The following is a 72,089-nucleotide window of genomic DNA, read 5'->3' on the forward strand; positions in this document are numbered from 1 at the left end:
GACCCCGAGATCTCATGGACGGGATAGGACAAATCAGGTGCTCGCAGATGGATCCCGGAAGCACACAGAGTCTGGATAAACCAATCAGAAACGAAATGGTCACCAATCTTTGGTAATACTTACGTGTCCAAATGTGGCGTCAATCACGAAGCTTAAGAGCTTATACTTCGAGGTGATTGTTCCGTGAGTCGAGTCCAACATTATTACCTCCGGAACGGCCTCAAAGAAGCGCTTCATTTGCCGACTCTGGAGTGTAATGGTTTGAGTTATCTTTGTTTCGTCCACGAACACCGTGGCATTGTTACCTCGATACGAGCAAAACTTCCTCAGCACCGCCTCCAGCCTTTCTTCAACGGTGGCTTGTCCGCGTCGCTTGGCTTTTAGTTGCTGCACCAAGTTGTGGACCTCTCGCAGTATCATGCGTTTGCCTGCACGAAAACAAAGCACCGTTCAGCCAGACACAGAGCATAATAGCCTTTAAAGTAACACTACACTATACCTGTCGTATCTTGGAGATATTTTAGAATCCTCGGCACCGGCCTTGGCCAGCTCGTTCACGAAGTCGAGGACGTTCGGATCCGTAACACGCCTTGTCGAAGGGTAGTTCTCGTAAACTTCCTTTTGAAGTCGGTGATTGTGGGTCCGATTGTGGGTCCGATTGTGCTTAGTAACACAGACTCTCCAGCTATTGGTTGTAGGGCATCGAGAAACTGTAGCAGATATATTAACGCCACACCCAGTACTACGACTGTGGTGTTGGAATTCCCACGTGAACTCTAGCTACAAATGTAGTTAGGACGTTCCCACAACAATACGTCTACTAGGATAGTAAACGATCGTTCGGGCGGACCTGAAGACCCCAGTTCTGCCCTTGCACCGGGACAAACTGGACCTTGTAAACTACTTATATAGGCCATCCAGTAAAAATAAGAGCACGCTACTAGCACGAGCATAGCTAATAGGTGTTACGAATCCTCGTCGTCCCAACAGCGGAAGGGTACCAGGCACGGGTAAGCCTTTTACGAGGGCACCGAGTGTTCAACACTCGGTTGGAAGAATAAAGGGATGCAATACAAGCACTCCCCGTCGTGCAAATAGGCAACAATAAGCTGACGTAAAACCTCCCGATAGTAATCGGCCAATACACAAGTCTCTTGGCCTTGCCGGATGAACCCTCGCTACAGAGCTTCGAGCTCACCGACAAGCATAACACACACAAACAAGCTTGACCAGACGCTTTCCTTGAAGCTGGACGTCGCTCTGTGTGCTTGAGTGGAAATTCTGTTCTGTATTTATGTTTACCCTTTCGTGTCTATTCCTAATAAGAAGTCCTAATCAAGTTTCCAAATATCAAGTGAACAATGATCCGTTATGAATCTTCTTGCACGCCAAGCGTCACCTGCACTGTCGCATGAGTATCTTGAACGGCTCGCGCTCTGTCCCAGACGGTAAACGTGTCTTTCAAGGGTCGCTGAGGCTTCCGCGAACTCATCCCAACCGCCACCGAGGGTTCGTACCGTAGATGGTCAGTTCTTGGCCGCTGAATGCGAATCCGGCCAGTCCATTTTTTTTAAAATTAATTATAAGGACAGCCTGGATTCAGTGACATATGGGCCGTATCCAATATCCGTTGAGAGTTCGGTAGTGACGCCGTCGAGTCCCTTGCAGCTTGGAGTTACTGTACATCACGTGACCGAGGGTTCGTCGCTTGAACATCTTCGGCGGTGTCGCGTCTTTGCCGACGGGCGATTATCCGCAACTATGCATAAATCACTACACCACAACTGCCCCTGTCGCAATGAAAGCCACGGAACTGGTGCCCGTTTTGACATTTCTTCATTCTCCAATTCACCATCCAGTCACAGGATGTCCAAGCGCCTCAATCGTGCCGTAAAAAAACGCGCTCCAGCGTCTTAACGACGTGAACGTGAACAGCCGGATGTAAGTCAACTCCTCTTCCTCTTGAATCATCGGCACCTTGCTCATCACCACGCATTACTCGTCTTGTTTTTCAGGAGGGCGACACCGAGGTTTCGAACGACCCTCAGCCTGCCACACTTCCTTCGACGGCAACGTCGCCAGCTGGACCTCCGGCGCTTCCTGCCCCGGACTCTTCACCTCCTGCTGAAGCTCCTGCGGCACTTCCTGTCGTCGCTGGATCCACGGTGATGGCTCCTGCTGGTCCTCTTGCGCCTACTGCTGGCCCTCCACCACTCAGCGAGGATTCACTGCACGCCATGCTGGCTGAAAGTACGGAGGCATCGGTCGATCACATGATGACCTCGATTATTCCGTACTTGACTGCGATGGCTCGTCGCCAAGTGCAGCTCAACGTTGCGCCTCCTCTTCACGGCGATGTCCACGCTCAACGTCGCCTCGAGACCGCCGTGGGTTTCGACGAAGTCTCGCTGCTGTACAGCCTCTTCCTGATGCGCTGTCGGCATTACCCGACCGAGTTGTCAGCTTAGAGCGTTAGTTGTGGGCTGCCCAGACCGAGGCTGCTGCTGCCATACGTTCAGTGGCACCCGAGATCATGGCTTGGAAGAATGCGGAGACGTTCCTCAAGGCTACCAACCCCGAAGTCGAAGCCCTTCGCAAGGACGTCAAGATTCTCCGCGAGTCGAACGCCAAGAACGATGCCATGCTCGAAAGTGTTCAGGCCACCATAAAGCGACATTCAGAAGACTTGAATCGTCTGCGTTGCGAGGTCCAAGCGCGAAACGCATTTATCGCCACCTTGAACAAGAAGCTGGCCCGTGAACGCGAAGTGTACAAGTCTTTGATTGGTGCGAACACCGAACAGACTCGGAAGCTTCATCTCGTTTTGGTCAAGCTTGCCAAGGGCAAGTATGTCGACAATGACACGCTTAAGGTCCTCGAGAACCAGCAAGATCGCAACACGCGCCTCCTCCAATGAATTGCACTCTCCGTGCACACATGAGTCTGGTCGAGATGGATCCGGAGATACTGCGTCTGGCAGTTGATGGTACGTTCCTCATGTTGTTCTTTCCACCGTGAGTTCAGCAACTAACGTTCATTCACAATCTTTCGTGACAGGTCTTACGGCGGGCGAACTGGATCTGGACGCTCTGGACTTGGACCAGGATACATTGGTTGCTTTGCAGCGCATACAATCTGCTGCCGCGTCCTCGCATAACCCCAAGGCTCTTCCAACAGCGTTAGCGCAGGCTGCGCACCAAGTGATTCATGGAAAGCTTCACAAGCGTCCTCGACCAGGTGGCAAATAGCCAGGCTACGAGTCGGATGATTCCGACGAAGATAAGGCTCCCATCCCGACGGACAAGTCCAGTACGTCTATGGCAGCTGCTGGTCTCGGTGATGCGCCACCTGCCGACACTTCAACTCGCGTAGGTCGCTATTCGGTCCGAAGGCATGGAAGCAAGCGGCCCAGAAGAAGCGCCAGAAGACTCGCCTTCTCGCTACCGTCAAGTCGCGCCGACGTCATATGAAGACTCGGTCTAAGTCTGTACCGTCTTCTCCTAGCTCATTGTCGCCACCTCCTACGCCATCGTCCTCCTCAACTCCCACCGCGGTTGACATCAGCGGCGACCAGAGTGACGTGAACATGGTGGATGTTGATTCAAGTGGTGTCCCGTCGGTTCAAGAAACTGCCACCAAGTCTTCGGGTAAAGACGTGGACCCTGCGGATCACGATGATGTTCCTTGTCTTCCTGACGCGCCTTCGCCCCCGCCTCAGGGTCATCCCGCTGTGGCCAAGCCGCCAGCTTCGACGATCCCTCATTCTTCAGCAGACATACGTGCCGCTGAAGAGGCCTTGCGTGAGGCGGAGCAATTTCGACTCATGTTCGGCTCAAGTGACGAAGGTGTAGAGTCGGACAACACTGTCCCACAAAGCAAGGCTGCTTCGTCGTTTGCTGCGACTTCCAAGACAGTTGAAGCCTCGGGAGTAGTTTCTACAGCAGGGCTTGCCCCTGTTGAAGCTGCTCCACCAGCCTCCGTGTCTTCATAGCCAGCTCCGACTGTTCCAACAGCTGCCGTGCAAAGTGCTTCTTCAGCCGATTTTTCGATGGAGATTGATGACGATGGAAATGTTGATGACGATCGTGGAGATAACGTGGATGACGATAAACTTTCGGTGGATGATTCTCCTGATGGTACAGGTGGCGGCAGCGATGTTCCGCCACCTACCGAACATTCAAGTACAGTCGATGACGAAGATGGCGAAGATTCCGATGGCAACTGGAGCGGTCTTGGCCCTGCTAGGCCTCCGATTCCTCCTCGGCCAAATCCTTCGCCGATGGTCACTTCTCCGATCATAGTCGGTGGTCCGCCTCCTCCGTCATCGCCAAGTTTATAAGCGCCACCATCGTTTCCCTCTGCTCCGGCGTCTCCTCGCCCGTTCTCTCGGACTCTCGATGGGCGCCAGATCACGGCCACTAACACTTCGGTGCCGCGTCGTGGTGGTGCACCGTCCTTTGAGCCATTGCCTCACCGTGTGTTGCCTGGTGCTCGCCCTACGGTACCGTCTTCGTCCACCTTGCCACCGTGGGTTCTTCCGTACTTGGACATGAAGTTTGTCGACGCAGGTGCCAAGAAGTGTTTCGAACGACTCTTGAGCATGACCCTTCCCCAACCAGCTGGTGAGGTAACCGTCCGTACGACGTTGGATGGTCTCCAAGCGTACTTCGACTACTCGAATCCTGATCACCCGTATCAGCAACTCCGGCAGCCCTATCCTCTCCAGGCGTGTCGCTTCGACACCGTCGACTTCGACCCAAGCGTCCCCATCTCCAAGCGTGCTCCAATTGAGACTCGTCTCAAGATGATCTGGGCAAACCTTCGGGGTGACGGCGGCAAGCAGGGTGACCTCGGGTTAGCGTTATGGGAGCGCCTCCACTGGCTTCCGTTGGCTGGCATTGCGCGAGGTCTTGTCGAAGAAGCCAAGAAGGTCGGTCACGACAACGAGCTCTTGAAGGAGCTGAAAGCTCTCTGAAGCTGAAGAAGCTCTTCAGTGAGTGCGACCGTCGTCCCGATCGTCCCCGTAACAAGTACCGAGAACAGTACATGGCGTGGGGCCGTGACTCGGTTTCTTCCGGTACTTCCGACACGCCGTTCATTCGTCCTGAGTTGCTTTTGGAGCCGTCGAAGCCATGGTACCCGATCGAGAACTTGTCGTTCGCACCTCGGACATCGGACTGGCTTTCTGAAGTTCCAGCTCTCGATGCTCGTCAGCCCTGGCGTACTGAATGGATGAATGCGCCGCATAGGCACCCGTACAACACCACGTACTTGCCGTGCCAGTGTAATCCGGAGCTCTTCAATCCTCGTGGTACGCGTTTCGTGGATGTGTACCGAAGTGTGCTTGTTGATCCGTCACTGGATGCTAATGAATTTATTCCGACCTGGCGCAACTTGTTTGACTCGCCACCCGTTACTCCACTTCCCGCTCTGGCTGCTGCTCCTGTTGAAGCTAGTGCCGAGGATTCGCAGGCTCCGGCTGCGGCTCCAGCTGCCGAGGTTCAGGTTCCCGATGCAGAGGAGAAGGAGAGTGGGGACTCATCTTCGTTGGCACTCTTGGCTACCGCCGCCAGGCAATTGGAATCGCGTTGAATCCTCGCTGCATGTTCCACGACGTTCTCCAACATCTCGGCTAACTGTTGAGGGGTCCAGCGAGGGTTCCTTTTCAGTGCTTGCTCCTCGGTCGGCATTCATGTGTTCTTATTCTTAATCCACTTCCACAGCGTAATCATGTTCATGCTGTTCTTCAAATGCATATACAATTTGGTGTTGCAGTAACGTTTTTCGTCTGTTACCACAGGCTGCATCGCCCTGTGGACAGCTCACACGTGATCCAGTCACGCTAGTCTTCGTCCGCCACTTGCGCCATCTGCAGCCGATTCTCGCTCTTCTTGGCTCGCAAATAGTCGTACAGCAGACCTCCACATGACAAGTTGGATGATGGTTCCCAAGTTGGATCTTCATAACCAACCCACTTGACTTTGAACTCGCGTACAGCCTCGTCGACAGTGGTGTTCTGTCGTCGAGATGGCCTCGACTTCATATTCACCGGCAACTTGATGTGGTTCCCAGCTGTCTTCGGGCAACAGCTCCTCGTCGAAATCGACTCTTGCTTCATTAGTCACGTCTAGTACCAACCGAGTGTTCGGTCGACTGTTGAATTCGTTGACAGCCTTGAGTCTCGACACATGCACCACTAGGTAGAAGCGATACCCACTTTGGTCTGGCAGTTCCAGCTCGTACGCAAACCCCTCCACCTTGCGCTTGATCCGAAAAGGACCATTCCACCGATAAGCTAATTTCTTCGTCAGGCCTGGTTTGACGCGTTCCATGTACAGCCACGCCCGGCTCCCAATCTCGAAATGAGATGTCGGTGGGGCTCTTGCAGGATCATCTGTCTCTTTTGAAGCTTCTGAAGGTCCACCGAGTGTTTGTTTCCACTTGGTCGAGGTACAGCGGCTTTTTATAGTCGACTCAGGGCATCATTATGCTTTTTAGCCCTTCGCTCCTTTTCTACAGCCTGATAATTTTCGGCCATAGAGAGGGCGATCTCGTGCTGTTGATTGATTTTGCGCCGCCACGCCAGTGCGTCGGACTGCTTGCCGAGTCCTCGTTTGAGTGATGACGACATCGCCCTCAACGTCGACTGCGCAATCCAACCGTGAACGAGGTAGAGCGATGTTTCCTTCCTCGTAGTGTCCTGAGAAGTATTAATAGCGAATGCCAGCTTCTCGGCGATTTCGTCCCAATCTTGCTGAAGAGGGTCTTCCGCGTACACCCGTACAGAACCCATCACCGACTTCACCGAACGTTCCTGCTGTCCATTAGTCTGTGGTCGATAGCTCAAAGTCGCTAGTGATCTTGACTGCATCATCTCTGCGAATGCTTGGAAAACCTCGCTCATGAAGCGTGGGTCGCGGTCATGCCGTATCAGTGATGGGGCTCCGAACCGTCGGTACACACACTCTTCGAATACTTGAGCAACACTCAGCGCCGTTGTATCCGACATGGCCTTGGCAATAACGAATCATGTGAACGAGCACTGAAATAGGGGCAACGCCGTGTTGCCCCTGCGAGATTTCGGTAGTGGGATCACAAAATCCATCGAGACGATCTGGAAAGGTCGTTCGGCTAGTACGTTGCCAGGCGAGTATCCACGAAGCCGCGGACGGCTTTTACTCGAGCTGCAATCCGGACATGACTTCACATGCTTCTCCACGTCAGCGTACAAGCCGATCCAATAATAATCGGACTTAACGCGATGGAACGTTCTCACCACACCTTGATGTCCACCTTCCAGCGAGTCGTGACAGTTCTGTAGGACCTCTTGAATCATCGTTGTCGGTACTACAAGCCGCAGCCTGGTCTCTTCTTGCCAACCGTGTTCGTACCGACGATTCAGTCCAAGATAGTGAAGCATGCCGTCTTCTGATAACACGAACCGGTCAGCATACTTCCAGGCATCTCGAGCTTCTTTGTAGCTCAGCTCTTCTGCTTGGCCCTGAAGCACCTTCTTGATGTTAGACCACTTCTGCTCCTCATCTTGTGCCACCATTATCCGTCTGCGTAGCTCACGCTGTATTGCTACCGGGTCAACATCTTCCGCATCGGGAAATGCCGCTGGTACAGTCTTGTGAGGATGGTCTGGCAAATCTTCGCCGATTGAATCTTCGTTGGACGTCTCTCGTCGTTCTTCATGCTGTTCTTGAGATTTTGAGACCCCCTCCGACTGTTCATCTGCAAACCTGACGCGTTTCTTGGCTTTCGTCTGTTGCCTAGTCATCACTGCCATATTACCATAATCGCACTCTGGTGAGCTGTAATCAGCCACGAAAATTTCGAACGTTTTCCACTTTGAAGACTCGCCGCCTGACAGTACATGTACTTGACGCTCTGCTTCACGTGACGAAACATCTACCGAGTCTTCATCCGGCTCGTAGATCATTTCTTGGATACTATTCAGTGACGCCAATTCCGACTTGCGAGTTTTAGCCAAGATGACACGACTGACCTTTGATTCCAGCGCTTCAGTGGCTAATGAATCCGCGGCAGCGTTGTATTCTCGTACGACGTGAAGATATTTCACTGATCGAAGCTTGGCCGCGAGCTCCTTGTGAATATTCAGCAGCGCCAGCAGAGTTTCCTTCCTGCATGCGATCACCCCTAGTGATTGTTGAATCGCGAGCCTTGAGTTACCAGCGATGACCAAATCCTCGGCATCGTGCGCAATAGCAGCCTTGACACCGTTAATCATCCCTATGTACTCTGCCTCATTCACCGTGGTGGCCGAGAGGTAAGCGTTTGCAGCAATCACTATCTTCCACTCAGGAAGACTCCACAGCACCCATGAACAACTCCCGTAGCCACCGTACTTCTCTGTCTTCGCTGATCCGTCAAAAGACATGACGAATCCGCTGTAATTACGGGGAAGCCTGGCGTACAGCAACGCGAGGTCCATTCGAATAGTCGGAGAACCCTTGTTTGGAGGTGCCACCGGCGCGAGTGAGTCTTCCAAGTCGACGAAGCTCGTGATGCCTGACTGCAGGAGCTGTGCGAAGGCGACATCCTTCTCCTTCACGCGCTGCACCTTCAAGTGCCACTGCGAAAGCAGCACAGCAAACAGGCAAACAGGACCGCGCGTCCGAAGAGAGACTTCGACTTGTGCACCCACTCTAACGTCGAGAATCGTGTATAGACATGTAGCGTCTTTCCTGCCAGCTGGACGTAACAGATCTTCAACAGCAAAAGTAGCGCCAAAACTTTCTTCTCAGCAGGATGGTAGTTCATCTCGGATTCCTTAAGCACACAGCCGAGGAATCGTACGGGGTGCAACTTGCCTTCGTGTTCTTGCATAAGCGTCGTGCTCAACGCCCATTCATTCGCGAAGAGCATGATGTGAGCTGCCTTCGACCGATCGAAGTGCTTGAAGATGGGTGAATGTGAAACACTCGCCTTCAATTTCTCGAAGGAACGACGTGCCACAGAAAGGACACCTTCAGCGACAAAGTCTTCATCCTTAAGTTGGTACAGCGCGGCACCGTAGACAGCAAAGTCTTGGATAAAGCGGCTGTAGTAATTAACCGCTCCAAGGAGCGACTGCATGTACCGCTTGCTCGTTGGAAACGAAAGCTCGGTGGTGGCTGCAAGCTTCTTCGGATCAGCCCTGATACCTTCTGGCGAAATTTTATGCGACAGAAAGGCCACCTTGGGCTGGCAGAAGACGATCTTGGTGAAACTAATGCTAACCCGACACTGTGCAAATCTTGCCAGCAATCGGTCCAGCGTCGCCAGGCAGCTGTCGAAATCCTCGCCACCGAAGCAAAAATCATCCACAAATGATCGTCGACCAAACACAGGTACCAGCGATGATTCGTCTGGTTCCCCGTTCGTAAACATGTCAGCGACGGCGCTGTTGACGAGTTGTAGTATAGGGTCGGCCTCCACGGTGCTTCGCGGTCTGCCGCGAACTTCGTTTAAAACGAGCCCTCGGTGCTTGGCTTACGGCGTTCCTTGGCTTCTTCTTCAGCTAAACGCATCCTCTCTGAGTATTCAAACCAACCCTATTTAGGCTGCACGAATCCCTAGAGTGCGTTGTCAATCATACGTTGGTAGATCATGAGCGCGTTCTTTAACCCGAAGGGCATGCGTAACCACTCGAAATGTCCGAGTGCGCAGACAAACGCCGACACTTTACGTGCTCGCAAGGTCATCATGACCGCCCAGAAGCCGCTTGCAGCATCCAGCGAGCAGAACCATAGGTAACACTCGAGATCAGTCAACAGATCGTCGACTAGCGGCATTGCATACTCCATGATTGCGGTGATGGCATTCACCATCTTGTAATCGATGCAGAGCCGGATGTTCAGCCCGTTTTTTTTCATCACAATCACGATCGGCGATGCCCATGGACTGTCTGAAGACATCAGAAGCCGCTTGCAGAGGAATTTCCAGAAAACAGTACAAAGTACTGTTTTCTTGCGAATCCAAACAGTGAACTCATGGTACTGGAAACAGTATGTATTAAGTTCGCGTACGAACTTAAATATCCTTCTACGTTCTTACAACAGTTCTGGAGCTTCGTCAGGTAGCAGGGGGCGTTCGACGGCGTCGTCCGCGGGTAGCTTGGTATAGCCACACGAAGTTGATTGTTTCTCGCTCAAAATCCATTTTTAGTTGCCAAGGTAAGTTTCTAGCTGATTCCCACGTTAGCTCTCTATGGTTTACCCACTGCACTAAGTAGAATTCAAGAGTGTGGACCCATCGTTTTGCATAAAGGCGCTCAACCTCAAATGTTTCCCCACCTCGCCCTCTTTGTGCTTGCCTTCCTCGAAATAAACCGTTGCCACTCTGCGGTCGAAACGCCGGGTTTTCTTTAGGGGGAGGCCGATTAGCTAGATTTTGGCTGACTCGCAATCTGTAAAAGGAGCCGTCGAGATTGCGTTGGAAGTTGCGTATGTGTTTTCCTCTCTTGTTCAAAGGCGCCATAGCAGAAATTGTAGAATGGAATGCATCTAGTTCTATCATAGTTGAGGACGTGTAATGCATAAGAAGCGATGCCATTAAATTATTAGCTGCGAGCTTAAGTGTACTGGTTTTTTGTTCGATAACTGGAAATATGAGCTATATCCCAGAGTTATTTGTACAGACTGGAAGAAAACAGTGCAAAGTACTGTTTTCTGGAAATTCCTCGCCGCTTGCAGAATCCAGCGAGCAGAACCATAGGTAACACTCGAGATCAGTCAACAGATCGTCGACTAGCGGCATTGCATACTCCATGATTGCGGTGATGGCATTCACCATCTTGTAATCGATGCAGAGCCGGATGTTCAGCCCGTTTTTTTTCATCACAATCACGATCGGCGATGCCCATGGACTGTCTGAAGACATCAGAAGCCGCTTGCAGAGGAATTTCCAGAAAACAGTACAAAGTACTGTTTTCTTGCGAATCCAAACAGTGAACTCATGGTACTGGAAACAGTATGTATTAAGTTCGCGTACGAACTTAAATATCCTTCTACGTTCTTACAACAGTTCTGGAGCTTCGTCAGGTAGCAGGGGGCGTTCGACGGCGTCGTCCGCGGGTAGCTTGGTATAGCCACACGAAGTTGATTGTTTCTCGCTCAAAATCCATTTTTAGTTGCCAAGGTAAGTTTCTAGCTGATTCCCACGTTAGCTCTCTATGGTTTACCCACTGCACTAAGTAGAATTCAAGAGTGTGGACCCATCGTTTTGCATAAAGGCGCTCAACCTCAAATGTTTCCCCACCTCGCCCTCTTTGTGCTTGCCTTCCTCGAAATAAACCGTTGCCACTCTGCGGTCGAAACGCCGGGTTTTCTTCAGGGGGAGGCCGATTAGCTAGATTTTGGCTGACTCGCAATCTGTAAAAGGAGCCGTCGAGATTGCGTTGGAAGTTGCGTATGTGTTTTCCTCTCTTGTTCAAAGGCGCCATAGCAGAAATTGTAGAATGGAATGCATCTAGTTCTATCATAGTTGAGGACGTGTAATGCATAAGAAGCGATGCCATTAAATTATTAGCTGCGAGCTTAAGTGTACTGGTTTTTTGTTCGATAACTGGAAATATGAGCTATATCCCAGAGTTATTTGTACAGACTGGAAGAAAACAGTGCAAAGTACTGTTTTCTGGAAATTCCTCGCCGCTTGCAGAATCCAGCGAGCAGAACCATAGGTAACACTCGAGATCAGTCAACAGATCGTCGACTAGCGGCATTGCATAGAGGAAATACCATCGGTCAGTAGAAAACTACTGATCTGTCCCCAACGCGGCGAAAAAAAGACGGCAATCAGTAGAAAATGATAAAGTTCGATCCGTACCTAATTCTAATCATAGCTACATTTCTGCTGCCTTCAGCAAAACCGCTTTTGCCCTAAGCGTACCATGCCTCGAAAGCCGCCTCCGAATTATGGGAGTTCTCCCTTCGTGGTAGATCTTTCTGACATCGCTACAGCTATAATCATGGGTGTTTTGAGGGAGGACGCAAAAGTTGATACCTCAGACCGCTCCGGCCAAACGTATGGAGGAGTATACGTGACGCGAACCAATATTGCAGACACTGAGTTTCCAACACAAATAAGGAAACTAACGACACAAACAATTGCAATCGTTGACTGCTGATTAATAATTAAGGTATTTCTTTCCAATAGATTATCTTACTGATCCTCACTCTCAATAAATATCAGCAGCAAACGGGCTGGGGAGTCAATCTCTGTGAGTAGATAGAACTCTACTAACGTACCCTAAGAGTAACCAGTTGGATACGTCGTGTACCCAGCTACTTCAACGTCAACATGTTATTTCGGTGTACTATTTTTTAGCTGCTCAAAACGCCTTTATTTATATGGTTGTTTTTGTGGAGTGCACTTCGGTGGCATTCGCCATTTTGGTCGATGCCTCCGCTCAACCCCCGACAGCGTCAAGCCCGAACGATCCAGCGCCGTCTGGACGGCTCCTTCTGGCAGCTTCATCTAAGCAGAGAAGTTAGCATACCGAACGAAGTCGACCGAGAGCTGGACGCAGAGCGTGCATCGTCCATAGGTGGTGGGTTACGTGACGTTGTCAGTAGAGGAGGAGGTCTTTTTGCAAATGAGCGCCGAGCTCGTAGAGGAGACAATGCTCAGCTCTTCGAGGTAGAAAGAATATTCGCCAAACGGTGGGTCAATAACTTCGTATACTACCTTATTCAATGGGTGGGGTACACAGAGTTGACGCGGGAGCCAAGTGCCAACGTGCCAGCGCGCCTAAAGATGGTGTTCGAACACGAGTCAGTCAATTTCGTCTGGGTCTATCAATCTACGCGGGGAAGACGAACCCAGCGTCGCGAGCAGCCAGCTCGCCGGAGTCAGAGACTGATAGACCAAACGAGGCAGGACTAAGAGAAAATGCAAATGCGAACTTAACACCAAACGAGGCAGGACTATGAGAAAATGCAAATGCGAACTTAACAGCACTCCAGTAGCTGTGAAATCAGTAGTTGTGCAGGCAGCGCCGCGTTGGGGACAGATCAGTAGTTTTCTACTGACCGATGGTATTTCCTCCATTGCATACTCCATGATTGCGGTGATGGCATTCACCATCTTGTAATCGATGCAGAGCCGGATGTTCAGCCCGTTTTTTTTCATCACAATCACGATTGGCGATGCCCATGGACTGTCTGAAGACATCAGAAGCCGCTTGCAGAGGAATTTCCAGAAAACAGTACAAAGTACTGTTTTCTTGCGAATCCAAACAGTGAACTCATGGTACTGGAAACAGTATGTATTAAGTTCGCGTACGAACTTAAATATCCTTCTACGTTCTTACAACAGTTCTGGAGCTTCGTCAGGTAGCAGGGGGCGTTCGACGGCGTCGTCCGCGGGTAGCTTGGTATAGCCACACGAAGTTGATTGTTTCTCGCTCAAAATCCATTTTTAGTTGCCAAGGTAAGTTTCTAGCTGATTCCCACGTTAGCTCTCTATGGTTTACCCACTGCACTAAGTAGAATTCAAGAGTGTGGACCCATCGTTTTGCATAAAGGCGCTCAACCTCAAATGTTTCCCCACCTCGCCCTCTTTGTGCTTGCCTTCCTCGAAATAAACCGTTGCCACTCTGCGGTCGAAACGCCGGGTTTTCTTCAGGGGGAGGCCGATTAGCTAGATTTTGGCTGACTCGCAATCTGTAAAAGGAGCCGTCGAGATTGCGTTGGAAGTTGCGTATGTGTTTTCCTCTCTTGTTCAAAGGCGCCATAGCAGAAATTGTAGAATGGAATGCATCTAGTTCTATCATAGTTGAGGACGTGTAATGCATAAGAAGCGATGCCATTAAATTATTAGCTGCGAGCTTAAGTGTACTGGTTTTTTGTTCGATAACTGGAAATATGAGCTATATCCCAGAGTTATTTGTACAGACTGGAAGAAAACAGTGCAAAGTACTGTTTTCTGGAAATTCCTCGCCGCTTGCAGAATCCAGCGAGCAGAACCATAGGTAACACTCGAGATCAGTCAACAGATCGTCGACTAGCGGCATTGCATACTCCATGATTGCGGTGATGGCATTCACCATCTTGTAATCGATGCAGAGCCGGATGTCCAGCCCGTTCTTTTTCATCACAATCACGATCGGCGATGCCCATGGACTGTCTGAAAAGACGATCAGTCCTGCTCGCAACAGAGCGCGCAGCAGCTCGTACAGTTTGCCGAGAAATCGTAACGGCACGCGTCGGGAACGCTGCTTGATTGGAGCGTGCCCTTGCGTGTCTATATCGCATACCGCGCCGTAGGCTTGCGGCGGCAGTGCGTTACCACTAGCAATCAAGATGTGCTCGTGGTTCTTCAGCGTTGCGATTAGACTTTCTCTTCGATCGGTCGACAGCTGGGGATCAGCAACATTGGGCGCATTATAGTCTATCGTCGTGTTGATTTCTTCGGTAAAGTCCGACAGGAATGCCAACTCCCTCGCGTAGTCTTCTAGGCCAATGTTGTTAGCCGGGTGCTCGTAGAAATCACTTCTTGTGTCCTCCGTTGCATCATTTCCTTTGGTTGCTAGCACGCGAGCAACCGAGATGTACGTCTCGTCCAAAGTCACTACGGACTTTTCTCTTGACTCAACATGGACATCCGCCTTAATGTGAACACTCGGTACTGGGTTTATCTTCTTCCCATCCTGGTTTTCCATCTCAGGGTCACCTGCCGAGTCTTTCTTCGCAATATCGAATGCGCAGGCAACCGACATATTGGGCTGTTGACTTTTGTTCAGCGCCTCGGATGACCGTTGTCTTGACAGCTCGGCATTCGCACCAATTTCGCAACGAACACTCGGTGCCGTATTCACCACCTTCAGCGCGACGTCTGCATCCTCTGGACCAACCACCGATGTCTCGTTCGTATATTTCACTGCACACAAGGCCGGGACAATTTCGTCTAAGCTGGTGACTCCATCTAATCCAGTGCTGTTACTTGTTGCTTCTGTTGTCACCCCAGACTTGAAACGAACACTCGTTGGCGTATGTACGACGTTTACTGAGCTCAGTAGTTCGTGTGTACGCGCTACTGAGGCTTCGTTAGCATTATTGCTACCGCCGTGAGCTGTCGTGTAAGTGTCCAAAGGTTCTTCGGAAGACTGACCCTCGGTCGAGTCCCCGGCTGTCACCCCAGACGCCAGACAGGCCTCCACTCGCTCACGCTCCTCAATGATCATTGCCCAGCGCTCTGTACAAGTCAGGTGATTACTTGAGTCCATTAGCGAGTCCTCGAAGGGCCTTGCCAGCATGCTGGATAATCTGGTCGGTCGACTGCCGAAGGCTGAGTGGCGAGCCATTGTTCGTAGATCTCGCACTCCCGCTGAAACAGCTCGCGGTCTCTGCAGCCTTCATAGGCCAGCACTTGCCAGTCTTGGTACTTCTTGGAATCCAGACGCACATAGCCGTAACCTCGCGGCAAATCCCCATCTGGGATCCACATCGCGATCGGGTCGTGTGCTGGTAGGTACACAGTTTGGTCGGATACTTTGGTCAATCGAATCCTCTGAGGCCGTCCACGCCAAAACCTCGCCACTGACGGGATTAGCTTGTTCGTTCGACGAACCCACAGTACATGTTCTTCCAGTCCAGCTTGACGCTTCGCTAGTCGATATTCTCGCCACTCGTGCGCTTGAATGTCTAAATGCTCAGGTGGCCCGGCGTTAACATGGAAGCCGTATTCTTCGCTGTCGATCATGTTCTTTATCTTGATCAGTGGGTTTTGAACTTCGTGCGGCAATTGCGCCGCGCCGTGAAACAGATCCAACCGGCTGGGATCATAAAGTCGGTCCCGAGTACCACGTTGACGCCTGCACTATGCGCCATGACCCACATCTCGAATTCGTACACCATCTCCCATCCGAGTGTAATCTTGACGCACGCTCGTCGCGTCGTAGACACCTTGCCTTCGTTGATTTCTTGAATGCCAATGCGGCGTCCGTGATCGGGTACATCTCGGAGCCGCAACTTCTTGGCAAAGGCGTCAGTGATCATACTAACGTTCGCTCCTGTGTCGAGGAGGATCCTCGTTCGCTGGTCGCTCACAGCGCCTTGCACCAGAGCTCTCATTCTGATCCGTCGGTCGAATTTTTTGGCCGACCACCACCCCTGTCTCTCGCCATGGTTCAACTTCATCATCTTGGAGTGACCCTTGGGCTCGTCTCGCGCTGCACTCGAAATTACGCCGAACGAACCCTCGCTGGTGCCTTCATCAGCATCAGCACACTCCACTCTCTCTCCAACACCTCCACCATGGATTCGACTCCTCTCCTTTTCATTTTCCGTCGTGTTCACACTTGTTACGTAATTATCAGGCCATTCACTCCGCCCCATGAAAGCAAAGATACACGCTGCTTCCATTGAAGGCTCGGTTAACTGTGGCAGCCCGATAGGGACCAACCCAAGCCGATCCAATAATAATCGGACTTAACGCGATGGAACGTTCTCACCACACCTTGATGTCCACCTTCCAGCGAGTCGTGACAGTTCTGTAGGACATCTTGAATCATCGTTGTCGGTACTACAAGCCGCAGCCTGGTCTCTTCTTGCCAACCGTGTTCGTACCGACGATTCAGTCCAAGATAGTGAAGCATGCCGTCTTCTGATAACACGAACCGGTCAGCATACTTCCAGGCATCTCGAGCTTCTTTGTAGCTCAGCTCTTCTGCTTGGCCCTGAAGCACCTTCTTGATGTTAGACCACTTCTGCTCCTCATTTTGTGCCACCATTATCCGTCTGCGTCGCTCACGCTGTATTGCTACCGGGTCAACATCTTTCGCATCGGGAAATGCCGCTGGTACAGTCTTGTGAGGATGGTCTGGCAAATCTTCGCCGATTGAATCTTCGTTGGACGTCTCTCGTCGTTCTTCATGCTGTTCTTGAGATTTTGAGACCCCCTCCGAGTGTTCATCTGCAAACCTGACTCGTTTCTTGGCTTTCGTCTGTCGCCTAGTCATCACTTCCATATACCATAATCGCACTCTGGTGAGCTGTAACCAGCCACGAAATTTTCGAACGTTTTCCACTTTAAAGACTCGCTGCCTGACAGTACATGTACTTGACGCTCCGCTCCACGTGACGAAACATCTACCGAGTCTTCATCCGGCTCGTAGATCATTTCCTGGATGCGATTCAGCGACGCCAATTCCGACTTGCGAGTTTCAGCCAAGATGACCCGACTGTCCTTTGATTCCAGCGCTTCTGTGGCTAACGAATCCACGGCAGCGCTGTATTCTCGTACAACATGAAGATATTTCACTGATCGAAGCTTGGCCGCGAGTTCCTTGTGAGTATTCAGCAGCGCTAGCAAAGTTTCCTTCCTGCATGCGATCACTCCTAGTGATTGTTGAATCGCGAGCCTTGAGTCACCAACGATGACTAAATCCTCGGCACCGTGCGCAATAGCAGCCTTGACACCGTTTATCATACCTTTATACTCTGCCTCATTCACCGTGGTGGCCGAGAGGTAAGCGTTTGCAGCAATCACTATCTTCCACTCAGGAAGGCTCCACAGCACCCATGAACAACTCCCGTAGCCACCGTACTTCTCTGTCTTCGCTGATCCGTCAAAAGACATGACGAACTCACTGTAATAACGGGGAAGCTTGGCGCACAGCAACGCGGGGTCTATTCGAACAGTCGGAGAGCCCTTGTTTGGAGGTGCCACCGGCGCGAGTGAATCTTCCAAGTCGACGAAGCTCGTAATGCTTGACTGCAGTAGTTGTGCGAAGGCGACATCCTTCTCCTTCACGCGCGAAAGCAGCACAGCGAACTGGACTGCGCGTCCGAAGAGAGACTTCGACTTGTGCACCCACTCTAACGTCGAGAATCGTGTATAGACATGTAGCGTCTTTCCTGCCAGCTGGACGTAACAGATCTTCAACAGCAAAAGTAACGCCAAAACTTTCTTCTCAGCAGGGTGGTAGTTCATCTCAGATTCCTTTAGTACGCGACCGAGGAATCGTACGGGGTGCAACTTGCCTTCGTGTTCTTGCATAAGCGTCGTGCTCAACGCCCATTCATTCGCGAAGAGCATGATGTGAGCTGCCTTCGACCGATCGAAGTGCTTGAAGATGGGTGAATGTGAAACACTCGCCTTCAATTTCTCGAAGGAACGACGTGCCACAGAAAGGACACCTTCAGCGACAAAGTCTTCATCCTTAAGTTGGTACAGCGCGGCACCGTAGACAGCAAAGTCTTGGATAAAGCGGCTGTATTAATTAACCGCTACAAGAAACGACTGCATGCCCTTCTTACTCGTCGGAAACGAAAGCTCGGTAATGGCCGCAAGCTTCTTCGGATCAGCCCTGATACCTTCTGGCGAAATTTTATGCGACAGATAGTCCTCCTTGGGCTGGCAGAAAATGATTTTGGTGAAGCTAATACTGATCCGACACTGTGCAAATCTTGCCAGCAATCGGTCCAGCGTCGCCAGGCAGCTATCGAAATCCTCGCCACCAAAGCAAATATCATCCACAAACGATCATCGACCAAACACAGGTACCAGCGGTGATTCGTCTGGTTCCCCGTTCGTAAACATGCCAGCGACGGGGCTGTTGACGAGTTGTAGTACAGGGTCGGCCTCCACCGGTGCTTCACGGTCTGCCGCGAGCTTTGTTTGAAACGAGCCCTCGGAGCTTGGTCCACGACGTTTCTTGGCCTGTTCTTCAGCTAAACGCATCCTCTCCGAGTATTCAAACCAACCTCCTTAAGGCTGAACGAACCCCCAGAGTGCGTTGTCAATCATACGCTGGTAGATAGATCATCGGCGCGTTCTTTAACCCGAAGGGCATGCGTAACCACTCGAAATGTCCGAGTGCGCAGACAAACGCCGACACTTTACGTGCTCGCAAGGTCATCATGACCGCCCAGAAGCCGCTTGCAGCATCCAGCGAGCAGATCGTCGACTAGCGGCATTGCATACTTCATGATTGCGGTGATGGCATTCACCATCTTGTAATCGATGCAGAGCCGAATGTCCAGCCCCTTTCTTTTTCATCACAATTACGATCGGCGATGCCCATGGACTGTCTGAAAAGCCGAATCAGTCCTGCCAGCACCAAAGCGGAGCGCAGCTCGTACAATTTGCCGAGAATTCGTAGCGGCACGCGCCGGGCACAGCTGCTTGATTGGGGCGTGCGCCTGCGTGTCTATATCGCATACCGCGCCGTAGGCTGGCGGCGGCAGTGCGTTACCACTAGCAATCAAGATGTGCTCGTGGTTCTTCAGCGTTGCGACCAGACTTTCTCTTCGATCGGTCGACAGCTGGGATCAGCAACATTTGGCGCGTTGAAGTCTATCGTCGTGTTTATTTCTTCGGTAAAGTCTGGCAGGAATGCCAGCTCCTTCGCGTAGTCTTCCAGGCCAATGTTGCTCGCTGGGTTTTCGTAGAAATCACTTCTTGTGTCCTCCGTTGCTTCATTTCCTTCGGTTGTCAATACTCGAGCAACCGAGATGTACGTCTCGTCCAAAGTAGCTCCGGACGCTTCTCTCGACTCAACATGGACATCCGCCTTAATGTGAACACTCGGTACTGGGTTTATCTTCTTCCCATCCTGGTTTTCCATCTCAGGGTCACCTGCCGAGTCTTTCTTCGCAATATCGAATGCGCAGGCAACCGACATATTGGGCTGTTGACTTTTGTTCAGCGCCTCGGATGACCGTTGTCTTGACAGCTCGGCATTCGCACCAATTTCGCAACGAACACTCGGTGCCGTATTCAACACCTTCAGCGCGACGTCTGCATCCTCTGGACCAACCACCGATGACTCGTTCGCAAATTTGGCTGCGCACAAGGCCGGGACAACTTCGTCGAAACTGATGACTCCACCTAATCCAGTGCTGCTACTTGTCGCTTCCGTTGTCACTTTAGACTTGAAACGAACACTCGTTGACGTATGTACAACGTTTACTTAGCTCAGTAGTTCGTGTGTACGCGCTACCGAGGCTTCGTTAGCATTATTGCTACCGCCATAAGCTGTCGTATAGGTGTCCACAGGCTCTTCGGAAAATTGACCACTTGCCGAGTCCCCGGCTGTCACCCCAGACGCCAGACAGGCCTCCACTCGTTCACGCTCCTCCATGATCATTGCCTAACGCTCTGCACATGTCAGACGATCACTGGAGTCCTTTAGCGAGTCTTCAAGAGGCCTTGCTAGCACCCCACTGGGTTCTGGATAGTCTGGTCGCTCGACTGCCGAAGGCTGAGTTGCAAGCCATTGCTCGTAGATTTCGCACTCAAGCTGAAACAGCTCGCGGTCTCTGCAACCTTCATAGCTCAGCACTTGCCAGTCTTGGTACTTCTTGGAATCTAGACGCACATAGCCGTAACCTTGCGGCAAATCCCCATCTGGGATCCACATCGCGATCGGGTCGTGTGCTGGTAGGTACACAGTTTGGTCGGATACTTTGGTCAATCGAATCCTCTGAGGCCGTCCACGCCAAAACCTCGCCACTGACGGGATTAGCTTGTTCGTTCGACGAACCCACAGTACATGTTCTTCCAGTCCAGCTTGACGCTTCGCTAGTCGATATTCTCGCCACTCGTGCGCTTGAATGTCCAAACGCTCAGGTGGCCCGGCGTTAACATGGAAGCCGTATTCTTCGCTGTCGATCATGTTCTTTATCTTGATCAGTGGGTTTTGAACTTCGTGCGGCAATTGCGCCGCGCCGTGAAACAGATCCAACCGGCTGGGATCATAAAGTCGGTCCCGAGTACCACGTTGACGCCTGCACTATGCGCCATGACCCACATCTCGAATTCGTACACCATCTCCCATCCGAGTGTAATCTTGACGCACGCTCGTCGCGTCGTAGACACCTTGCCTTCGTTGAATTCTTGAATGTCAATGCGGCGTCCGTGATCGGGTACATCTCGGAGCCGCAACTTCTTGGCAAAGGCGTCAGTGATCACACTAACGTTCGCTCCTGTATCGACGAGGATCCTCGTTCGCTGGTCGTTTACAGCGCCTTGCACCAGAGCTCTCATCCTGATTCGTCGGTCAAATTTCTTGGCCGACCACCACCCCTGTCTCTCGCCATGGTTCAACTTCATCATCTTGGAGTGACCCTTGGGCTCGTCTCGCGCTGCACTCGAAACCACGCCGAACGAACCCTCGCTGGTGCCCTCATCTGCATCAGCACACTCCACTCTCTCTCCAACACCTCCACCGAGGATTCGACTCCTCTCCTTTTCATTTTCCGTCGCGTTCACACTTGTTACGTAATTATCAGGCCATTCACTCCGCCCCATGAAAGCAAAGATACACGCTGCTTCCATTGAAGGCTCGGTTAACTGTGGCAGCCCGATAGGGACCAACCCAGTTGTAGTTGCGGGCTGCCTAGTTTAAATGACGTTCTTGAACGACGTCCTTGAGCTCTGGTGGGAGATCCTCCTTCGTACCTTTAGTACGCACGAATTTGGCAAGGTCTTGGAAGTTGCGGAAAAGTTCGCATTGTCCAGCATCGTGGAGTTGTTTGCAGAACTTGCATCGCTTGTTACAGTAGTGGGCGGAGTGGCTCATGCCGGCGCACACCGCGCATGGTCCGTACTGTGGGCGTTGAAGTCACGTCGACCACGTTGGTCCTGATTGAACCTACGGTCACCACCTCGGCGATCTTGATTGAAGCCATTCGTGCAATCAGGCGTGTTTCCACGCGGTTGACGGTTGTCTGAACGTGCGTAGGTGCCTTCAGCAGCTGCACGGCGCTCATTTTCGTTAGCCGCAGCGAGGTATCGGTCATTTTCGTCGATTGCTGCGGGCGTACGCATCGTCGCGTTGCGCATCACGACTCTTGAAGTATCGATATTCACTGTCACGCTTAGCCATTCGCTCCTTGCCCTTGAGAACATCTTCGATGACCTCTTCGAGCTCGTGACTGTCGGTGACTCGAGTGTGGTAGAGACTCTCCCCCAACTTGTCATCATCGCACGTTGCAAGGAACTGCTGTACGTGTTCTTTCGCGTCGCGACCACTCTTCTCGAAGTGTAGACGGGCGGTCCGAGCGTAGCCATTTCAGCCTGTTTATGTAGTCGCACAGATGTTCGTTACGTTCCCGCTTTGCAGAGTAGTAACGGGACAGTGCCGTCTGCGTGAACTGCGAGCAGTAGTAGCGGATGAACGCATCGCTCAACAGCTTCCACGTGCGCTTCGTCTTCTTCGGAAGTTGACGGAACCAATGAATGGCTCCGCTCCGGAGCCTTAGCTCAAATGGAATGCACCATTTGCCAGCATCTGCATACGTTCCAGTCATTTCGTAGACGAACCCACGGAGCCACTGCATACAGTTCTCACTCTTATTGCGAGAGTCTGAGAACGGCTTGATGCGATCCAATGGTCGGTGCGATGCCATTTCAATCCTCGGTGTCGGGTCTACGTCGTTCAGCGTCGCTAGCTCGTTCATTTGACGCATCAACTCGACTTGAGGATCTTCCTCGTCGAATGCACGCACCAAAATGTCGTCGTCACTTGACGAACCATCGCTGTCAACCTGACGAACCATCGCTGTCAACCTGACGACGTCCGGCACCACCCTTGGGAGCTCGCGCACCGCCCCGGCGACCGAACGAACCCTCGTTACCAGCATAAACCCGCTGCATACGGCTCTCCGAACGTGGCGTAACCATGTGCGAGTCTTGAAAGTACGGTGAAGCTTCGGTAGTGCCAAAGGCACCACGCTCAGCTCCACGCTTGGTCGGAGGAGTGCGGTCGTGCCGTTGGGGTGCCTGCGGCAGCGGAATCGTGGACGGATCTTCATCTTGAACGGTCGGTCGACTCACAGGCTGCTTTCCAGCGTTGATGCCAACAGCGCCAAACGCCTTCCGAAGGTTCTTCTTCCATTTCTGGAGAGCAGCTCCGGTTTCATGGGGACTCCAATCTTGGAGCGACATCGTCCATGGGTACGTCTCATTCTCGAAGCCCAGCGACAACAGCAGCGAGACGGAATCCTCGGCAACTTGGCTAGTCGACACCGAGTTGACTGGGTATTGAACTTCCTGCGCACGTGCAGGCCAGTCGGCCTGTCTCTTGAGGATGGTCTTGAGCAGCTGCATCCATCCATCATTCTGCATCAGCTCCTGTACGCGGTCGAAAACGCGCTTGGCGGCTGGTGTATCACCGTTGATAGGTGGGCGAGGTGCCTTCAGCAGTGCTGAATGCTTTGCACTCGCCACCAAAGATTTAGAACCCTCGGTCCCATCGTCATAATTTTCATAGGCCGGTTCCGGTCCCGCAACGTCATCTAGCTCGTCGGCGAGGTTCCTCGAAAGGGACTTGGTCGCCCCGCTCAGCCCCGATGATAGCGTGGCCGTCTCCGGTGTCGCTGCGCCTGGCTCTATAGCCGGTGTCTTCGTAATCTTCATAATCGTGGGCGTCAGGACCGATGTCTGCCTCGTCGTCAAAGGCTCACCCGAAAGCTCAGTGGCGGCTGCAAAGCGTGCAGGCCGGGCTTGAACTCCTCGTTGCGAGCTCCTGCCAGACTACGACAGGCGTAACTGGTACCGTCCGGTTGTACATTTCGCCATGTTTCTTGTTTTCTTTTTCTTGTTCATCTTCTCTTGCTAGCTCGTAAACTGGAAGGCCATACAAACCGTTCACAATGGTCACAATTTGTTCCTGGGTCGCGGCACCAGTTGTGGTGTTGGAATTCCCACGTGAACTCTAGCTACAAATGTAGTTAGGACGTTCCCACAACAATACGTCTACTAGGATAGTAAACGATCGTTCGGGCGGACCTGAAACCCCCAGTTCTGCCCTTGCACCGGGACAAACTGGACCTTGTAAACTACTTATATAGGCCAACCAGTAAAAATAAGAACACGCTACTAGCACGAGCAAAGCTAATAGGTGTTACAAATCCTCGTGGTCCCAACAGCGGAAGGGTACCAGGCACGGGTAAGCCTTTTACGAGGGCACCGAGTGTTCAACACTCGGTTGGAAGGGGTGCATTACAAGCACTCCCAGTCGTGCAAATAGGCAACAATAAGCCGTCACGTAAAACCTCCCGATAGTAATCGGCCAATACACAAAGTCTCTTGGCCTTGCCGGATGAACCCTCGCTACAGAACTTCGAGTTCCCCGACAGGCATAACACACTCAAACAAGCTTGACCAGACGCTTACCTTGAAGCCGGGCGTCGCTCTGTGTGCTTGAGTGGAAATTCTGCTCTGTATTTATGTTTACCCTTTCGGGTCTATTCCTAATAAGAAGTCCTAATCAAGTATACAAATATCAAGTGAACAATGATCCGTTATGGATCTTCTTGCATGCCAAGCGTCGTCTGCACTGTCGCATGAGCATCTTTAACGGTCCGCGCCCTGTCCCAGACGGTGAACGTGTCTTCCAAAGGTCGCTGAATATTCCGCGAACTCATCCCAACCGCCACTGAGGGTTCGTACCGTAGATGGTCCGCTGAATGCGAATCCGGCCAGTCCATTATTAATAATAAGGACAGACTGGATTCAGTGACATATGGACCGTATCCAATATCCGTTGAGAGCTCGGTACTGACGCCGTCGAGTCCCTTGCACCTTGGCGTCACCGTACATCACATGACCGAGGGTTCGTCGCTTGAACATCTTCGGCGGTGTCGCGTCTTTGTCGACGGGCGATTATCCGCAACTATGGAGAAATCACTACACCACATAAGACTGGATCCACTGCCAGGACTTCGTCCAAGACGGGGTCCGTCGCTATTGCTGTGTCATCGTCGAAGGCTAGGCCTGTGACGTCCGCAGCAGTGTCTGCAGTCGGGGCCCACTGTTGATTCCACTCCTGTGGCATCTGCTACTACTGGACCTACCTCGTCTGGGCTTCACCCTGTGGTATCTGGGTCAGGGCCAAGAGCTCTTTCCCAGTCGGATGTGGTCTTGGCAGCTTGGAGGACAACAAGGATGATGGATCCGACTGGTCTGATGGCTCTGGGTCTCCTATTCGACCGTACTCTCTCGATGGGTCATGATTCATTAAGTTCAGATGAAGACGATGACGACGTTGAAAATCCCGAGGATTCAGATGAGGCCCAAGTCGCGGACGACGCATTGGAGGAATACGTGCGGCGAGCGTTGTCGCAATCCAGATGCGAGGCTCGGCGGAAGTCCCACTCCACGCGGACTAAGCACATCGCCGGCGCGGTTGGATCTGGCGACGGCACCGCTGGATCTGCGATCCAGATTGGTAGTGACGAGGATCCTGAGAGCGACGATTGAATTGGGTCACCCCGGTGGAGGATATGTTGGATCTGCTCCAGTTCCAGCTCCTTCGAGCGTCTCTTTGCCAGGTATTCTTCCTGTGGTCCCGTTCGACCTGGATGGTACCTTCATCTCCGGGCGGATGCAGCCCAATACTTTTACAGCGGACACTATAGAGCCTTGGTCCGTCAATAAATTGAATCGGGTTGCCATTGCGACTATGAAGGTCACTATCCTGTTCTCCGAGTTACCGTTTCGGACCGAGTGGATATTCCCTCGCGAGGTGGATGATATGCCAGCATCCGGTTACGTGAATTCGTACTAGATCCAATGTGGAAGAGCTGCAGGACGCCGCACCGTGGGATGTCTTGGCTACTCCTGTGGATCCCATTAGCTTCTATAGCGATGTCGGCGGGTGTCTTGGGTTGTTCGTCGACGCCTTCCAGCAATTTTCCACCAAGCATCGGGTCGCAGTGTGGGAAGGCTCCCATCGGTTTCCTATTTTTCGGACCCAGCTACGGGACTCGCCATGGTTATTTAACTTTAACAAGCAGCGCGGTAACAGACGCGGTCACGCTGGCCGAGCTTGGAAGAAATCCTCGTGGTTCTGGTTTTGGCAATGCAGGATGGCTGGTGTGACGTGGATATCTTGTTGGATCCGTTCTTCCTACATTTTCCCAGACGCAGGGATAAAGTAACATTGTTTTCTATGGCGAAGTTAGAATGGTCGGAACGTGTAAGGTTAATCAGATGGCGAAGTGGAAAGAGTCAGAAATTGTGCTTTTTGTTAAGCGTGTGAAGCTTATGGAGAGAGGAACATGGGAGCTTATAGCTGCTGTCGACGTTGAACCTGACTGGAGTAGGGGTCAAACTGCCCATACCCGTGCCCAAAAGAAACTACAAGTGGCGAAAAGAACAACATTCACTCTTCAATGAGAATTACAGACCACGCGGGGTTCATTATTTTCCTGTATAAAAAGCCTGTGGTCTTTTACACGAATGACCTCAGCGGAACTCCTTCTCGGCGTGTCCTGAGCGGATCGTCACCTGAGGCGATCGAGTTGTGTCACGGCCTCGCTCCAATTCGTCGGTGGACGGGGGAACAGAACATGCATCGCAAAATACGAAACGTACCGGCGGCTATCATAAATGCAGTTGACTGAGTGGATCAGTTGAGAAGTACCAATCCAATACGTCGAAAGGAGGCTCGGTTGGAGATGAGCATATCTACCTGGACGATGGACTTATCGCTAATCAACGCGTTTTGCCTGATGAAAAAAATGCCCCCGCTGAGTGTAAGCATCTTTCACTGCGCGAATATAAGCGACGTGTCGCTGAGCAAATGACGGCAACACACTTTCGTTTGGTCCGAAAATAGCGTCAGGCAACACCTCAGTGAGAAACTGTACAAGCAATTGTTGGTGCTGATATAAGTCAACACATACTGACACCAAACTCCACAAAGCACTCAAATGGAAAACTAACCTGCTCGCTGCGGGGGCTTTCTAAAAATTCAAAGAACGGGCGCACTGCGTGCTTGCATGGCTTCCATGCTGAGTGCTTCGCCGCCTTCCACTATCGAGATGCGTTCACATCGGAGTCGTTCACAGTTAGGTCCGCGCTGGATAAAGTTATTGCCGCTTCGGACGGGGCGGCAACAGGTCGTGCTCGGCTGAAAAAGAACAGATCCATAGCAAAAGTACATGAGCTGACGCTGCCGGAGACTTAGATAACGGAGCATAAGAAACCTCACCTTTGTGTAGCTGTTAGAGTGAGATGTGTCCTGATGCAGACTGAAAATGGAAGCGTGGGCTCTTTAGCCAGTGGTCCATGCTTCGAGTATAGATAGAGCTGGTATAGCGCCACATCCAGGTTCCGCGGGCCTCGATGTCTCTACCTAGCCGCCAGCATCCTAAGCCAGCTCTCTGTGATGTAACTCTTCCCGTCGCATGGGGTGCTGCCGCAGCAACGGCATCTCTGAGCATCATCTACCGACTGCATACTGCTCGACCTTGCAAACTTTAGAAGTGAGCTACCGTAGAGCAGATCGTATTTTTGCGAGAATCACCCATGCTTACTCCTGCTATTTTGGTTGGCTGATTTTTTTCCGAGCTGCCAGCTGATTTGCTGACTAATGGGCTCCAGCGGACCCGTAATTTTTTCTGGTAGCCCTTTGGTTACCAGAAAAAAACCAGAAAAAAAGTATGAAGAAGTCTACGCGAAATCCTTAGTGAAACAGTGGTGTTCTGATTGAGCCAAAACGTGCTGAGTGTATATCCTCTAAGTTATAGCCGTCCATCACTGTTCCTAAGCCGCGGTCTACATACATGTCAATTTTTCGCTTGTTCTCACTTCGCGTCAACAAATCCGTCAAGCCTTTTAGTCAGGGGTTAATGGTAACTCCAAAATTCGTAAAGTTAATATAGTGATAATACCACATGGTAGACTAGTTAATATAATAATATTACCTATTTTTCTTCTTAGACAAAATGATATTATTAAATATCAACTTAATATAAGTTAATACGATATTATATTGTTCGAAGATTGCGTAATCGGTATTAATCCACCAATCATATGTCGTTAAAGTTCGACAAGCTGAAGTATTACTGATTAATGGTGAGGGAAATGGAGTCCGAGACAATTGTGAGAGTGACAGCAAGGTTGGTGTGGTGTGTTGGTACTACTGAGCGCATTAGCTTAGCGTCACCGGCTGGAGGTGTATGAGACACACCATCTGGACGAGGCTATCGGCACATAACAAGAACAAGTATCTTGTTTTGCTCTATCGACTTTAAACAACTGCAACCGTTTGCAGTTTTCCATCTCGATCGGCTTTGTCGGTGCCACAGTGAAATACTAGAGCAAAATACTCGTCAGTTCTAAGGCCTGCCATCACTACTATTGGTTTAGAGCCTGACCATTTGGTGAACCCTCAGCAAGAATGTACTTAAGCAAGAAATATCGTCAAATACCATCCACTATCTAAATATTTTAAATATCTGAGTTAATATTATAATATTAGGTTAACTTTTGAAAAACAAAGTTACAATTGATATTTAATATCGAAAATAATACTATTACAATCAAAAATATTATTTTATATTTGATTACACATCAATGACTGCCTTAACATACGCGTCAACAACCTCGTAGCTGAACTTCGCCCCCCCCCCCCGCCCGCCTTTTTACTTTTGTTGACACGGAGCAAAACGAGGTTATCGAGATAGTCGACCAACTTTGATTCGTATACAAGGGAACCGTCCAGAAATTCTTTGTTAGCGCACCACTTGCTAAAGTCGTCTTGCTTGCTCTGGTACTGTTTTATTGTGTTTATAGGCCGAGATGCGGCGTGGCGGGCGATCGCTTGTATCACAGCCAGGGATTGGCAGTAATGGCATTTTCTTCGAAACTACTGCCAGTACTTTCCAGTAGATCAATTAAAATTACTGGCAGTAACAGTATTCAGTTGAAGTCTTCTTAGTCACTGTAGTAATAGTACTATAGTACTGGAGAACTACTGGCTTACGACCATCAAAGCAGATTATGTGTGGCTCACACTAGCGAAGACTTAACTGCCGACATTCGCCATCTCCATCCGACGGACCTCACTCCGATTGTGCTTCAGGAGCACCTGCATCTCAGCACGACGGTTGTCCGTTCTGATGCGAAGCGAGTTCATTACGAAGGCACCGGTTGGAAACACGCGCTCTTGATATGCGCTCGACGGGCTCCGTCCGAGCCAGACCCATGCAAGTGCAGCGAAGGGTGGAAACAATTGTGAGTCCGTCTCGCGAAACCACGTATACACGTCTATGTGCTGATATGGGTCGTGTAGACGCCAGCACACTCTGTCCTGGCGTCGTACGAGGAGCAGTCGAGTGAAGTCCTCTGCCGTGAGCTTGCTGGGTTGAGCCTGGTTGACGGCGACGTGAGCATACTACTCGTCGTGTTTTAACCATGCATTTAGGACTTCGTCGGCTTTCTTGTGAAGCATGGGCACCCGGGAGTCGTTCGTGGACGAAGCTACGAAGGTGGCACCGCACATGACCAGGTCGTCCTCAACGGACGGCACTAAGCTTGAGCTAAGCTCGCGCGCAGGATGCCTTTGCCGCAGACTCTCTCTCTCCCGCTCTTTCTTTCTTTCTTTCTTTCTTTCTTTATTTCTTTCTTTCTTTCTTTCTTTCTTTCTTTCTTTCTTTCTTTCTTTCTTTCTTTATCTCTCTCTCTCTCTTTCTCTCTTTCTCTCTTTTCGAACATCGATTATTAAAAATCTACAAACCTCGCTTGCCTTCGCTCCAGCCAATATACCAATATACTGTATTTGTCGTTCTGAAGAGGCCTCTTTGCTTCTTGAGTTTCGAAGAGCGAAACAGTAGAAGACGGCATTCTATGAAACCACTTCGCTTTAAAGTAACACCGCGTCGAGGCGCACTTCCTTCCATTCAAAAACGAGTCATGAACCACAACATTTTTTACTTTATCTGTAGTAAAGGCTCCCAACAAGCATTAACCTTATTATTTCTAATTCCACGAACAAGCACGTTTAAGAAGGTTCCGTACCTGCTACCTCTAGTTTATTAGACAACAAGAAATCGAGCTCGGCACGCCTTACCCAGAGTAGTAGCTGACACGTTGCGGACGTGATGCAGCTGATGCGGGCTACGCAGTTAGCGAACAGCAACGGCATCTTCTTCTTCGTCATCCTCTCCTCATTCCTCGCAGTATACCCCTCGCTGTATTGCGCTAGTCTGTTGTCGGCCTAGGGGGGGGGGGTAAATGAGCCACAGCCACTGATTCTCGATACAATCAACTTTTATAAAGTGCGTGATTTTCAAACAATTGGCGTGCAATTGTGCGTGAATTCACATGCCTTGTCTTTGTCATGGATAGGACGTAAAACTAATTTTATAATAGCTCCGGATCTTTTTTTTGTAGTAATAGTCACTCTCAAAGCACTATACATTCCAGCCGATTGCGTCGACCTTCTACCACAATCCTTTTCTCCCTCATTCCCGATGCGGCTCACAGAAACCCAGCATGACCGACAATTTATCGGTAGATGCGTCGAATGCAAAGGGACTTCAGCAAGATGTGGTCAGGGATTGGCAGTATTTTGCTTCGCCAGTAATAGATAGTACTATTACTATTAGTATAGTAACCAGTACTTTGTCAAATCTAGTTCTACTGTTACTATAGTATTTAGTAATTCAGGTTACAGCTTTGCCAGTACTGTCGAGTTACTGGTGAGTTAATATTGAGATCCAGACGGGTACCTGACAATCCTCGATTTTGACCACCACTATGGATCTCAATTTGGATGCAAGACGGCTTGCTCCTTGCTTGGCACAATACCTCTCTCGCTTCTGTCCTCTTTGTCGCACGATTGCGCCATTGGTTGCTTGGTGCAGGGAAATGAGGTCAGCTCAAGGCCTTGGGGATGCTGCTCTAAGGCTACTCTGGGCTACGGCTGCTCTTTTAAGGTCGTAGTGCCTCCATGCAGGGAAGTCTAGCTACTTGATCACTTCGCAATGTTCTTTGCAGACCCAATGCTATCGACGACATTGACGATTACCACCTCAACTACGATGAAGTGCGCTTTCATCAGTTGAGCCAGCCCCAAGTTGACTCAAACGGATCCGTGCTCTGTCTGAGTGGAAGGCCAAGGGCCCGCCATTTGGAGTGACATCTCCCGTGTACGATCAGCTACAGGCTTTCTACGCTGCGCACTGGTCGCCAAACGCGCTGCACAAGCTTGCCAACCAGTCGACAAGCACCGAGAGCGGGACAGTGAAGCTGTCCTGCAGCCAGTCATCGCAGGTGACCATTCCTCCTGGAAGCCAAGTCTGCGTGGGCTCCAGAAGAAGGACGTTACTGATGGCGACGAGAACCTCGCGTAATCGCTTCCAGGGGAGACAAGAACCGTGTCCATCGATGCTGTCATGGAAATCGACAAAACGCTCCTACGCACTGCACATCAATAACTATTCTGCGCGATGCACGCCTCCAATACGAGCGCCAGCCACAACATGGATGTGGATATACCACCAGACCTGGCCTTAGTGCCGTCCGTTGAGGACGACCTGGTCATGTGCGGTGCCACCTTCGTAGCTTCGTCCACGAACGACTCCCGGGTGCCCATGCTTCACAAGAAAGCCGACGAAGTCCTAAATGCATGGTTAAAACACGACGAGTAGTATGCTCACGTCGCCGTCAACCAGGCTCAACCCAGCAAGCTCACGGCAGAGGACTTCACTCGACTGCTCCTCGTACGACGCCAGGACAGAGTGTGCTGGCGTCTACACGACCCATATCAGCACATAGACGTGTATACGTTGTTTCGCGAGACGGACTCACAATTGTTTCCACCCTTCGCTGCACTTGCATGGGTCTGGCTCGGACGGAGCCCGTCGAGCGCATATCAAGAGCGCGTGTTTCCAACCGGTGCCTTCGTAATGAACTCGCTTCGCATCAGAACGGACAACCGTCGTGCTGAGATGCAGGTGCTCCTGAAGCACAATCGGAGTGAGGTCCGTCGGATGGAGATGGCGAATGTCGGCAGTTAAGTCTTCGCTAGTGTGAGCCACACATAATCTGCTTTGATGGTCGTAAGCCAGTAGTTCTCCAGTACTATAGTACTATTACTACAGTGACTAAGAAGACTTCAACTGAATACTGTTACTGCCAGTAATTTTAATTGATCTACTGGAAAGTACTGGCAGTAGTTTCGAAGAAAATGCCATTACTGCCAATCCCTGGCTGTGATACAAGCGATCGCCCGCCACGCCGCATCTCGGCCTATAAACACAATAAAACAGTACCAGAGCAAGCAAGACGACTTTAGCAAGTGGTGCGCTAACAAAGAATTTCTGGACGGTTCCCTTGTATACGAATCAAAGTTGGTCGACTATCTCGATAACCTCGTTTTGCTCCGTGTCAACAAAAGTAAAAAGGCGGGCGGGGGGGGGGGGGCGAAGTTCAGCTACGAGGTTGTTGACGCGTATGTTAAGGCAGTCATTGATGTGTAATCAAATATAAAATAATATTTTTGATTGTAATAGTATTATTTTCGATATTAAATATCAATTGTAACTTTGTTTTTCAAAAGTTAACCTAATATTATAATATTAACTCAGATATTTAAAATATTTAGATAGTGGATGGTATTTGACGATATTTCTTGCTTAAGTACATTCTTGCTGAGGGTTCACCAAATGGTCAGGCTCTAAACCAATAGTAGTGATGGCAGGCCTTAGAACTGACGAGTATTTTGCTCTAGTATTTCACTGTGGCACCGACAAAGCCGATCGAGATGGAAAACTGCAAACGGTTGCAGCTGTTTAAAGTCGATAGAGCAAAACAAGATACTTGTTCTTGTTATGTGCCGATAGCCTCGTCCAGATGGTGTGTCTCATACACCTCCAGCCGGTGACGCTAAGCTAATGCGCTCAGTAGTACCAACACACCACACCAACCTTGCTGTCACTCTCACAATTGTCTCGGACTCCATTTCCCTCACCATTAATCAGTAATACTTCAGCTTGTCGAACTTTAACGACATATGATTGGTGGATTAATACCGATTACGCAATCTTCGAACAATATAATATCGTATTAACTTATATTAAGTTGATATTTAATAATATCATTTTGTCTAAGAAGAAAAATAGGTAATATTATTATATTAACTAGTCTACCATGTGGTATTATCACTATATTAACTTTACGAATTTTGGAGTTACCATTAACCCCTGACTAAAAGGCTTGACGGATTTGTTGACGCGAAGTGAGAACAAGCGAAAAATTGACATGTATGTAGACCGCGGCTTAGGAACAGTGATGGACGGCTATAACTTAGAGGATATACACTCAGCACGTTTTGGCTCAATCAGAACACCACTGTTTCACTAAGGATTTCGCGTAGACTTCTTCATAATTTTTTCTGGTAACCAAAGGGCTACCAGAAAAAATTACGGGTCCGCTGGAGCCCATTAGTCAGCAAATCAGCTGGCAGCTCGGAAAAAAATCAGCCAACCAAAATAGCAGGAGTAAGCATGGGTGATTCTCGCAAAAATACGATCTGCTCTACGGTAGCTCACTTCTAAAGTTTGCAAGGTCGAGCAGTATGCAGTCGGTAGATGATGCTCAGAGATGCCGTTGCTGCGGCAGCACCCCATGCGACGGGAAGAGTTACATCACAGAGAGCTGGCTTAGGATGCTGGCGGCTAGGTAGAGACATCGAGGCCCGCGGAACCTGGATGTGGCGCTATACCAGCTCTATCTATACTCGAAGCATGGACCACTGGCTAAAGAGCCCACGCTTCCATTTTCAGTCTGCATCAGGACACATCTCACTCTAACAGCTACACAAAGGTGAGGTTTCTTATGCTCCGTTATCTAAGTCTCCGGCAGCGTCAGCTCATGTACTTTTGCTATGGATCTGTTCTTTTTCAGCCGAGCACGACCTGTTGCCGAAGCGGCAATAACTTTATCCAGCGCGGACCTAACTGTGAACGACTCCGATGTGAACGCATCTCGATAGTGGAAGGCGGCGAAGCACTCAGCATGGAAGCCATGCAAGCACGCAGTGCGCCCGTTCTTTGAATTTTTAGAAAGCCCCCGCAGCGAGCAGGTTAGTTTTCCATTTGAGTGCTTTGTGGAGTTTGGTGTCAGTATGTGTTGACTTATATCAGCACCAACAATTGCTTGTACAGTTTCTCACTGAGATGTTGCCTGACGCTATTTTCGGACCAAACGAAAGTGTGTTGCCGTCATTTGCTCAGCGACACGTCGCTTATATTCGCGCAGTGAAAGATGCTTACACTCAGCGGGGGCATTTTTTTCATCAGGCAAAACGCGTTGATTAGCGATAAGTCCATCGTCCAGGTAGATATGCTCATCTCCAACCGAGCCTCCTTTCGACGTATTGAATTGGTACTTCTCAACTGATCCACTCAGTCAACTGCATTTATGATAGCCGCCGGTACGTTTCGTATTTTGCGATGCATGTTCTGTTCCCCCGTCCACCGACGAATTGGAGCGAGGCCGTGACACAACTCGATCGCCTCAGGTGACGATCCGCTCAGGACACGCCGAGAAGGAGTTCCGCTAAGGTCATTCGTGTAAAAGACCACAGGCTTTTTATACAGGAAAATAATGAACCCCGCGTGGTCTGTAATTCTCATTGAAGAGTGAATGTTGTTCTTTTCGCCACTTGTAGTTTCTTTTGGGCACGGGTATGGGCAGTTTGACCCCTACTCCAGTCAGGTTCAACGTCGACAGCAGCTATAAGCTCCCATGTTCCTCTCTCCATAAGCTTCACACGCTTAACAAAAAGCACAATTTCTGACTCTTTCCACTTCGCCATCTGATTAACCTTACACGTTCCGACCATTCTAACTTCGCCATAGAAAACAATGTTACTTTATCCCTGCGTCTGGGAAAATGTAGGAAGAACGGATCCAACAAGATATCCACGTCACACCAGCCATCCTGCATTGCCAAAACCAGAACCACGAGGATTTCTTCCAAGCTCGACCAGCGTGACCGCGTCTGTTACCGCGCTGCTTGTTAAAGTTGGATAACCATGGCGAGTCCCGTAGCTGGGTCCGAAAAATAGGAAACCGATGGGAGCCTTCCCACACTGCGACCCGATGCTTGGTGGAAAATTGCTGGAAGGCGTCGACGAACAACCCAAGACACCCGCCGACATCGCTATAGAAGCTAATGGGATCCACAGGAGTAGCCAAGACATCTCACGGTGCGGCATCCTGCAGTTCTTCCACATTGGATCTAGTACGAATTCACGTAACCGGATGCTGGCATATCATCCACCTCGCGAGGGAATATCCACTCGGTCCGAAACGGTAACTCGGAGAACAGGATAGTGACCTTCATAGTCGCAATGGCAACCCGATTCAATTTATTGACGGACCAAGGCTCTATAGTGTCCGCTGTAAAAGTATTGGGCTGCATCCGCCCGGAGATGAAGGTACCATCCAGGTCGAACGGGACCACAGGAAGAATACCTGGCAAAGAGACGCTCGAAGGAGCTGGAACTGGAGCAGATCCAACATATCCTCCACCGGGGTGACCCAATTCAATCGTCGCTCTCAGGATCCTCGTCACTACCAATCTGGATCGCAGATCCAGCGGTGCCGTCGCCAGATCCAACCGCGCCGGCGATGTGCTTAGTCCGCGTGGAGTGGGACTTCCGCCGAGCCTCGCATCTGGATTGCGACAACGCTCGCCGCACGTATTCCTCCAATGCGTCGTCCGCGACTTGGGCCTCATCTGAATCCTCGGGATTTTCAACGTCGTCATCGTCTTCATCTGAACTTAATGAATCATGACCCATCGAGAGAGTACGATCGAATAGGAGACCCAGAGCCATCAGACCAGTCGGATCCATCATCCTTGTTGTCCTCCAAGCTGCCAAGACCACATCCGACTGGGAAAGAGCTCTTGGCCCTGACCCAGATACCACAGGGTGAAGCCCAGACGAGGTAGGTCCAGTAGTAGCAGATGCCACAGGAGTGGAATCAACAGTGGGCCCCGACTGCAGACACTGCTGCGGACGTCACAGGCCTAGCCTTCGACGATGACACAGCAATAGCGACGGACCCCGTCTTGGACGAAGTCCTGGCAGTGGATCCAGTCTTATGTGGTGTAGTGATTTCTCCATAGTTGCGGATAATCGCCCGTCGACAAAGACGCGACACCGCCGAAGATGTTCAAGCGACGAACCCTCGGTCATGTGATGTACGGTGACGCCAAGGTGCAAGGGACTCGACGGCGTCAGTACCGAGCTCTCAACGGATATTGGATACGGTCCATATGTCACTGAATCCAGTCTGTCCTTATTATTAATAATGGACTGACCGGATTCGCATTCAGCGGCCAAGAACTGACCATCTACGGTACGAACCCTCGGTGGCGGTTGGGATGAGTTCGCGGATAACTCAGCGACCCTTGGAAGACACGTTCACCGTCTAGGACAGGGCGCGGGCCGTTAAAGATACTCATGCAACGGTGCAGACGACGCTTGGCGTGCAAGAAGATCCATTACGGATCACTGTTCACTTGATATTTGTAAATATGATTAGGACTTCATATTAGGAATAGACCCAAAAGGGTAAACATAATACAGAACAGAATTTCCACTCAAGCACACAGAGCGACGCCCGGCTTCAAGGTAAGCGTCTGGTCAAGCTTGTTTGAGTGTGTTATGCCTGTCGGGGAACTCGAAGCTCTGTAGCGAGGGTTCATCGGGCAAGGCCAAGAGACTTTGTGTATTGGCCGATTACTATCGGGAGGTTTTACGTGACGGCTTATTGTTGCCTATTTGCACGACTGGGAGTGCTTGTAATGCACCCCTTCCAACCGAGTGTTGAACATTCGGTGCCCTCGTAAAAGGCTTACCCGTGCCTGGTACCCTTCCGCTGTTGGGACCACGAGGATTTGTAACACCTATTAGCTTTGCTCGTGCTAGTAGCGTGTTCTTTTTTTTTACTGGTTGGCCTATATAAGTAGTTTACAAGGTCCAGTTTGTCCCGGTGCAAGGGCAGAACTGGGGTCTTCAGGTCCGCCCGAACGATCGTTTACTATCCTAGTAGACGTATTGTTGTGGGAACGTCCTAGCTACATTTGTAGCTAGAGTTCACGTGGGAATTCCAACATCACAACTGGTGCCGCGACCCAGGAACAAATTGTGACCATTGTGAACGGTTTGTATGGCCTTCCAGTTTACGAGCTAGCAAGAGAAGATGAACAAGAAAAAGAAAACAAGAAACATGGCGAAAGGACAACCGACGGTACCAGTTACGCCTGCCTAGTCTGGCGGAGCTCGCAACGAGAGTTCAAGCCCGGCTGCACGCTTTGCAGCCGCCACCGAGCTTTCGGTGAGCTTTGACGACGAGGCAGACATCGGTCCTGACGCCCACGATTATGAAGATTACGAAGACACCGGCTCTAGAGCCAGGCGCAGCGACACCGGAGACGGCCACGCTATCATCGGGGCTGAGCGGGGCGACCAAGTCCCTTTCGAGGAACCTCGCCGACGAGCTAGATGACGTTGCGGGACCGGAACCGGCCTATGAAAATTATGACGATGGGACCGAGGGTTCTAAATCTTTGGTGTGAGTGCAAAGCATTCAGCACTGCTGAAGGCACCTCGCCCACCTATCAACGGTGATACACCAGCCGCCAAGCGCGTTTTCGACCGCGTACAGGAGCTGATGCAGAATGATGGATGGATGCAGCTGCTCAAGACCATCCTTAAGAGACAGGCCGACTGGCCTGCACGTGCGCAGGAATTTCAATACCCAGTCAAATTGGTGTCGACTAGCCAAGTTGCCGAGGATTCCGTCTCGCTGCTGTTGTCGCTGGGCTTCGAGAATGAGACGTACCCATGGACGATGTCGCTCCAAGATTGGAGTCCCCATGAAACCGGAGCTGCTCTCCAGAAATGGAAGAAGAACCTTCGGAAGGCGTTTGGCGCTGTTGGCATCAACGCTGGAAAGCAGCCTGTGAGTCGACCGACCGTTCAAGATGAAGATCCGTCCACGATTCCGCTGCCGCAGGCACCCCAACGGCACGACCGCACTCCTCCGACCAAGCGTGGAGCTGAGCGTGGTGCCTTTGGCACTACCGAAGCTTCACCGTACTTTCAAGACTCGCACATGGTTACGCCACGTTCGGAGAGCCGTATGCAGCGGGTTTATGCTGGTAACGAGGGTTCGTTCGGTCGCCGGGGCGGTGCGCGAGCTCCCAAGGGTGGTGCCGGACGTCGTCAGGTTGACAGCGATGGTTCGTCAGGTTGACAGCGATGGTTCGTCAAGTGACGACGACATTTTGGTGCGTGCATTCGACGAGGAAGATCCTCAAGTCGAGTTGATGCGTCAAATGAACAAGCTAGCGACGCTGAACGACGTAGACCCGACACCGAGGATTGAAATGGCATCGCACCGACCGCTGGATCGCATCACGCCGTTCTCAGGCTCTCGCAACAAGAGCGAGAACTGCATACAGTGGCTCCGTGGGTTCGTCTACGTAATGACTGGAACGTATGCAGATGCTGGCAAATGGTGCATTCCATTTGAGCTAAGGCTCCGGAGCGGAGCCATTCATTGGTTCCGTCAACTTCCGAAGAAGACGAAGCGCAAGTGGAAGCTGTTGAGCGATGCGTTCATCCGCTACTACTGCTCGCAGTTCACGCAGACGGCACTGTCCCGTTACTACTCTGCAAAGCGGGAACGTAACGAACATCTGTGCGACTACATAAACAGGCTGAATGGCTACGCTCGGACCGCCCGTCTACACTTCGAGAAGAGTGGTCGCGACGCGAAAGAACACGTACAGCAGTTCCTTGCAACGTGCGATGATGACAAGTTGGCGGAGAGTCTCTACCACACTCGAGTCACCGACAGTCACGAGCTCGAAGAGGTCATCGAAGATGTTCTCAAGGGCAAGGAGCGAATGGCTAAGCGTGACAGTGAATATCGATACTTCAAGAGTCGTGATGCGCAACGCGACGATGCGTACGCCCGCAACAATCGACGAAAATGACCGATACCTCGCTGCGGCTAACGAAAATGAGCGCCGTGCAGCTGCTGAAGGCACCTACGCACGTTCAGACAACCGTCAACCGCGTGGAAACACGCCTGATTGCACGAATGGCTTTAATCAAGATCGCCGAGGTGGTGACCGTAGGTTCAATCATGACAAACGTGGTCGACGTGACTTCAACGCCCACAGTACGGACCATGCGCGGTGTGCGCCGGCATGAGCCACTCCGCCCACTACTGTAACAAGCGATGCAAGTTCTGCAAACAACTCCACGATGCTGGACAATGCGAACTTTTCCGCAACTTCCAAGACCTTGCAAAATACGTGCGTACTAAAGGTACGAAGGAGGATCTCCCACCAGAGCTCAAGGACGTCGTTCAAGAACGTCATTTAAACTAGGCAGCCCGCAACTACAACTGGGTTGGTCCCTATCGGGCTGCCACAGTTAACCGAGCCTTCAATGGAAGCAGCGTGCATCTTTGCTTTCATGGGGCGGAGTGAATGGCCTGATAATTACGTAACAAGTGTGAACGCGACGGAAAATGAAAAGGAGAGGAGTCGAATCCTCGGTGGAGGTGTTGGAGAGAGAGTGGAGTGTGCTGATGCAGATGAGGGCACCAGCGAGGGCTCGTTCGGCGTGGTTTCGAGTGCAGCGCGAGACGAGCCCAAGGGTCACTCCAAGATGATGAAGTTGAACCATGGCGAGAGACAGGGGTGGTGGTCGGCCAAGAAATTTGACCGACGAATCAGGATGAGAGCTCTGGTGCAAGGCGCTGTAAACGACCAGCGAACGAGGATCCTCGTCGATACAGGAGCGAGCGTTAGTGTGATCACTGACGCCTTTGCCAAGAAGTTGCGGCTCCGAGATGTACCCGATCACGGACGCCGCATTGACATTCAAGAATTCAACGAAGGCAAGGTGTCTACGACGCGACGAGCGTGCGTCAAGATTACACTCGAATGGGAGATGGTGTACGAATTCGAGATGTGGGTCATGGCGCATAGTGCAGGCGTCAACGTGGTACTCGGGACCGACTTTATGATCCCAGCCGGTTGGATCTGTTTCACGGCGCGGCGCAATTGCCGCACGAAGTTCAAAACCCACTGATCAAGATAAAGAACATGATCGACAGCGAAGAATACGGCTTCCATGTTAACGCCGGGCCACCTGAGCGTTTGGACATTCAAGCGCACGAGTGGCGAGAATATCGACTAGCGAAGCGTCAAGTTGGACTGGAAGAACATGTACTGTCGGTTCGTCGAACGAACAAGCTAATCCCGTCAGTGGCGAGGTTTTGGCGTGGACGGCCTCAGAGGATTCGATTGACCAAAGTATCCGACCAAACTGTGTACCTACCAGCACACGACCCAATCGCGATGTGGATCCCAGATGGGGATTTGCCGCAAGGTTACGGCTATGTGCGTCTAGATTCCAAGAAGTACCAGGACTGGCAAGTGCTGAGCTATGAAGGTTGCAGAGACCGCGAGCTGTTTCAGCGTGAGTGCGAAATCTACGAGCAATGGCTTGCAACTCAGCCTTCGGCAGTCGAGCGACCAGACTATCCAGAACCCAGTGGGGTGCTAGCAAGGCCTCTTGAAGACTCGCTAAAGGACTCCAGTGATCGTCTGACATGTGCAGAGCGTTGGTAAATGATCATGGAGGAGCGTGAACGAGTGGAGGCCTGTCTGGCGTCTGGGGTGACAGCCGGGGACTCGGCAAGTGGTCAATTTTCCGAAGAGCCTGTGGACACCTATACGACAGCTTATGGAGGTAGCAATAATGCTAACGAAGCCTCGGTAGCGCGTACACACGAACTACTGAGCTCAGTAAACGTTGTACATACGCCAACGAGTGTTCGTTTCAAGTCTGGAGTGACAACGGAAGCGACAAGTAACAGCACTGGACTACATGGAGTCACCAGTTTCGACGTAGTTGTCCCGGCCTTGTGCGCAGCCAAATTTGCGAACGAGTCATCGGTGGTTGGTCCAGAAGATGCAGACGTCGCGCTGAAGGTGGTGAATACGGCACCGAGTGTTCGTTGCGAAATTGGTGCGAATGCCGAGCTGTCAAGACAACGGTCATCCGAGGCGCTGAACAAAAGTCAACAGCCCAATATGTCGGTTGCCTGCGCATTTGATATTGCGAAGAAAGACTCGGCAGGTGACCCTGAGATGGAAAACCAGGATGGGAAGAAGATAAACCCAGTACCGAGTGTTCACATTAAGGCGGATGTCCATGTTGAGTCGAGAGAAGCGTCCGGAGCTACTTTGGACGAGACGTACATCTCGGTTGCTCGAGTATTGACAACCGAAGGAAATGAAGCAACGGAGGACACAAGAAGTGATTTCTACGAAAACCCAGCGAGCAACATTGGCCTGGAAGACTACGCGAAGGAGCTGGCATTCCTGCCAGACTTTACCGAAGAAATAAACACGACGATAGACTTCAACGCGCCAAATGTTGCTGATCCCAGCTGTCGACCGATCGAAGAGAAAGTCTGGTCGCAACGCTGAAGAACCACGAGCACATCTTGATTGCTAGTGGTAACGCACTGCCGCCGCCAGCCTACGGCGCGGTATGCGATATAGACACGCAGGGGCACGCCCCAATCAAGCAGCGTGCCCGGCGCGTGCCGCTACGATTTCTCGGCAAACTGTACGAGCTGCTCCGCGCTTTGTTGCGAGCAGGACTGATCGTCTTTTCAGACAGTCCATGGGCATCGCCGATCGTAATTGTGATGAAAAAGGAACGGGCTGGGACATTCGGCTCTGCATCGATTACAAGATGGTGAATGCCATCACCGCAATCATGAAGTATGCAATGCCGCTAGTCGACGATCTGCTCGCTGGATGCTGCAAGCGGCTTTCTGGGCGGTCATGATGACCTTGCGAGCACGTAAAGTGTCGGCGTTTGTCTGCGCACTCGGACATTTCGAGTGGTTACGCATGCCCTTCGGGTTAAAGAACGCGCCGATGATCTATCTACCAGCGTATGATTGACAACGCACTCTGGGGGTTCGTTCAGCCTTAAGGAGGTTGGTTTGAATACTCGGAGAGGATGCGTTTAGCTGAAGAACAGGCCAAGAAACGTCGTGGACCAAGCTCCGAGGGCTCGTTTCAAACAAAGCTCGCGGCAGACCGTGAAGCACCGGTGGAGGCCGACCCTGTACTACAACTCGTCAACAGCCCCGTCGCTGGCATGTTTATGAACGGGGAACCAGACGAATCACCGCTGGTACCTGTGTTTGGTCGATGATCGTTTGTGGATGATATTTGCTTTGGTGGCGAGGATTTCGATAGCTGCCTGGCGACGCTGGACCGATTGCTGGCAAGATTTGCACAGTGTCGGATCAGTATTAGCTTCACCAAAATCATTTTCTGCCAGCCCAAGGAGGACTATCTGTCGCATAAAATTTCGCCAGAAGGTATCAGGGCTGATCCGAAGAAGCTTGCGGCCATTACCGAGCTTTCGTTTCCGACGAGTAAGAAGGGCATGCAGTCGTTTTTTGTAGCGGTTAATTAATACAGCCGCTTTATCCAAGACTTTGCTGTCTACGGTGCGGCGCTGTACCAGCTTAAGGATGAAGACTTTGCCGTTGAGGGTGGCCTTTCTGTGGCACGTCGTTCCTTCGATAAATTGAAGGCAAGTGTTTTACATTCACTCATCCTCAGGCACTTCGATCGGTCGAAGGAAGTTCATGTCATGCTCTTTGCAAATGAATGGGCGTTGAGCACTACGCTCATGCAAGAAAACGAAGGCAAGTTACACCCCGTACGATTCCACGGTCGCGTACTAAAGGAATCCGAGATGAACTACCATCCTGCTGAGAAGGAAGTTTTGGCGTTACTTTTGCTGTTGAAGATCTGCTACGTCCAGCTGGCAGGAAAGACGCTACATGTCTATACACGATTCTCGACGTTAGAGTGGGTGCACAAGTCGAAGTCTCTCTTCGGACGCGCAGTCCAGTTCGCTGTGCTGCTTTCGCAGTGGCATTTGAAGGTGCAGCGCGTGAAGGAGAAGGATGTCGCCTTCGCACAACTACTGCAGTCAAAGCATTACGAGCTTCGTCGACTTGGAAGATTCACTCGCGCCGGTGGCACCTCCAAACAAGGGCTCTCCGAATGTTCGAATAGACCCCGCGTTGCTGTGCGCCAAGCTTCCCCGTTATTACAGTGAGTTCGTCATGTCTTTTGACGGATCAGCGAAGACAGAGAAGTACGGTGGCTACGGGAGCTGTTCATGGGTGTTGTGGAGCCTTCCTAAGTGGAAGATTGTGATTGCTGCAAACGCTTACCCTCGGCCACCACGGTGAATGAGGCAGAGTACACAGGAATGATAGACGGTGTAAAAGCTGATATTGCGCACGATGCCGAGGATTTAGTCATCGCTGGTGACTCAAGGCTCGCGATTCAACAATCACTAGGGGTGATCGCATGCAGGAAGGAAACTCTGCTGGCGCTGCTGAATATTTACAAGGAACTTGCGGCCAAGCTTCGATCAGTGAAATATCTTCACGTCGTACGAGAATACAACGCTGCCGCGGATTCATCAGCCACTGAAGCGCTGGAATCAAAGGTCAGTCGTGTCATCTTGGCTGAAACTCGCAAGGCGGAATTGGCGTCGCTGAATCGTATCCAAGAAATGATCTACGAGTCGGATAAAGACTCGGTAGATGTTTCGTCACGTGGAGCAGAGCGTCAAGTACATGTACTGTCAGGCAGCGAGTCTTCAAAGTGGAAAACGTTCGAAAATTTCGTGGTTGGTTACAGCTCACCAGAGTGCAATTATGGTATATGGAAGTGATGACTAGGCGACAGACGAAAGCCAAGAAGCGCGTCAGGTTTGCAGATGAACACTCGGAGGGGGTCTCAAAATCTCAAGAACAGCATGAAGAACGACGAGAGACGTCCAACGAAGATTCAATCGGCGAAGATTTGCCAGACCATCCTCACAAGACTGTACCAGCGGCATTTCCCGATGCGGAAGATGTTGACCCGGTAGCAATACAGCGTGAGCGACGCAGACGGATAATGGTGGCACAAGATGAGGAGCAGAAGTGGTCTAACATCAAAAAGGTGCTTCAGGGCCAAGCAGATGAGCTGAGCTACAAAGAAGCTCGAGATGCCTGGAAGTATGCTGACCGGTTCGTGCTATCAGAAGACGGCATGCTTCACTATCTTGGACTGAATCGTCGGTACGAACACGGTTGGCAAGAAGAGACCAGGCTGCGGCTTGTAGTACCGACAACGATGATTCAAGAGGTCCTACAGAACTGTCACGACTCGCTGGAAGGTGGACATCAAGGTGTGGTGAGAACGTTCCATCGCGTTAAGTCCGATTATTATTGGATCGGCTTGTACGCTGACGTGGAGAAGCATGTGAAGTCATGTCCGGATTGCAGCTCGAGTAAAAGCCGTCCGCGGCTTCGTAGATACTCACCTGGCAACGTACTAGCCGAACGACCTTTCCAGATCGTCTTGATGGATTTTGTGATCCCACTACCGAAATCTCGCAGGGGCAACACGGCGTTGCCCCTATTTCAGTGCTCGTTCACATGATTCGATATTGCCAAGGCCATGTCGGATTCAACGGCGCTGAGTGTTGCTCAAGTATTCGAAGAATGTGTGTACCGACGGTTCGGAGCCCCATCATTGATCAGGCACGACCGCGACCCACGCTTCATGAGCGAGGTGTTCCAAGCATTTGCAGAGATGATGCAGTCAAGATCACGAGCAACTTTGAGCTATCGGCCACAGGCCAACGGACAGCAGGAACGCTCGATGAAGTCGGTGATGGGTTCCGTACGGGTGTACGCGAAAGACCCTCTACAGCAAGATTGGGACGAAATCGCCGAGAAGCTGGTATTCGCTATTAATACTTCTCAGGACACTACGAGGAAGGAAACACCGTTCTACCTCGTTCATGGTTGGGATGTGCAGTCGACGTTGCGGGCGATGTCGTCATCACTCAAACGAGGACTCGGAAAGCCGCCTGACGCACTGGCGTGGCGGCGTGAGATCAACCGACAACATGAGATCGCCCTCACTATGGCCAAGATAATCAGGCTGTAGAAAAGGAGCGAAGGGCTAAAAAGCATAATGATGCCCTGAGTCGACTGGAAAAGGCCGCTGTACCTCAACCAAGTGGAAGTGAACACTCGGTGGACCCTCCAGAAGCTTCGGAAGAGATAGATGATCCTGCAAGAGCCCCAGCGAGATCTCTTTTTGAGATTGGGAGCCGGGCGTGGCTGTACATGGAGCGCGTCAAACCGGGCTTGACGAAGAAATTAGCTCATCGGTGGCATGGACCTTTTCGGATTAAGCGCAAGGTGGAAGAGTTTGCGTACGAGCTGGAACTGCCAGACCGAAGTGGGTATCGCTTCTACCCAATGGTACATGTGTCGAGACTCAAGGCTGTCAGCGAATTCAACAGTCGACCGAGCACTCGGTTGGTACTAGACGTGACTAATGAAGCAAGAGTCGATTTCGACGAGGAGCTGCTGCCTGAAGACAGCTGGGAACCAGATCAAGTTGCCGGTGAATATGAAGTCGAGGCCATCTCGACGACAGAACACCACTGTCGACGAGCACGGAGCGTGCTGTACGCGAGTTCAAAGTCAAGTGGGTTGGTTATGAAGATCCAACTTGGGAACCATCATCCAACTTGTCATGTGGAGGGCTGCTGTACGACTATTTGCGAGCCAGGAAGAGCGAGAATCGGCTGCAGATGGCGCAAGTGGCGGACGAAGACTAGCGTGACTGGATCACGTGTGAACTGTCCACAGGGCGATGCAGCCTGTGGTAACAGACGAAAAACGTTACTGCAACAACAAATTGTATATGCATTTGAAGAACAACATGAACATGATTACGCAGTGGAAGTGGATTAAAAATAAGAAAACATGAATGCCGGCCGAGGAGCGACCACTGAAAACGAAACCTCGCGGGACCCCTCAACAGTTAGCTGAGATGCTAGAGAACGTCGTGGAACATGCAGCGAGGGTTCAAAGCGATTCCAATTGTCTGGCCGCGGTGGCCAAGAGTGCCAACGAAGTCGAGTCACCACTCTCCTTCTCCTCTTCATCAAGGAACCTGAACCTCGGCAGCTGGAGCTGCAGCTAGACCCTGCGAATCCTCGGCACTAGCTTCAACAGGAGCAGCAGACGGAGCGGGACGTGGAGTAACCGGTGGCGAGTTAAACAACGAACGCCAGGTCGGAATAAACTCATTGACATCCAGAGACGGATTAACAACCACGCTTCGATACACTTCCACGAAACGCGTACCACGAGGATTGAAAATCTCCGGATCACACTGGCACGGGAAGTACGTGGTTTTGTACGGGTGCTTATGCGGCACATTCATCCATCCAGTACGCCAGGGCTGACGAGCGTCGAGAGCCGGAACTTCGGAAAGCCAGTCCGATGTCCGAGGTGCGAACGACAAGTTCTCGATCGGGTACCATGGCTTCGACGGCTCCAAAAGCAACTCAGGACGAATGAACGGCGTGTCGGAAGTACCGGAAGAAACCGAGTCACGGCCCCACGCCATGTACTGTTGTCGGTACTTGTTACGGAGACGATCGGCACGACGGTCGCGCTCACTGAAGATATTCTTCAACAGAGCTTTCAGTTCCTTCAAGAGCTCGTTGTCGTGACCGACCTTCTTGGCTTCTTCAACGAGACCTCGCGCAATGCCAGCCAACGGAAGCCAGTGGAGGCGCTCCCATAACGCGAACCCGAGGTAACCCTGCTTGCCGCCGTCACCCCGAAGGTTCGCCCAGATCATCTTGAGACGAGTCTCAATTGGAGCACGCTTGGAGATGGGGACGCTTGGGTCGAAGTCGACGGTGTCGAAGCGACACGCCTGGAGAGGATAGGGCTGCCGGAGTTGCTGATACGGGTGATCAGGATTCGAGTAGTCGAAGTACGCTTGGAGACCATCCAACGTCGTACGGACGGTTACCTTACCAGCTGGTTCGGGAAGGGTCATGCTCAAGAGTCGTTCGAAACACTTCTTGGCACCTGCGTCGACAAACTTCATGTCCAAGTACGGAAGAACCCACGGTGGCAAGGTGGACGAAGACGGTACCGTAGGGCGAGCACCAGGCAACACACGGTGAGGCAATGGCTCAACCGACGGTGCACCACCACGACGCGGCACCGAAGTGTTAGTGGCCGTGATCTGGTGCCCAGGTCCAGCATCGAGAGTCCGAGAGAACGGACGAGGAGACGCCGGAGCAGGAGGCGAAGATGGTTGCGCTTGGTGGCTTGACGATGACGGAGGAGGCAGACCACCGACTGTGATCGGTGAAGTGACCATCGGCGAAGGATTTGGCCGAGGAGGAGTCGGAGGCCGAGCAGGACCAAGACCGCTCCAGTTGCCATCGGAATCTTCGCCATCTTCGTCATCGACTGTACTTGAATGTTTGGTAGGTGGCGGAACATCGCTGCCGCCACCTGTACCATCAGGAGAATTATCCACCGAAAGTTTATCGTCATCCACGTTATCTCCACGATCGTCATCAACATTTCCATCGTCATCAATCTCCATCTCCAATTCGGCTGAAGAAGCACTTGGCACGGCAGCTGCTGGAACAGTCGGAGCTGGCTTTGAAGCCACGGAGGCTGGTGGAGCAGCTTCAACAGGGGCAAGCCCTGGTGTAGAAACCACTCACGAGACTTCAACTGTCTTGGACGTCGCAGCAGACGACGAAGCAGCCTTGCCTTGTGGGACAGTGTTGTCCGACTCTTCACCTTCGTCACTTGAGCCGAACATGAGTCGCATTTGCTCGGCCTCACGCAGAGCTTCTTCAGCGGCACGTATGTCAGCTGGAGAAGGAGAGACCGTCGAAGCTGGCGGCTTGGCCACGTCGGGAGGACCCTGAGGCGGAGGCGAAGGCACGTCAGGAAGACCGGAAACATCGTCGTGATCCCAAGGGCCCACGTTTTTACCCGAAGACTCGGTGGCAGTATCTTGAGCCGACGGGACACCCTTTGAACCAACATCCACCATGTCCACGTCGCTCTGGTCACCGCTGAGGTCAACCACGGCGGGAGTCGAGGAAGACGCTGGTGTGGGGGGTGGCGACCATGAGCTAGGAGAAGACGGTACAGACTTAGACCGAGTCTTCATATGACGTCGGGGCGACATGACGGGAGAGCAAAGGCGAGTCTTCTGGCGATTCTTCTGGGCCGCTTGCTTCCATGCCTTCCGACCGAGCAGCGACCTACGTGCCGACTTGGGAGTTGAAGTGTCGGCAGGTGGCGCATCACCGAGACCAGCAGCTGCCATTGAAGTACTGGCCTTGCCCGTCGGGATGGGGGCCTTGGCTTCGTCAAAGTCGTCCAGCTCGTCGTCTGACGCATACCACCTGGTCGAAGGCACTTGTGGGGCTTCCCATGGACCACTTGATAAGCAGCCTTTGCCAAAGCTGCAGGAAGAGCTTGTGGATCGTCCGAAGCCGTGGTAGCGGACTGTATACGCTGCAAAGCGACCAATGTCTCTTGGTCCAAGGTAAGAGCTTCCAGGTCCAGCTCACCCGCCGTAAGATCTGTCACGAAAGATTGTGAATGAGCGTTAGTTGCTGAACTCACGGTAAAAAGAGCAACATGAGGAACGTACCATCAACTGCCAGACGCAGTATCTCCGGATCCATCTCGACCAGACTCATGTGTGCACGGAGAGTGCAATTCATTGGAGGAGGCGCGTGTTGCGATCTTGCTGGTTCTCGAGGACCTTAAGCGTGTCATTGTCGACATACTTGCCCTTGGTAAGCTTGACCAAAACGAGATGAAGATTCCGAGTCTGTTCGGTGTTCGCACCAATCGAAGACCTGTACACTTCGCGTCCACGGGCCAGCTTCTTGTTCAAGGTGGCGATAAATGCGTCCCGCGCTTGGACCTCGCAATATAGACGATTCAAGTCTTTTGAATGTTGCTCCATGGTGGCCTGAACACTTGCGAGGGAGAATCTTGACGTCCTTGCGAAGGGCTTCGACTTTGGCGTTGGCAGCCTTGAGGAACGCCTCCGCGTTCTCCCGAGCCATGATCTCGGGTGCCACTGAACGTACGGCAGCGGCAGCCTCGGTCTGGGCAGCCCACAACTGACGCTCTAAGCTGACGACTCGGTCGGGTAATGCCGACAGCGCATCAGGAAGAGGCTGTACAGCAGCGAGGACTTCGTCGAAACCCAAGCCGGTCTCGAGGCGACGTTGAGCGTGGACATCGCCATGAAGAGGAGGCGCAACGTTGAGCTGCACTTGGTGACGAGCCATCGCAGTAAAGTACGGAATTATCGAGGTCATCATGTGATCGACCGATGCCTCCGTAGTTTCAGCCGGCATGGCGCGCAGCGAATCCTCGGTGAGTGATGGTGGACCACCAGCAGGCGCAGGAGGAGCAGCAGGAGCCATCTCCGTGGATTCAGCGGCGACAGGAGTGCCGCAGGAGCTGCCGCAGGGGTGAAAAATCCGGGGCAGGAAGCGCCGGAGGTCCGGCTGATGACGTTGCCGTCGGAAGAAGTGTAGCAGGCTGAGGCCTCACGTTGCCGTCGGAAGAAGTGTAGCTGGCTGAGGGGCGTTCGAAACCTCGGTGTCGCCCTCCTGCGAGACAAGATGAGTAATGCATGGTGATGAGCAAGGCGCCGATGACTCAAGAGGAAGATGAGCTGACGTACCTCCAGCTGTTCACGTTCACGACGTCGGCGAGGATTGAGATGCTGAAGTGCGTTGTTCACAGCCCGTTTCAAGCGCTTGGACATCCTGAGATGGAATGGCGAATTGGAGAATGAAGAAATGTCACAACGGGCACCAGTACCGTGGCTTCCATTGCGACAGAGGCAGTTGTGGTGTAGTGATTTTTCCATAGTTGTGGATAATCGCCCGTCGACAAAGACGCGACACCGGTCAAGATGTTCAAGCGACGAACCCTCGGTCATGTGATGTACAGTGACTCCAAGGGGCAAGAGACTCGACGGCGTCAGTACCGAGCTCACAACGGATATTGGATACGGTCCATATGTCACTGAATCCAGTCTGTCCTTATTATTAATAATGGACTGACCGGATTCGCATTCAGCGGCCAAGAACTGACCATCTACGGTACGAACCCTCGGTGGCGGTTGGGATGAGTTCGCGGATAGCTCAGCGACCCTTGGAAGACACGTTCACCGTCTAGGACAGGGCGCGGGCCGTTAAAGATACTCATGCGACGGTGCAGACGACGCTTGGCGTGCAAGAAGATCCATTACGGATCACTGTTCACTTGATATTTGTAAATATGATTAGGACTTCTTATTAGGAATAGACCCGAAAGGGTAAGCTTAAATACAGAACAGAATTTCCACTCAAGCACACAGAGCGACGTCCGGCTTCAAGGTAAGCGTCTGGTCAAGCTTGTTTGAGTGTGTTATGCCTGTCGGGGAACTCGAAGTTCTGTAGCGAGGGTTCATCCGGCAAGGCCAAGAGACTTTGTGTATTGGCCGATTACTATCGGGAGGTTTTACGTGACGGCTTATTGTTGCCTATTTGCACGACTGGGAGTGCTTGTATTGCATCCCTTTTATTCTATCAACCGAGTGTTGAACACTCGGTGCCCTCGTAAAAGGCTTACCCGTGCCTGGTATCCTTCCGCTGTTGGGACCACGAGGATCCATAACACCTGCTAGCTTTGCTCGTGCTAGTAGCGTGTTCTTATTGTTACTGGTTGGTCTATATAAGTAGTTTACAAGGTCCAGTTTGTCCCGGTGCAAGGGCAGAACTGGGGTCTTCAGGTCCGCCCGAACGGTCGTTTACTATCCTAGTAGACGTATTGTTGTGGGAACGTCCTAACTACATTTGTAGCTAGAGTTCACGTGAGAATTCCAACACCACACTTAGATGATGGCGCCACGACCGATCCAGCTGACGACTTTGTTTTGGGTGGCCTTGGCAGGGGATCCAGTCCTAGACGCAGCAGACCCAGATGTGAAAGAGGCCGTGACGCCAGATCCAGCTTTGGAGCCAACCTTGGACGTTTCATACCCAGTCTTAGACGTCGTTGGCGTAACATATCCAGTCTTGGAGGTCACTTTAGCAGTGGAGCCGGTCATGGATCTGACTTTGAACTACGTCAGGGCAGCGGATTCAGTTGTAGTTGTGGAAATCCTCTTGGACGGCGTTGTTGAGGAGGATCCGGCAGCCGATCCAAATTTAGCCGACCCTTGGCAGAAGACGTAGTTTTGGATCCAGGTTTTGGCGATGCTTGGTGGCGAACAACCTGGGATTTGGCTCCGGTCTGACCCGAAACATTTTGTATAGCGCCCCCTCTGTCACCCTCAGCCCCCACTCCACCGTCATCATCGATCTCCCCTTCATCGCCAGGGGACGAGATCCGAGCTTGTTTACGAGGCCGAGGAGATCCAGCATCGGACGTGGCGGATGCACTGTGGGGCGCTTCGCTGCTGCAGGATCCACCCCATTTGGAGATTGGGCCGAGGTTGCCATGACAGCAACTAGGGCCATCCAGCTTGGGCTGGAAGCGGATCTGAAACGGCGGCTGCCACCAAATCCAGCCGCCGGAGTGCGATGTCACGCTCGGCGAGACTCTGGTTGCGCTCCAGAACCAGTTGCTTGTGTTGATTGCGAGCGGTAGTGACTTGATCCTGCAGGTGGGCCGAAGTTTTCTCTGCAAATTTTACCTTGTCGTCTGACCCAACAAAACTAGTGAGTATAAGACCTAAAATAATGAGCTAAGAACGGATCCACGTACTCATACTGCGGATCTTCGACGCCAGCTCCGTCTGTGCCTTGCCACGTTGGAGCTCGGTCGCGACCAGCTTGTCCTGAAACTCATCGCGAGCTTGCGTCATACGCACAAATTCTTCCAGCGTTTAGTCACGCCCCGCTGGCAGCTTATCCACCGACTCCTGAGCTTCTTTTATCTCGCTGGATAACTGGTTTAGGGTGGTACCCGGTGACGAGGAGGGTGGATCGGGCGCGGGAGATCCGCCGCGAGTAGACCCCAATGCTGACCCACCATGAATGGATCCCACATAATCATTGCTCACCACTTCTTCTTGAGTCAAACCTAACTCGTCGTGAAGCCGATCCAAACTTTCGTCGGCGGCCACGTTGACAATTTGAGGGCTCTCGAGGTCTCGCTCCAGATCGTGCATCCGGGATTGGAATTCGTGAATCTCGGATCCTGGGAGCAACATCTCTTGAAGAAGATGGTTGGTATCGTCTCACAAGCCACCCTGTTGACGGGAGACTTGACCCAGCCGTCTTTCCAAATCACGGGTCTCGACAGTTTGGTCGGCGAGCAGACGTCGCAGGTCCCGCAAGTGAGAATCCACGCGATGTTCCCAACACTGAATTTCCATAGCCTGGTCGTGAACTTGTCCTCGAAGCGTCTGAAGCTGATCTCCAAACGGAGTAGAAGAGAGGGATGGGAATGCCTGCTGAGCGACGGCCTGCGCACGCTGATCCCATCCCGCGCAGCCCGAGCGGCCTGCAGGTCCGCCGTTAAGGTGTTCACTTGATCCGAGAGGACTTGAGCTAAAGCCCGCAAGTCCGTAGGTGACGCAGGAGGGCTGACCAGAGAAGCAGCGGATGGAGCCTTGCCGTTGTCGGTGCGTTTCGTGAAAGACATGTGTCACGCGGGTGAGGAAACTGCTGGAAAAGTGAGAGCGTTGAGAGTTCACGTCGTGAACGCCGTTGGGCGGCTACGACCACGTGCAAGAGGCGATTGTGGTGAAGCGCTTTCTCAGAAATGAGAGATGGGATCTGACGAGGAGTCATTATTACGGATTAGTGACGGCACCAGTGGACCTGGACTGGTCGAAGTGGATCCGTACTGCACGAAGTGAATCTGATCGATGTGAAGTGGATCAAAGGTCGAGACTGTCAATATGAATCTCTAGATGACGTAGGTGACGCGGTACGATACCGGGGATTGGCAATCCAATGATGAAGTACTTGGATCCGTATCCTATGTAGGCTGATTGTGTGAACCTGGAATAAGAGATAACACGTAATGGAGCTGGGGGTAACGGTGGCTAAGCGCATGGGTTGATGGCACTACAGCTGAGACCCATCAAGTGAATGTTCAGAGTCACCGTGGCCTTAGTATGTCAAGGGAACATGGGATCCATCATGTGAGCATGGATCCAGCGAGGACCCCATGAAGGAAGGACTGCAGGCGCCATCTGAAGGTGGATCTGACAACGATGACGAATGAGGAGGTCAGATCCACCACTGGATGTCCCAGATCCCACCCTCCCAAGTCGAATACAACAGATTGAGAATCTCACACTGACTAGGATCTATGGTATAGGGGTGGTGGATCCAATGGATCTCGAACTTTGTGGAACAAGGGAGACTGCAGACATTCGTAATGTGATATTGGACGATTGGAGGGCTCATATCCACGATGAGTGTACACTTGTAGAGAAGGTGCATCAAAGTAGCTTGAATTCGGGACAGTGGACCCATAACATGGCGACTTTACTATGATTACGCCATGAATCCGGTGGATCCGATGCTGATACAGCTGGGGCGACGGACCAAGGAGAGAGAAAGGGCAGGTAGCCGAGCCTGGTAGGGGATTTAGTAGGTAAAATACATAGAAGGTAGAAGTCCAGGCAGGCACAGGCTTAGCTATGCGTAAGAGACGAATTTACATTGTGTTACACAAGTGCCTTCCTGCCTTCAAGAATCGGAGCGATATTGGCCGTACGAGCTCGGAGAAGGTTGGAAATCGCAGGTCGAGAGTGGGTAGTGATAGCTGGATTATATTTTGGCCAGATCGTACCACCTAGTGAACTTATCTTATACGTGCAGATCCATAAAGTTACCCGGATTTACTACTTGTCGGGTATACCTATCGACTCTCAACTATCCGGATCCCGCTACAGGAAGCGGCAGGTACGAAGCAAAGGAACACAAAGGCAAGGGAATTCACCGCAAGGAAAACCTTCAGCCAGATCCCAGATCTAGGCCCTGATCCACCAAGCTCGAATATTCGCTTGAGATCCAGAAGCAGCTACGGACGCAGAGCGAAGATCTTACCACTACTGCTCCACCCCATCCCCACGTCTCGCCAAGACACTCAAGCTTCACCACTGGAACGCTTCGGAAGTTACCGAGAGAGCAAGATCCCGCCCTACCGACGGGTACACAAGGTGAGTAAAGTTCAGCAGATCACGGATCATCGGGGGCCCCCTCCGTTAGTCGGTGTTTGGGCGCTGTTGGTAAGTTGGATTCAGCTATCTCACAGATTTTGCTGATCCCGCTACACCACAACAGGAATACCCAGACTTGGATGGAAACGACGTTGCAGGCTGGGCGACCACAAGCGCTGCACCAACTTGGTTCGTAGCGTCACTTGCATCGACACCAGCGTTGTCGTCGATCCACTTTCCACCATCATCGCCGATCTCCCCTGCAGTAAGACCAGACATCCCAGCATCACTTTGGTCACCAGGAGGCGAGATGCAAACCTGCTTCCGAGGACGAAGAGATCGACGACCCAAAGCGATTTGATTTAACCGAGTGGAATAAAAGCAAATCGATCTGATCGGCTGCTTATCGTTTCTTGCCGGTATGTTTTCATGTCAAGCGCAACTTTGAACCCCCTTTATGATCATGGTACATCCCGCAATCGGAATCCTTGAATAGGGATAAAAAGCGACGCTGTGACTACCGAGGGGACTGTCTGTATAGGTAAACGTGGCGTACAAAATAGTCGAACACGGCCTTAGGCCGTGTTTGGCTTCTAAAGCTGGATCTGAAAAGGGCTGGATTCGCGCAAATTAGCTGGTTTGGATGTTGCATATAAAATACATTATTATCCAGCTCAATTCATTATTTTGCCTTTTACAGATGAACCCTTCGGTAGTCATAGCGTCGGGAACCAACATGTTTGTCCTAGCTAAAATTACTCTTGTTGTGGGGTGGCTCAGACAGGTGTACCTTTGAAATGGTACATTTACAGACCAGTGATGGACATGCCGAAAGCGACCAAGTTGACGTTCGTCAAGCGGTGGGATGGAGCATCGACTGCTGGAAACACACTGATCTACTCGATTACTATGTGTGTAAATACAGTGAGCAAGAGGACCTCTGGCCCAGAGGCGGTACCGAATATGCTCTGTAGAGAGATACACAATCCAATACAAGGTACGGTGATGCACCTGCTATGTAAAAACCTAAATCGACGCAATGACTCCAACATGTTAAGCAATATTACTAAACTAGTCACAATCGGAGTCGGGATCCTCATCCACCACCAAATTCAGTGTCTCGATCGGGTCTAATTTCACCCACCCGCTTGACTACACTGCCCAACGCGACTAACTCCCACATCACATTAGTAGCAGGAACAGGGTCGGGTACAGGTACCAATCCGCACTTGCAATAGCCTCCCGAGATGATGGAGGCAGGCATTTCGCTCCATGCAGAGCTTAACCAGCTGCATATCATCGATCGTGTTGGTGGCTTTAGTTTGAATGGTGTCGTTGCATCTCTAGCTAAAAGCTGTTCCGCAGGAGATCAATCTATTTTGCACGCAATCGGTACTTCAGGGGCCCATTCCACGTCACATCAGCGGGTTGACAGACCGATGTAGCTCCAGGTGGTACCTTCAGCAGTTTGAGCTTCAACTTATTGGCACACTGAATGACGTCATCGGACCAGTGTCTTGAAAAGTCATCCCATAGTAGGAGAATGGGAGTATTCATGACCGGTCGTGCTCCAAACTGATAACAGAGAAATTCCACCGACAGATAGGTATTCCACCACCCTATGTTTTTTTATAATTAGTAGTTATAATAAAAAAACAGCTCAATACCTTTCGCGTTACCGTGGACCTGGACATTGTCCCGTTGCTCAGCAGGGCCCACTTCGCCCCAGACAGTATTACAGAATCCGTGACGGAGCCTCGTGTTGGCTTCACGCCGCGTTGAAATGGTTGAGGGCTTCAATTTAAAAAAATAGAAAGGGAGGAAATTTGTTGCCACTGAAATCTCCCAAAAGCATTACCGTAACCCTCTATTTGATTTTACCTTTACATCGGACCCAAACGGTTTTATCTCCTTTTTCACTCAATGTTTTACTGAGTAGAGAATCGAAAAAGACCGCTACAGTACAATATTTGGTGGTTGTATACAATTCCATTGCCAACGAGCATATTTATTTTACAGAAAAAATACCGGTTTGATCTGCGTTGTAGATAACAGACACCCCCAACTCCGGAACTTTTGACTGTACCTTCTCCGAAAGCTCTGCAGCAACCTTTGCAAGCTCGGCTGGGCTAACTTGCCCTTGACGGGCGCGCGATCTCATAGAAAGTCGATGATGTCTCCTAAAGCGGCGTTGCCAACAGGGCGAGGCCCAAAAATCAGTGATACCAAGCGTTTTAGCGGCTGCCAATGCCTTAAGACGCAACATTAAGGCTGTGCCGGAACGACTTCGGCTCGAAGGTCGTTTATCCAGTGTAGAAGCTCATGTTCGGTGGTGGGTGGAAAAATTGTCGATGAGCCTGCCGCATGGGCCGTTTCCTTTATTTTACCCCCTAAAGACTCACAATTCGCAACGATATTGTCATATTTACGTGCCCACTTGAGCACCAAGACGCACCTGCCGTGATATTTCTCTTCTGGTAAGTCGGGAAATAAATAGTTGATTGTATACCGAATGTTGCGATGAAGACGGAGGTGCTCCACTACGGCCTTCTCCGTCACAGCAGTATACGAAGAGAGGATGTGCTTCTTTTTCTACCTTTCGTTTCCCCCGGGCAAGCGTGGGCTGCCGACTGGACGGGCTTGCACCATTTAAGAAATGAAAAATTACTGGCTTTGGACTGCTGTATCCCTCAACAAATAGGGTGCAGTAAATTTAAACACTAAATTTTCATTGGTCGACTCGGGTATATATACCATACACGAGTGTATCTCTCTCGAGATCATATTCGGCAATCGACGAGCCAGTTACAATGCTGAACGGAACTGCTGCATTCACCACATGAGAGCGTGTACGTCGACCCCACTGATGACGAAATCTGCCGAATCGAAGTGGAGGACGTTTCCGCGAGTGGTAAATCGATGGTTGGCTGCGAGGATACTGGAGGCGAAGCAAATATTAACGATATAGAGCTTGATTTTGCAAATAGTAAGGAGCACCTTAAGTGGATTGTAAAGCTGCTTATTCGAGCAGCTTCAACGGGCGTGTCGGAAAGAGCTGAACAAGGGTCTAGAGCGATGCAGAGAGAGCTGCGATACAAGCTAAGCAGGAAGAAGGGTACAAGCAGCAAGAGTCCTCGATTGCTTACTTTGGACGGGCTGCATAACTAGTGACTTTCCATAGTTAAGCACCTCAAAACAGTCATTTTTGGTAATTATGTATTTCATATTCCAAAGGAGGGGTGATAGGTGTTTTTATCTTTGGCTTGTACAATACTGGCAAAATTAAACCAACCACCCACTTTTATTCTGTAGCTCAGGCAATTTCTATCATTTTAAGGTGCGGTTTTGACAGTAGTTTTGAAACACGTAGAGGAAGAGCGAGCACGCGACAACACTCGCGTTTTGCACTTCGTCAGGTAGCTTACATGCAAATAAAAAACGGTTTTGGTCAAGTGGTCCAAACTTCCGGCCACTCCAACCACATACAAAAATCTATATTAATTCAACACCTGTAGAAAATAATCTGACGGGAGATTTGTAAGGGAGGCAACTTCGCCGGGGCATTAAGACCCAGCTGGGTCCAGTGTGGACGCTGCGTTGATGCTGCAAAGAACTAAATAAACTAACTATTGCTACAACCGCGCAGGGAAGCGTGACAACGTGCGGTCTGGAGCATACGAGTTGCTTTCAACCATGGTGCACAATCATGATTGTTCTTAGGCAAAAAGTGCTTATAGTGCAGCATTTCAGCTTCAACGCTGGTGGAGACTTCGGAGCCGTGCGCTTCTTAGAGGGATTGGAGCCTTCGGCTGTGGCGGCCTTAGCACGCGCAAGACCCTCGGCGAGCGAGAGATGTTTGGGACGTTTCTCCTCCTCGTCGTCGCCAGTTTTAGGAGAGCCCTTAATCTTGACGGCAGGACTCTCAGAGCGCACAGACGTCCTAATACTGTGATCACTGTGATCTCTAGCAAGCAAGTGCGCGCTGTCGTCGTCGTGCTTGCTGGGCACTGGAGTGTACAGCCCAGAGAAATATCGTGAGTGCTCCCAGTGTGGTGTTGGAATTCCCACGTGAACTCTAGCTACAAATGTAGTTAGGACGTTCCCACAACAATACGTCTACTAGGATAGTAAACGATCGTTCGGGCGGACCTGAAGACCCCAGTTCTGCCCTTGCATCGGGACAAACTGGACCTTGTAAACTACTTATATAGGCCAACCAGTAAAAAAAAAGAACACGCTACTAGCACGAGCAAAGCTAATAGGTGTTACAAATCCTCGGGGTCCCAACAGCGGAAGGGTACCAGGCACGGGTAAGCCTTTTACGAGGGCACCGAGTGTTCAACACTCGGTTGATAGAATAAAAGGGATGCAATACAAGCACTCCCAGTCGTGCAAATAGGCAACAATAAGCCGTCACGTAAAACCTCCCGATAGTAATCGGCCAATACACAAAGTCTCTTGGTCTTGCCCGATGAACCCTCGCTACAGAACTTCGAGTTCCCCGACAGGCATAACACACTCAAACAAGCTTGACCAGACGCTTACCTTGAAGCCGGACGTCGCTCTGTGTGCTTGAGTGGAAATTCTGTTCTGTATTTAAGCTTACCCTTTCGGGTCTATTCCTAATAAGAAGTCCTAATCAAGAATACAAATATCAAGTGAACAATGATCCGTTATGGATCTTCTTGCATGCCAAGCGTCGTCTGCACCGTCGCATCAGCATCTTTAGCGGTCCGCGCCCTGTCCCAGACGGTGAATGTGTCTTCCAAAGGTCGCTGAGTGTTCCGCGAACTCATCCCAACCGCCACTGAGGGTTCGTACCGTAGATGGTCCGCTGAATGCGAATCCGGCCAGTCCATTATTAATAATAAGGACAGCCTGTATTCAGTGACATATGGCAGTATCCGATACTTGTTGAAAGCTCGGGAGTGACGCCGTCGAGTCCCTTGGACCTTGGCGTCACCGTACATCACATGACCGAGGGTTCGTCGCTTGAACAACTTGGGCGGTGTCGCGTCTTTGTCGACGGACGATTATCCGCATCTATGGAGAAATCACTACACCACAACTGTCCCTGTCGCAATGGAAGCCACGGTACTGGTCCCCGTTGTGACATTTCTTCATTCTACAATTCACCATCCAGTCACCGTTTGTCCAAGCGTTTGAATCGAGCCGTGACCGACGCGCTTCAGCGTCTCAATCCTCGCCGACGTCGCGAGCGTGAACAGCTGAAGGTACGTCGGCTAATCTTCCTTATGAATCATCGGCGCCTTGCTCATCACCATGCATTACTCGTCTTGTTTCTCAGGAGGGCAACACCGAGGTTTCGAACGCCCCTCAGCCTGCTGCACTTCTTTTGACGGCAACGTCATCAGCCGGACCTCCGGCGCTTCCTGCCCCGGATTTTTTACCCCCTGCGGCAGCTCCTGCGGCAGCTCCTGCGGCACTTCCTGTCGCCGCTGAATCCACGGAGACGGCTCCTGCTGCTCCTCCTGCGCCTGCTGGTGGTCCACCACCACTCACCGAGGATTCGCTGCGCGCCATGCTGGCTGAAACTACGGAGGCATCGGTCGATCACATGATGACCTCGATAATTCCGTACTTGACTGCGATGGCTCGTCACCAAGTGCAGCTCAACGTTGCGCCTCCTCTTCACGGCGATGTCCACGCTCAACGTCGCCTCGAGACCGGTTTGGATTTCGACGAAGTCCTCGCTGCTGTACAGCCTCTTCCTGATGCGCTGTCGGCATTACCCGACCGAGTCGTCAGCTTAGAGCGTCAGTTGTGGGCTGCCCAGACCGAGGCTGCCGCTGCCGTACGTTCAGTGGCACCCGAAATCATGGCTCGTGAGAACGCGGAGGCGTTCCTCAAGGCTGCCAACGACGAAGTCGAAGCCCTTCGCAAGGACGTCAAGATTCTCCGCGAGTCGAACGGCAAGAACGATGCCATGCTCGCAAGTGTTCAGGCCACCATGGATCAACATTGAGAAGACTTGAATCGTCTGTATTGCGAGGTCCAAGCGCGGGACGCATTTATCGCCACCTTGAACAAGAAGCTGGCCCGAGGACGCGAAGTGTACAGGTCTTCGATTGGTGCGAACACCGAACAGACTCGGAAGCTTCATCTCGTTTTGGTCAAACTAGCCCAGGGCAAGTATGTTGACAACGACACGCTCAAGGTCCTCGAGAACCAGCAAGATCGTAACACTCACCTCCTCCAAGTGAATCGCACCCTCCGTGCACACGTGAGTCTGGCCGGGATGGATCCGGAGGTACTGCGTCTGGCTGTTGATGGTACGTTCCTCATGTTGTTCTTTCCACCGTGAGTTCAGCCACTAACGTTCATTCACAATCTTTCGTGACAGATCTTACGGCGGGTGAGCTGGACCTGGAAGCTCTGGACTTGGACCAAGAGACGTTGGTCGCTTTGCAGCGTATACAGTCCGCTGCCACGGCTTCGGACGATCCACAAGCTCTTCCTGCAGCTTTGGCAAAGGCTGCTTATCAAGTGGTCCATGGGAAGCCCCACAAGTGCCTTCGACCAGGTGGCGAGGAGTCAGACGATGAGCTGGACGACTCTGACGAAGACAAGGCTCCCATCCCGACGGACAAGGCCAGTACTTCGATGGCAGCTGCTGGTCTCGGGGGATGCGCCACCTGCCGACACTTCAACTCCCAAGTCGGCACGTAGGTCGCTGTTCGGTCCGAAGGCATGGAAGCAAGCGACCCAGAAGAAGCGCCAGAAGACTCGTCTTCGCTCTCCCGCCAAGTCACCCCGACGTCATATGAAGACTTGGCCCAAGTCTGTACCATCTTCTCCACGCTCATGGTCGCCACCTCCTACACCAGCGTCTTCCTCAACTCCCGCCATGGTCGGAGGCTGAGCAGAGCCAAGACCGCTCCAGTTGCCGTCGGAGTCTTCGACATCTTCGCCATCGACTGTGCTTGAATGCTCGGTAGGTGGCGGAACATCGCCGCCGCCACTTGTACCATCAGGAGAATTATCCACCGAAAGTTTATCGTCATCCACGGTATCTCTACGATCGTCATCAACATTTCCATCGTCATCAATCTCCATCGAAAAATCGGCTGAAGAAGCACTTGACACGGCAGCTGCTGGAACAGTCGGAGCTGGCTTTGAAGCCACGGAGGCTGGTGGAGCAGCTTCAACAGGGGCAAGCCCTGATGTAGAAACTACTCCCGAGACTTCAACTGTCTTGGACGTCGCAGCAGACGACGAAGCAGACTTGCCTTGTGGGACAGTATGGTCTGATTCTTCATCTTCATCACTTGAGCCGAACATGAGTTGAAATTGCTCGGCCTCACGCAAGGCCTCTTCAGCGACACGTATGTCTGCTGGAGAAGGAGAGATCGTCGAAGCTGGTGGCTTGGCCACATCGGGAGGACCCTGAGGCGGGGGCGAAGGCGCGTCAGAAAGACCGGGAACATCGTCGTGATCCCCAGGCTCCACGTCTTTACCCGAAGACTCGGTGGCAGTTTCTTGAACCGACGGGACACCACTTGGACCAGCATCCACAATGTCCACGTCACTCTGGTCGCGACTCCTCCTTGACCAAATCCTTCGCCGATGGTCACTTCTCCGATCATAGTCGGTGGTCCGCCTCCTCCGTCGTCGGCAAGCTACCAAGCACCACCATCTTCACCTCCTGTTCCGGTGTCTCCTCGTCCGATCTCTTGGACTCTCGATGCTGGACCTGGGCGCCAGATCACGGCCACTAACACTTCGGTGCCGCGTCGTGGTGGTGCACCGTCGGTTTAGCCGTTGCCTCACCGCGTGTTGCCTGGTGCTTGCTCTACGGTGCCGGCTTCGTCCACCTTGCCACCGTGGGTTCTTCTGTACTTGGACATGGAGTTTGTCGACGCCGGTGCCAAGAAGTGTTTCGAGCGACTCTTGAGCATAACCCTTCCCGAACCGGCTGGTGAGATGACCGTACGTACAACGTTGAAGGGTCTCCAAGCGTACTTCGACTATTCGCATCCTGATCACCCGTACCAGCAGCTTTGGCAGCTCTACTCTCTTCAAGCGTGTCTCTTCGATCCAGGCGTCCCCATCTCAAAGCGTGCTCCGATTGAGACTCGTCTCAAGATGATCTGGGCAAACCTTCGGGGTGACGGCGGCAAGCAGGGGAGACCTCGGGTTCGCGTTATGGGAGCGTCTCCACTGGCTTCCGTTGGCTGGCATTGAGCGAGGTCTCGTTGAAGAAGCCAAGAAGGTCGGCCACGACAAGGAGCTCTTAAAGGAACTGAGAGCTCTACTGAAGAAGCTCTTCAGTGAGCGCGACCGTCGTGCCGATCGTCTCCGTAACAAGTACCGAGAACAGTACATGGCGTGGAGTCGTGACTCGGTTTCCTCCGGTACCTCCGACACGCCGTTCATTCGTCCTGAGTTGCTTTTGGAGCCGTCGAAGCCATGGTATCCGATCGAGAACTTGCCGTTCGCACCTCGGACATCGGACTGGCTTTCTGAAGTTCTGGCTCTCGATGCTCGTCAGCCCTGGCGTACTGGATGGATGAATGTGCCGCATAAGCACCCGTACAACACCACGTACTTCCCGTGCCAGTGTGATCCGTAGATTTTCAATCCTCGTGGTACGCGTTTCGTGGAAGTGTATCGAAGCGTGGTTGTTAATCCGTCTCTGGATGCCAATGAGTTTATTCCGACCTGGCGTTCGTTGTTTAACTCGCCACCGGTTACTCCACGTCCCGCTCCGTCTTCTGCTCCTCTTGAAGCTGGTGCTGAAGATTCGCAGGGTCTAGCTGCAGCTCCAGCTGCCGAGACTCAGGTTCCTGATGAAGAGAAGAAGGAGAGTGGTGACTCGACTTCGTTGGCACTCTTGGCCACCGCGGCCAGACAATTGGAATCGCTTTGAACCCTCGCTGCATGTTCCACGACGTTCTCTAGCATCTCAGCTAACTGTTGAGGGGTCCCGCGAGGTTTCGTTTTCAGTGGTCGCTCCTCGGCCGGCATTCATGTTTTCTTATTCTTAATCCACTTCCACTGTGTAATCATGTTCATGTTGTTCTTCAAATGCAAATACAATTTGTTGTTGCAGTAACGTTTTTCGTCTGTTACCACAGGCTGCATCGCCCTGTGGACAGCTCACACGTGATCCAGTCACGCTAGTCTTCGTCCGCCACTTGCGCCATCTGCAGCCGATTCTCGCTCTTCCTGGCTCGCAAATAGTCGTACAGCAGCCCTCCACATGACAAGTTGGATGATGGTTCCCAAGTTGGATCTTCATAACCAACCCACTTGACTTTGAACTCGCGTACAGCACGCTCCGTGCTCGTCGACAGTGGTGTTCTGTCGTCGAGGATGGCCTCGACTTCATATTCACCGGCAACTTGATCTGGTTCCCAGCTGTCTTCAGGCAACAGTTCCTCATCGAAGTCGAGTCTTGCTTCATTAGTCGCGTCTAGTACCAACCGAGTGCTCGGTCGACTGTTGAATTCGTTGACAGCCTTGAGTCTCGACACATGTACCATTGGGTAGAAGCGATACCCACTTCGGTCTGGCAGTTCCAGCTCGTACGCAAACTCTTCCACCTTGCGCTTAATCCGAAAAGGTCCATGCCACCGATGAGCTAATTTCTTCGTCAAGCCCGGTTTGACGCGCTCCATGTACAGCCACGCCCGGCTCCCAATCTCAAAAAGAGATCTTGCTGGGGCTCTTGCGGGATCATCTATCTCTTCCGAAGCTTCTGGAGGGTCCACCGAGTGTTCATTTCCACTTGGTTGAGGTACAGCGGCCTTTTCCAGTCGACTCAGGGCATCATTATGCTTTTTAGCCCTTCGCTCCTTTTCTACAGCCTGATTATCTTTGGCCATAGTGAGGGCGATCTCATGTTGTCAATTGATCTCACGCCGCCACGCCAGTGCGTCAGACTGCTTGCCGAGTCCTCGTTTGAGTGATGACGACATCGCCCGCAACGTCGACTGCACATCCCAACCATGAACGAGGAAGAACGGTGTTTCCTTCCTCGTAGTGTCCTGAGAAGTATTGATAGCGAATACCAGCTTCTCGGCGATTTCGTCCCAATCTTGCTGTAGAGGGTCTTTCGCGTACACCCGTACGGAACCCATCCCCGACTTCATCGAGCGTTCCTGCTGTCCGTTGGCCTGTGGCCGATAGCTCAAAGTTGCTCGTGATCTTGACTGCATCATCTCTGCAAATGCTTGGAACACCTCGCTCATGAAGCGTGGGTCGCGGTCGTGCCTGATCAATGAGGGGGCTCCGAACCGTCGGTACACACATTCTTCGAATACTTGAGCAACAGTCAGCGCCGTTGTATCCGACATGGCCTTGGCAAAAACGAATAATGTGAACGAGCACTGAAATAGGGACAACGCCGTGTTGCCCCTGCGAGATTTCGGTAGTGGGATCACAAAATCCATCGAGACGATCTGGAAAGGTAGTTCGGCTAGTACGTTGCCAGGTGAGTATCTACGAAGCCGCGGACGGCTTTTACTCGAGCTGCAATCCGGACATGACTTCACATGCTTCTCCACGTCAGCGTACAAGCCAATCCAATAATAATCGGACTTAACGCGATGGAACGTTCTCACCACACCTTGATGTCCACCTTCCAGCGAGTCGTGACAGTTCTGTAGGACCTCTTGAATCATCGTTGTCGGTACTACAAGCCGCAGCCTGGTCTCTTCTTGTCAACCGTGTTCGTACCGACGATTCAGTCCAAGATAGTGAAGCATGCCGTCTTCTGATAACACGAACCGGTCAGCATACTTCCAGGCATCTCGAGCTTCTTTGTAGCTCAGATCTTCTGCTTGGCCCTGAAGCACCTTCTTGATGTTAAACCACTTCTGTTCCTCGTCTTGTGCCACTATATTCCGTCTGCGTCGCTCCCGCTGTATCGCTACCGGGTCAACATCTTCCGCATCAGGAAATGCCGCTGGTACAGTCTTGTGAGGATGGTCTGGCAAATCTTCGCCGATTGAATCTTCGTTGGACGTCTCTCGTCGTTCTTCATGCTGTTCTTGAGATTTTGAGACCCCCTCCGAGTGTTCCTCTGCAAACCTGACGCGCTTCTTGGCTTTCGTCTGTCGCCTAGTCATCACTTCCATATACCATAATTGCACTCTGGTGAGCTGTAACCAACCACGAAATTTTCGAAAGTTTTCCACTTTGAAGACTCGCTGCCTGACAGTACATGTACTTGACGCTCTGCTCCACGTGACGAAACATCTACCGAGTCTTCATCCGACTCGTAGATTATTTCTTGGATACGATTCAGCGACGCCAATTCCGACTTGCGAGTTTCAGCCAAGATGACACGACTGACCTTTGATTCCAGCGCTTCAGTGGCTAATGAATGCCCGGCAGCGCTGTATTCTCGTACGACGTGAAGATATTTCACTGATCGAAGCTTGGCCGCAAGTGCCTTGTGAATATTCAGCAGCGCCAGCAGAGTTTCCTTCCTGCATGCGATCACCCCTAGTGATTGTTGAATCGCGAGCCTTGAGTCACCAGCGATGACTAAATCCTCGGCATCGTGCGCAATATCAGCTTTTACACCGTCTATCATTCCTGTGTACTCTGCCTCATTCACCGTGGTGGCCGAGAGGTAAGCGTTTGCAGCAATCACTATCTTCCACTTAGGAAGGCCCCACAACACCCATGAACAGCTCCCGTAGCCACCGTACTTCTCTGTCTTCGCTGATCCGTCAAAAGACCTGACGAACTCACTGTAATTACGGGGAAGCTTGGCGCACATCAACGCGGGGTCCATTCGAACAGTCGGAGAGCCCTTGTTTGGAGGTGCCACCGGCGCGAGTGAATCTTCCAAGTCGACGAAGCTCGTAATGCTTGACTGCAGTAGTTGTGCGAAGGCGACATCCTTCTCCTTCACGCGCGAAAGCAGCACAGCGAACTGGACTGCGCGTCCGAAGAGAGACTTCGACTTGTGCACCCACTCTAACGTCGAGAATCGTGTATAGACATGTAGCGTCTTTCCTGCCAGCTGGACGTAGCAGATCTTCAACAGCAAAAGTAACGCCAAAACTTCCTTCTCAGCAGGATGGTAGTTCATCTCGGATTCCTTTAGTACGCGACCGTGGAATCGTACGGGGTGTAACTTGCCTTCGTAAACTTGCATTAGCGTAGTGCTCAACGCCCATTCATTCGCAAAGAGCATGACATGAACTTCCTTCGACCGGTCGAAGTGCCTTAGGATGGGTGAATGTGAAACACTCGTTTTCAATTTTTCGAAGGAACGACGTGCCACAGAAAGGCCACCTTCAACGGCAAAGTCTTCATCCTTGAGCTGGTACAGCGCCGCACCGTAGACAGAAAAGTCTTGGATAAAGCGGCTGTATTAATTAACCGCTACAAGAAACGACTGCATGCCCTTCTTACTCGTCGGAAACGAAAGCTCGGTAATGGCCGCAAGCTTCTTCGGGTCAGCCCTGATACCTTCTGGCGAAATTTTATGCGACAGAAAGTCTTCCTTGGGCTGGCAGAAGATGATTTTGGTGAAGCTAATACTGATCCGACACTGTGCAAATCTTGCCAGCAATCGGTCAAGCGTCGCCAGGCAGCTATCGAAATCCTCGCCACCGAAGCAAATATCATCCACAAACGATCGTCGACCAAACACAGGTACCAGCGGTGATTCGTCTGGTTCCCCGTTCGTAAACATGCCAGCGACGGGGCTGTTGACGAGTTGTAGTACAGGGTCTGCCTCCACCGGTGCTTCACGGTCTGCCGCGAGCTTTGTTTGAAACGAGCCCTCGGAGCTTGGTCCACGACGTTTCTTGGCCTGTTCTTCAGCTAAACGCATCCTCTCCGAGTATTCAAACCAACCTCCTTTAGGTTGAACGAACCCCCAGAGTGCGTTGTCAATCATACGCTGGTAGATCATCGGCGCGTTCTTTAACCCAAAGGGCATGCGTAACCACTCAAAATGGCCTAGTGCGCAGACGAACGCTGACACTTTACGCGCTCGCAAGGTCATCATGACCGCCCAGAAGCCGCTTGCTGCATCCAGCGAGCAGAACCATAGGTAGCGCTCGAGATCTGTTAACAGGTCGTCGACTAGCGGCATTGCATACTCCATGATCGCGGTGATAGCATTCACCATCTTGTAATCAATGCAGAGCCGGATGTTCAGCCCGTTCTTTTTCATCACAATCACGATCGGCGATGCCCATGGACTGTCTGAAAAGACGATCAGTCCTGCACGCAATAAAGCGCGTAGCAGCTCGTACAGCTTGCCGAGAAATCGCAGCGGCACGCGCCGGGCACGCTGTTTAATTGGAGCGTGCCCCTGTGTGTCGATATCGCATACTGCGCCGTAGTCTGGCGGCGGCAGTGCGTTACCACTAGCAATCAGGATGTGCTCGTGGTTCTTCAGCGTCGCGACCAGACGTTCCCTGCGATCGGTCGACAGCTGGGGGTCAGCAATATTGGGCGCATTGTAGTCTATAGTCGTGTTAATTTCTTCGGTCAGGTCCGGCAGGAATGCCAGCTCCTCCGCGTAGTCTTTCAAGCCAATGTTGTTAGCTGGGTGTTCGTAGAAGTCTCCCCTTGCGCTCTCTGTTACTTCATTTCCTTCGGTTGTTAATACTCGAGCAACCGAGATGTACGTCTCGTCCAAAGTCGATTCGGACTCAAAATCGACATCCTCCTTGAGTTCAACACTCGGTACCGGGTCCATCTCCTTCCCATCCTGGTTTCTCATCTCTGGGCCACCTGCCGGGTCTTCGTTCGCAATATCGAATGCGCAGGCAACCGACATATTGGGCTGTTGACTTTTGTTCAGCGCCTCGGATGACCGTTGTCTTGACAGCTCGGCATTCGCACCAGTTTCGCAACGAACACTCGGTGCCGTATTCACCACCTTCAGCGCGACGTCTGCATCCTCTGGACCAACCACCGATGACTCGTTCGCAAATTTGGCTGCGCACACGGCCGGGACAGCTTCGTCGAAACTGGTGACTCCACCTAATCCAGTCCTGTTACTTGTCGCTTCCGTTGTCACCCCAGACTTGAAACGAACACTCTTTGGCGTATGTACAACGTTTACTGAGCTCAGTAGTTTGTGTGTACGCGCTACCGAGGCTTCGTTAGCATTATTGCTACCGTCATAAGCTGTCGTATAGGTGTCCACAGGCTCTTCGGAAAATTGACCACTTGCCGAGTCCCCGGCTGTCACCCCAGACGCCAGACAGCCTCCACTCGTTCAAGCTCCTCCATGATCATTGCCCAACGCTCTGCACATGTCAGGCGATCACTGGAGTCCTTTAGCGAGTCTTCAAGAGGCCTTGCTAGCACCCCACTGGGTTCTGGATAGTCTGGTCGCTCGACTGCCGAAGGCTGAGTTGCAAGCCATTGCTCGTAGATTTCGCACTCACGCTGAAACAGCTCGCGGTCTCTGCAACCTTCATAGCTCAGCACTGGCCAGTCCTGGTACTTCTTGGAATCTAGACGCACATAGCCGTAACCTTGCGGCAAATCCCCATCTGGGATCCACATCGCGATTGGGTCGTGTGCTGGTAGGTACACAGTTTGGTCGGATACTTTGGTCAATCGACTCTTGTGAGGCCGTCTACGCCAAAACCTCGCCACTGACGGGATTAGCTTGTTCGTTCGACGAGCCCACAGTACATGTTCTTCCAGTCCAATTTGACGCTTCGCTAGTCGATATTCTCGCCACTCGTGCGCTTGAATGTCCAAACGCTCAGGTGGCCCGGCGTTAACATGGAAGCCGTATTCTTCGCTGTCGATCATGTTCTTTATCTTGATCAGTGGGTTTTGAACTTCGTGCGGCAATTGCGCCGCGCCGTGAAACAGATCCAACCGGCTGGGATCATAAAGTCGGTCCCGAGTACCACGTTGACGCCTGCACTATGCGCCATGACCCACATCTCGAATTCGTACACCATCTCCCATTCGAGTGTAATCTTGACGCACGCTCGTCGCGTCGTAGACACCTTGCCTTCGTTGAATTCTTGAATGTCAATGCGGCGTCCGTGATCGGGTACATCTCGGAGCCGCAACTTCTTGGCAAAGGCGTCAGTGATCACACTAACGTTCGCTCCTGTATCGACGAGGATCCTCGTTCGCTGGTCGTTTACAGCGCCTTGCACCAGAGCTCTCATCCTGATTCGTCGGTCAAATTTCTTGGCCGACCACCACCCCTGTCTCTCGCCATGGTTCAACTTCATCATCTTGGAGTGACCCTTGGGCTCGTCTCGCGCTGCACTCGAAACCACGCCGAACGAGCCCTCGCTGGTGCCCTCATCTGCATCAGCACACTCCACTCTCTCTCCAACACCTCCACCGAGGATTCGACTCCTCTCCTTTTCATTTTCCGTCGCGTTCACACTTGTTACGTAATTATCAGGCCATTCACTCCGCCCCATGAAAGCAAAGATGCACGCTGCTTCCATTGAAGGCTCGGTTAACTGTGGCAGCCCGATAGGGACCAACCCAGTTGTAGTTGCGGGCTGCCTAGTTTAAATGACGTTCTTGAACGACGTCCTTGAGCTCTGGTGGGAGTTCCTCCTTCGTACCTTTAGTACGCACGTATTTTGCAAGGTCTTGGGAGTTGCGGAAAAGTTCGCATTGTGTAGCATCGTGGAGTTGTTTGCAGAACTTGCATCGCTTGTTACAGTAGTGGGCGGAGTGACTCATGCCGCCGCACACCGCGCATGGTCCGTACTGTGGGCGTCGGTTGTCGCGGTTGAAGTCACGTCGACCGCGTTTGTCCTGATTGAACCCACGGTCACCACCTCGGCGATCTTGACTAAGACACGCGCGTATTCCACGCGTCTGACGGTAGTCTGAGCGTGCGTAGGTGCCTTCCGTGGCTGCACGGCGCTCATTTTCGTTAGCCGCAGCGAGGTATCGGTCATTTTCGTCGATTGTTGCGGGCGTACGCATCGTCGCGTTGCGCATCACGACTCTTGGAGTATCGATACTCACTGTCACGCTTAGCCATTCGCTCCTTGCCCTTGAGAACATCTTCGATGATCTCTTCGAGCTTGTGACTGTCGGTGACTCGAGTGTGGTAGAGACTCTCCGCCAACTTGTCATCACCGCACGTTGCAAGGAACTGCTGTACGTGTTCTTTCGCGTCGCGACCACTCTTCTCGAAGTATAGACGGGCGGTCCGAGCGTAGCCATTCAGCCTGTTTATGTAGTCGCACAGATGTTCGCTACGTTCCCGCTTTGCAGAGTAGAAACGGGACAGTGCCGCCTGCGTGAACTGCGGGCAATAGTAGCGGATGAACGCATCGCTCAACAGCTCCACTTGCGCTTCGTCTTCTTCGGAAGTTGACGGAACCAATGAATGGCTCCGTCCCGGAGACTAAGCTCAAAGGGAATGCACCATTTGTCGGCATCTGTGTGGGTTCCAGTCATTTCGTAGACGAACCCACGGAGCCACTGCATACAGTTCTCGCTCTTGTTGCGAGAGCCTGAGAGCGGCGATATGCGATCCAACGGTCGGTGCGATGCCATTTCAATCCTCGGTGTCGGGTCCACGTCGTTCAGCGTCGCCAGCTCATTCATCTGACGCATCAACTCGACTTGAGGATCTCCCTCGTCGAATGCACGCACCAAAATGTCGTCGTCACTTGACGAACCATCGCTGCCGAGATGACGACGTCCGGCACCACCCTTGGGAGCTCGCGCACAGCCCCGGCGACCGAACGAACCCTCGTTACCAGCATTAACCCGTTGCATACGGCTCTCCGAACGTGGCGTAACCATGTGCGAGTCTTGAAAATACGATGAAGCTTCGGCAGTGCCATAAGCACCACCCTCAGCTCCACGATTGGTCGGAGGAGTACGGTTGTGCCGTTGGGGTGTCTGCGGCAGCGGAATCGTGGACGGATCTTCATCTTGAACAATCGTTCGACTCACAGGCTGCTTTCCAGCGTTGATGCCAACAGCGCCAAACGCCTTCCGAAGGTTCTTCTTCCATTTCTGGAGAGCAGCTCCGGTTTCATGGGGACTCCAATCTTGGAGCGACATCGTCCATGGGTACGTCTCATTCTCGAAGCCCAGCGACAACAGCAGCGAGACGGAATCCTCGGCAACTTGGCTAGTCGACACCAATTTGACTGGGTATTGAACTTCCTGCGCACGTGCAGGCCAGTCGGCCTGTCTCTTGGGGATGGGCTTGAACAGCTGCATCCAGTCATCATTCTGCATCAGCGCTTGTACGCGGTCGAAAACGCGCTTGGCGGCTGGTGTATCACCGTGATAGGTGGACGAAGTGCCTTCAGCAGTGCTGAATGCTTGCACTCGCACGACGATTTAGAACCCTTGGTCCCATCGTCATAATCTCCATAGGCCGGTTCCGGTCCCGCTACGTCATCCAGCTCGTCGGCGAGGTCCTCGAAAGGGACTTGGTCGCCCCGCTCAGCCCTGATGACAGCGTGGCCGTCTCCGGTGTCGCTGCGCCTGGCTCTGAAGCCGGCGTTTTGTCTTCGTAATCTTCATAATCGTGGGCGTCAGGACCGCTGTCTGCCTCGTCGTCAAAGCATGGTCACAATCTGTTCCCGGGTCGCGGCACCAGTTGTGGTGTTGGAATTCCCACGTGAACTCTAGCTACAAATGTAGTTAGGACGTTCCCACAACAATACGTCTACTAGGATAGTAAACGACCGTTCGGGCGGACCTGAAGACCCCAGTTCTGCCCTTGCACCGGGACAAACTGGACCTTGTAAACTACTTATATAGACCAACCAGTAACAATAAGAACACGCTACTAGCACGAGCAAAGCTAGCAGGTGTTATGGATCCTCGTGGTCCCAACAGCGGAAGGGTACCAGGCACGGGTAAGCCTTTTACGAGGGCACCGAGTGTTCAACACTCGGTTGGAAGAATAAAAGAGATGCAATACAAGCACCCCCAGTCGTGCAAATGGGCAACAATAAGCCGTCACGTAAAACCTCCCGATAGTAATCGGCCAAAATTTACAGTCTCTTGGCCTTGCCGGATGAACCCTCACTACAGAGCTTCGAGTTCACCGACAGGCATAACACACTCAAACAAGCTTGACCAGACGCTTACCTTGAAGCCGGACGTCGCTCTGTGTGCTTAAGTGGAAATTCTGTTCTTTATTTATGTTTACCCTTTCGGGTCTATTCCTAATAAGAAGTCCTAATCAAGTATAC

This window comes from Phytophthora infestans, genomic scaffold, assembly GCF_000142945.1.
Source record: "Phytophthora infestans T30-4 supercont1.94 genomic scaffold, whole genome shotgun sequence".
NCBI lineage: Eukaryota > Oomycota > Peronosporomycetes > Peronosporales > Peronosporaceae > Phytophthora > Phytophthora infestans.